At 37.7% G+C, this 72,089-nt stretch overlaps 2 protein-coding genes across 2 annotated transcripts; both read left to right on the top strand.

Moving 5' to 3' along the window:
* Positions 1 to 24,677: 24,677 nt before the first annotated feature.
* On the top strand, positions 24,678 to 33,869 carry LOC113740593 (UPF0426 protein At1g28150, chloroplastic). Its single transcript, XM_027268142.2, has 3 exons — positions 24,678 to 24,856; positions 25,082 to 25,210; positions 33,461 to 33,869. Exons 1-3 carry the CDS (start codon positions 24,782 to 24,784, stop codon positions 33,635 to 33,637), a joined length of 381 nt encoding a protein of 126 aa, XP_027123943.1. The 5' UTR covers positions 24,678 to 24,781; the 3' UTR covers positions 33,638 to 33,869.
* A 27,231-nt stretch (positions 33,870 to 61,100) lies between these two features.
* Positions 61,101 to 61,799, top strand: LOC140005598 (uncharacterized). The gene has a single exon (XM_072046606.1). The coding sequence runs from the start codon at positions 61,101 to 61,103 to the stop codon at positions 61,797 to 61,799; it is 699 nt and encodes a 232-aa protein (XP_071902707.1).
* The last annotated feature ends 10,290 nt before the right edge of the window (positions 61,800 to 72,089 follow it).

Here is a 72,089-nt window from a genome sequence, read left to right on the forward strand (position 1 = left end):
AGGAAATGCAACCTTTAATTCGCTTACTTGTGATAATCTGAGCTTATAACTATGATTAGCTAGTTAATAACAAGGCGTTTAAGCTTTGCATGCAGCTCATTAGCTTGGTTAAGCAAGAAAAAAAGAAAATGAAACAAGAATTCTGTCGCATGCAAAGTTAGCCGAGAATAGGTGGTCAAATTTCTGGAATTTATGGATGATTGTAGTTGTTGACCGAACCTGATTCTGAACTAGATATGTTAATTGGCTAAATAAGTATTTGCATGTCGAAATCGAGTGCCTAATACCATATTTTAGCCGAAGAAAAATTGGATTTAAGACTAATGAGCTGCTGGAAAATTTGTTAGTAGCCGAGAGGTTGAGCTGGAAATTTTGCAGTTTGTTTCTGGAAATGTTCTTGGAGTATAATGGATAGAAATGCCTGAAAAATGTTGTTTTAAGTCTTGTATGACATTCAGTAGTAAACCATTTGAACTGTTGGCAAATTTGGCCAAAATTGTTGACACATAGCTGCTGGAAATGTTTCAATTTATCCGAGGAAGGGAGAAAGAATTTTTCCAGTTTTCTTTAGGAATTTTGGGATTCCAAATTGTTGCATTTAAAGTTTGACAAGCTGTAAAATATTCCACACTTGTTGATTTCACTCTAGAACATTTTAAGAGGGTCATGCATGTGAAAGTTGGGGTGACAATTTAATTTTTATGGCTAAAATGTTGAGATGGAAATTCTTGGCTATTTGAGTGAATTGCACAAGCGTTAAATTTTGATGGAATTAACTGCTGGAATTACATGTTATTAGTTTTACTTTGTGGATAAAACCCTTGCGGTTTAGTCGATGGAATCGCCTGGAGGCCTTGAATTTATTTGTTTAATTGTGATCTGATATGAGCCTGTTGGATACCAAGAGCTAATGATTGACGAAGCCTTGGTCATTTGTTTAATTTTAATCATATATGAATCTGTTGAAACCCAGGGCAAATGATTGACGAAGCCTAGTAAAATTGCTGGTTGAAATGTGATTTTACTATATTAGCAAATCTGAGATATAATGTGCTTGTGAATCGGAATTGTGAAGTTCATTTTGGCCCTGTGAACCTGAGCAATTTTTAATCAAGCTATTTAAATATATTTTACACCAGTATGGAACGATAAAATTTAGTATTATACGATAACGTTAGAAATTCGGGATTTTGAAATACATTGTCAACTAGTTTTTTTTTTCTGGCTTAAATTAGCTTTACCATTTTTAGAAAATGATTTCACTAGTTTTAAAACCCTAGGTTTTATTTTATTTCTTTTTCTTTCTTTAAAAATTGTCCTGGCTAGCTATTCTAGAGGAAAACTTGTTCGGCAAGCAAACTTATTCAAGTAAAGTAGCTCTAGTTACATCTTTAGAAAGAAAAATAATTTAAGAAAACTATACGGAATATTTTGCTACTTTTACTAGTTTTAATCTTAAGTGGATTGTCGAATTATTTCGAGAAAATAAACTATTTATATACTAGAGAATCTTTTATATTTATAAACCTAGAACTTGAATAGAAAACTTATAGTTCTTAAAACTTGGTTTTCTAGGATTTAGCGAGGACGCGGATTTTGATTCCCAGATTGACTTGTGACTTCACTCTTGGTGAGTGTCCCTGCTTGTTCTATGCTTACTTGGTTAAAGCGCTTTCTTGACTTGATATGTGATATCTGGAAAAAAAAATGGTTTCTGATCCATCGAAATGAGCAGTGTGTACTTTATCACACTAGCCGTTCGAGTGGTGACTTGCTTGAAATGTTTTCAGGAATACTTGCTTGCACTTATTAATCACTAGGCAGGGGAGTGTACTACACCTTAAGGGTGGAAAGGACTCTTACCCTGACCTGGTAATCTCTTGTTGGACGTAACGTCGTTGGATGAATTCCTCGACCAGTCCCTAAGGTATACTCGAGTATTACCACTTTCGTGCTTGGCGTGCGGGCCCGGTACAGGGGTATGATTGGTGGTCGGAGTTAAGAAAAATAAAAGATCTACACGGACCTTAGGTAGTGAAAGTTGACGGAGGGTCGACTACGGAAAATTTTGATCAATCTCGTGGAGAAATGGCTCCTGAGAGCCCCTGTATCCTATCTTGTGCTGTTAAACGCTTCCCTAATTGTTTACTTTAATTGAAGTTAATACTCGCTGTTTGTTTTATGTGATTGCATGTTTTGGGGCACCACTGAGCTTTAGCTTACCCCACGTTATTTGTTTCCTTGACAGGTTCTGGCATGTGAGAAAGATCTGAAATCTACTTTACTTGTTATGAATGTAATTCGAATTAAACAGTGTAGCTTTGTTTTGGGTTGCCACTTGAAGCTGGAAAAGTGCAAATCCTGGTTTTGTTATTTGGCTTGTATGAATTTGTTAAATGGAAATGTTTGACTTTATTTCCGTGGTTTGTAATGCGTAAGGTATTTAAGAATTGACGAGTCGCTATCTAAAAAAAAAATGATGTTATCACTGAAGTTAATGTGGTCTTGGTTATTGGTCTATTTTGGAGGATCAATACTGTAATAGTTTAGGCTATACTTCGGAGGCATTTGGGCTAGTTTTCTTGCGTGAGTCCTGGCGAGAGCTAGGCAGACGGCCCGCCAACCCTCTGGTTCGCCTTAGGGGGAAGTGGGGTCGCCACAGGTTTGTCCTCTTGAACTCTCTCAAGTCCTGTGGTCACATACTATAATAAAAGACTAGCAATACAAAGCCAAAATATATAAAGAAATTGAGGTTCCAAAATTTTATTTAGAACATGCATCAATTTATAATTTTTATACCCGTATAACTTATCAAAATATAATATTTGCTTGTTCCAATCAAGGAGTAAACCTCATGTACTTACTAATCAACGTTGCAAAATTCATTTAGAGCACAAGAGTATCACTTATAGTCAAACGTTTTGAAAAATTAGAAAAGACGTTCAAAATACAAAGTTGGAAATTGTCAGACCTAAATTGATTTGAAGAAACTCATTTCCTTTCATTTAACCCTCAATTCCACTCAAAAAATCAAGCTCCAAATGGTGTAACAACTCTAATTTAAAGTTGGAAATGAAAGTAAGAATGGTTCTAGGATAACAGAATTTTTTCAGTTTTGCGCGATACTATTTGAAAAATCATATCTCAAGTTTCTTAAGTCCAAAATTTATAAACTTTATACCGTCATAAAATAGACTCAAAGGGTTACAAATTCTCCACAAGACACCATTGTAAGATTCTATCCACAAGTCAGTCAAATTCCAACCTAAAGTTGCTGCTTCATCCAGTAGAAAGACAGAATAGGTATGCAAATTCAGTCAATTTTTGAAAATCACAGATATTCATAGGAATTGAGAAAAATTATGAAATTTTCACAGTTGAAAGTATCCTAAATGTAGTTTCAAACTCAACAAACGAAACTCAATTCTGGATTTTCTACATCAAGATATAATAGATTTCCTAAGACTGCTCAAGGTTCCCTGCGGACAAATTTTTAGCAGCACTTCCTTTGTGTTTACCAATTTTTTTCCAGCCAATTCAAGGCTTCATTCTCACCACAAAACAGCCTCAAATCAAGCATATACATACCAGGCCAACAACTCATTAAATCAAGCATATATATAGCATATAACCTCACCTACTCAAGCTAGAAAATGAAACACTAAGTTGAAATTCATAATCACAAGCTGGAATTTTCTTTAGACAAGTCAAACTAGCATATAAAAACTAGATTTTTCACATAGCTATCAAACCATGGCCAACCCTTAAGCATCATATATAGGCAGAAATGTCACCATAAAAACTGAAAATTTCCAAATCACTACTTCAATCCATGGAATTTCTCATAAATCTACCAAAATTGCAACCCTAAACCACTAGTTTGCATATATTTGAAGTAGAGGAAAGTTTCTTGTCATAAATATCTTAAACACTATGCAAAGAGGCTGCCAAGGCCTTTCTCTTCCCAAATCACTCCACCAAAACCCTTAAAATTCCTTAGTGATCAACTTTTGTGGAGGAGTTTGCAAGATTATCAATTGAAACTCAAGATTCAAGCTAGAAATTGAGGTTGAAGATGAAGCTTATTTCCTCTCTTTTTCCTCTCCATATGGCCGGCCAAAGCTAAGAGAAATGGGAAGAAATTTGGTCAAAATTTGGTTCAGTAAAGGTTAAGAAAAGTCCAAGTCAAAGTCAAGGTCTAACGCTTCAGTGACAATTGGCATCCAAGGGTTAATCCTCATCCTTTTGTCTTCTAATCACTAAAATATCTAGCCAATCTCTAATTATCTCTTAGCACCTTATAAAATAATATCCATTTGTACAAAACTCCTTCTAATCTTCAAAATTTATCACACGCACTGTATTAACGGGTCCCACGTCCATAATGTAATTCAAACTTAACATGAACTAACTGATACCAAGAAAATGATTTAAAAGCTTGACTCACTTATAAAAATATCTAGGAAATTAAGGTAATAAAGTAAAGTAAAGAAAATGTGTTCAAAGAAATAAAATAAAATATAAGATAATTTTCTGGGTCCTCACAGGGTACGGGAGCTTCGAAAAAAAATTAACAACAATTTTTCTTTATCAACAATAAATAATGTTGAAAGTTCTCCTTTTCGAAAAAAAAAGACATATCCAATTGATGATAATGTTCGAAATGTGACATGTCCATATAATCAAAAGGGAATAACTATATTGGAAGGAGAAACTAAAAAGTGCTTTAAATTTTTCAATATAACAAATATTTTGGGACATTTAAAATGAAAAGTATGACACTTTCAATGGGAGGAGAAAATAGATTAGTTTAGAAAAATCCAGATGTTTGTGGCGGTCATTGAACCAGAAATATCAATCATTTATAATTAATGGATTAGTCCGTCGAATAGTGATGCCAGTGGCGCCTAGTTCTCTTCGGCTTGAAGGGAAATTGTAGTTTAAGTTAAGGTAGAAAACATATTGTACGTATGTGCAAAGTTTTAAAGTTCTCAATTTTAATACTTTTAAAAAAATTGATTTGATTGTAATTTATATAGAAATTCTTATCTCAACTTCTCAATGAAATCTGAATTAGATGAAGCAGAAGAGGAACTCTTAGGTAAGTACAAAAAAGATATAGTTCAACCGATCAATATTATATTGATCCCTTTAATGTAAACACTAATTAGGCAAAAATTTTAGGCAATTGTTACTTTTACACTTAGAATCTTTTTGGAGGATTTTTTTTCATTTTTACCAATCTTTCATGTCTCTAAAAAACTAACAAAATGGAATAATGAAATACATATCTTGGGTATTAAAAAAATATAAAGCATAAATGACAAGAAAAAAATATGACTATTTTATTGATTTCTTACCATTGAATCCACAATAATATTTAGTTGATATACCATTGATGTGCTACATTCTAATTTACTGAATTTGAGCCATTTAAACTTACACACCATTTAAATTTTTGGCCATCGTTTTGCATTATTTTCTTTTTTGTGTAAATAAAAAATAGTAATTCATTAATACTATGAATAACACAACATGGAACTAAACTAAAGTAGCTGCCTATGCAAACCCCACAAAAAAAAGGGCGAGAAAATTTTGTGTCCATTTTAGTCCTTAACATTTTTACCTAAAACACTTTCATCCCTTAACTTGTTTATGAACCAATTTAATTCCTCAGCTTAAATTCTGTGGCCAATTAGGTCCTTTTGCAGTGGTGCCACCAAAACTTTGCCTTGAAACCAAAAACAAAAAAAATCACTGGCCACATGAGGGTATATTTGGAACTTTAGGCAAGGCAATGTATTAAAAGTTAAAACCTAAGCATAGTTGCAGTGCCACATGTCAACGTCTTCGTCAGTGAACTGATCGGAGAGTATCTGCACTCTCGGATGTTGCGCCCCATTTTTGAATAAAAAATAACGTGTTTATAAAAATGAATTTGATTTAATTTTTGATTGAAAAATGAGTTTTTGTTTTTAGAAAAATGAATAAAGAAATGGGCCTAAATGGGACTAAAAAGTGCGACGATTTTGACCCAAAAATAATAGTTGTCGCGCCCCATTTTTTATAAGAAAAATAAATGGTTTAAAAAGTGAATTTTTGATTTGAAAAATGAATTTTGATTTACAAAGAAAATAAAGAAAAATATGGGTCTAAATGGGACTTGAAAATGCGACGATTCGACCCAAAATAATAGTTTAAAAGAGTTTTGAATAAAAATTGGAGTCGCCACTTGGTATTGAGTTAAGGTGTACCAAGTCACCTAAAAAATAAATTTTTGAGTAAAATTATAGAAAACCCTTTTAAACGACTCCTAAGTCTACAAAAATCAGAGAAAGTGTTCGGGAGTCACATTTGATGAGAGGGAAGGCAAGGACGAGGTCCAAGGCACCCTCTCAACCTAGCCAAGGCTAGTTGCGCGATTTAGTCAAAGATTTTCTTATTTTAACCTAAAGATTTACCACATTTGAATGTACTATATGAATGCAAACCCTAGACCTAGGGGGGCATCGGGGGGCAAAATTTCTCTTCGGAGCTTGAATGGTGCCAATCACATTAATTGTGATGCCCAATAATGACTCTTTGGAGAGGTCATGAATAATGCAAAAATATGAGACTCTAAGAAAAGAAAAGGAATAAAATAATTATACAAATATACGTGTCTCAAAGGAGTGCATCATGTCGGGTACAGGGGACTAATGTGCGTGACTCAATTTTCCCTTTTAATAGAGGGAATACGAGCGTGCTAAGGCTAGAAAGCCAAACTCGTCCATATCCCATATTCAAGGGGCTATTCCCTAATCTAATCAAGCAAATGCACTACCCTAATCCTATTTCTAGAATGAAATGCAATTCTAATGTTATGTATCATACATAGGGGGGATATATATAGGGAAATTAGGGATAAGGGCTATATGTATAAGGGGTACATCATACAAAATGATAAAAGACCCTAGAAAGTAAAATATGCATGAGATGAAGTGATTTTGTCATACAAACATGATCTAACGCGCGAAGGGCTCCTAAAGGTCTAGCGTTGGACTAGCCCATATTTCTACTTTCTCACTAGCGTTGGACTAGTGAGAAATCGAACAAAGAAACCACAACTAGCGTTGGACTAGTGTGGTATCGAGAAATGGATCACAACTAGCGTTGGACTAGCGTGATAACGTCACACATTAATTATAATCTCATAAAAACATAGTAAAGCGAGTAAACACATAATACCACATAAACACATAACACATAATCACGATATCTAGATACAAACCCTAAGAAAGCGGTAACACATAGCACATAGACATGCAAAAACACACATAAGGCAAATAAAGCAAATAAAGCCCTAACTATTACATTCGGGGGGAAGCCTACTACAATCTAAAAGGGGAAATGAAAATAAATAAAATAAAATAAACCTAACTATTACAACTTGGCATTTAAATGCCTTTTAAATAACCAAAATGAAGCTAAAATAAATATACGAAATTAAGAAGACTAAAGCGAGTAAATAAATAAAATGAAAACATTCAAAAGGCATGCAATTAAACACATAAATCACATAAGTACACATAGGGTCAAATAAGGTAAAAATAAGGGATAGAGTGTACCTCCCTTGAGTTGGGGCTCTAATGGAGTGAAATTACTTATTTACCCTCCAAAAACAAAGAAAAGGTCAAGGCACCAATTAAATAGTAAAGTATAAACAAAGTCACCAAATCCCTCCCAATTGCGACTTAAATGAAATCAAATAATGCATAATTTCCAAGAAATGTAAATTATTGATCAAATTTCTAAAATGGAGAAACTACCAAGGACCCAATTGCAAACATTAACCAATCACTCAAGCCCAATTAACACATTTTGGGAAATTCACGGGTCAAAAGCAAAGAAGGGGTCAAGTAATGGTTCAAATTGCAATTACTTTAGGATCTAATTGCAAGAAATTACAACATTATTGGGCCCTTGTAGCATTGATAGAAGCTAAAGGGAGCAAAGTGCAATTTTTGAAAGCCATTCATGCAGGTTCATGCAACCCACGAGGAAATGAGCTTCTGCAACAACAAAGATGAAACTTGCTGCATTTTCGTTTCCTTCTCAGATTTCGGACCTAAATATGCAGCTTGGCTCGAAGATTTTTCAGACAACAATCATAGTTTGAAGCTAATCAAGACACATCACTTCAACATCCAAACAAGCAGCAAAAGACAATCATTTTTCTGAAGTTTTCATGCAAATGTTGCGAGGAAAACTACTGCAACAGAAAAGAAAGCTTGCTGCAATTTTCTCATTCCAACCGAGACTCACTGACGTGAAACAAATCAAACCAAAACAAACACAAATGCAATGACCTCAGGACCATGTTGTTAACATCAACCAAATGCCATTGTTTACCCCACGGAAATCAAACAGGGAGCTGAACATAAAAAAAACAGCGAAAGAAACTGAATTTGGAGCAACGAAGGTTTCAATCATTTGCAAACTCACAAGAACAAACCATGAATTCGTTCAACCCATTACCACTAAACTTCATCCCATTGTCATTAACATGATTATCAATCCTAGAGGATCCAATCAAAGTACCTGGACTAGAAATGTAGCTAAGAAAAGAAAAACGCAGCTTGCGGTAAATTGAAGTTGGGTTCCGTGAAAGTCATGATTTTTCCAAGCCAACCCCTCGAATTATTGGACATCCAACTAGCCTAAAGCCTTTTAAATGCATTTGAGTCAATCGGACGAATTCTTCAGGGCATCAGGAACCACAAAGGGATGAAATACAATCGCATTCACAAGGAAGGAACAAGAAACTAATCTGACGGAACTCAAATCTTCATCAAAAAATTGTGTTAAAGCAACAAGAAACAAAGCTATAATTACCTGCAAGAGTTAGTGTAGCAAAACAATTTGAAATATGTCTGGAAGATGCATGCAGATTCCAGAAACGAGGTTGAGAACGCCGCCGCAGGACTTCGGCGCTGATGAAGTCGTCACTTTGGCTCCAGATTTGGCTATCCTCCCGTGGTCTTTCCTTCAAGATCTTTGAACGAAAATCACTCCCCTCATGTTGTAGATGTTCCAGATTGCCTAAAATATCCAATAAGGAGCCGATTCTTTAGAGAAAATTGCCTCCAAAGGCAACAAAAAATCAGCCTGAATAGCAGATCTTCGGGAAAATGTTTTCTTCCCGCCGCCGCTCTTCTTTCCAGTTCAAAGCTGCGTTTTTTCTTTTCTCTCAACCCTCAGAACCTAGCTGCCTCTTCCAGATCTCTCCCTTGCGTTTTTCTTCTCTTCTCTGCAATCGCTCTCTGCTGCGATTTCAACCACAGAAACCCTCCGTCCCCTCGCTCTCTCCCTTTTCCAGATTTTCCAAGCCCTTTTCTTCCTACAGCCGGCCACCCCAGCTCTCTTTCAAAACCTAGCCTTTTCTTTCAGCCGTCATCCGACCCTAAGCTGCCTCTCTCACTTTTCACTCTTGTTCACGAAAGCTCTCTCCTTTCCCGTTGTTTCTTGCTCTCTTCACGATATCTCTCCTTCACTCTGGTTTTTCTTTTTGCTTTCTGTCTTGTTTTTTTCTGTTTTCTTTTCCCTCAGCCGGCAACCTCTTTTCCTTCTACTCTCCCTCTGCCCTCTATTTCAGCCGTCACTCATTCTTTTTGTCCAGCCGTTCTCTTATCCCCCCCCCCGATTCTTTCTTGGCTGTGGCTGTTTTTATAGGAACCTATGCCCCCTAAACCCTCACCTCAAAGGTGAGGATGAAGAGTTGGTTTTTACCAAAAACATGAGCCCTCCGATGACCATTGGGAGAAAGAAAAACCAGCCAAAAAAATCCCCGTGGAAAATCCTGATGACTGATATTTCTTCATGCTTCCGTAATGCTGCATGCGCGGCTTTTCTTTTCTTTTTTTTAATTTATTTATTTAATATGAAGACAAAAATAAATAATAAAATAAAATGAACTAGAACAAAATAAAATAAAAATAAAACAAAATAAAATAAAAACCCTAGAATTGAAACAAATAAAGCAAAAATTAAAAATTAATTAAACAAATAAAGTTAAAAATAAAAAATTTGGTGTCTACAATAGTTTAAAAAGGATTTTTAATAAAAAATAGGAGTCGCCACTTGGTATTGAGTTAAGGTGTACCAAGTCACCTAAAATAAATTTTTAAAGAAAAAGTAGAGAAAACCCTTTTTAAACGACTATTTTTGGGTCAAAATTGTCGCACTTTTTAGTCCCATTTAGGCCCATTTCTTTATTCATTTTTCTAAAAACAAAAACTCATTTTTCAATAAAAAATTAAATAAAAATTCATTTTTATAAACACGTTATTTTTTATTCAAAAATGAGGCGCGACAACTTGGCGACTCTACTGGGGACTTAGAGAGTCCGAACATTTGATTTAGTCAAATCTTTTCTTCTTTTAACCTTTTTATATATCACATTTGGAGGTTTTTAGGTTGCATTTTTCTTTTTTAGGGTTTTCTTACATCTAACACTCACAATCGTCTCGATATCCGTGTATGTGATGAATCAAGTGTTTTTATTTTTTATTTTTTGTCGAAACGATAGCATTTTTTTATATATATATATCACTTTAAACTTTGCAATTTTTGGACAAAGGTCCAAAGAAAAGGACAACCGTCCTACAAAAACCTTGGTGCCTATCACCTAAGAGTGGGGTTTACCCATTCTTCATCTATCCCATCAAGTGTTTTTATTTCATTCACTTATGTTTGTATATCGTGCTTGCATCTTAGGGGAGGGGATAGCCACCCTAGAACATTCACCTGCATTTAAGAGTATTCAATCCTTCCCTTTAATAGGGGCACTTCATACGTGCATACGTTTTACTTTTATAACTCCTCATTTCTTTTTACTTTTAGTGGTTAACACACCACTCCACCCGTTAGGATTAGGATCAATCCACTTGGACATATGGCCGTGGCACGACGTGCGCATAGCAATGTCCGAGGGATCACTCGAACAACCGACTCTTAGGCCTTGGTATTGATGACCCTCCGCCTGTGGTCTGAAGGTTTGGGGACCTGAAGCTTTGTCAAGTCTAGATGCATTAGTAAGTCCAACCTCATGCATTCATATTAGAAATCACCTAGGATAGAGTCGACCGTACCTAATTAAGAACACTAGGCATAAAGGGAGGGATTCCACCCCTCTTTCCTTGTTCCTCTTTCTTTTCACCTTCTGTATCATCTAATTGCTTAAGGTGTTATGTGTTATGTGTTGAACTAACATTTCCTTGTTTTCTCGTCTATTGCATTCACAAACATTAGAAAATAAGAGTTCTGGCGTGATACTCTTTTAGAACCTACCCTCTTAGATAAGCTATGGCATGTTTAGATTCCGATGTATTGCATTTGTAGGTTAATAATTGCACATCATTTTAGGCCCACCCTGGCACACAAAGGGTCCCTTTAGGTCATGTTTTCATTTTAAATTGCATATTTAATTGCTTTGATAAATTGGCATCATGCATAAACCTTAGGAGGGAATGTCGCATCGGGAATCCCACGATAGGAATAAACCACCTTATGTCTCGGATATGTAATCCAATAAGACTTGCACATTTATATTTCTTGTATCATCCAAAGGGGTAGTGCACGAGGTAAGGTAAGATCCCATCTTTTCCATGATAATCGAGCAACTTTTACATATTAGAATATAAGTCTTTAACAATCATCTTTTGGCCATTTTATTAGAATTGGTAAAAATCCCTGGCATAAAGGGCATTAAGTTGAAGAAATTCACAAACAATTCCTCATTGTTGAGATGGTAAATATATTGAGGCCAAATCTTGATTTTAGAAGGCTCATAGATTAATGCATCGCAATGAATTTTTTTGAAACTACCAATGGGTAGACAATTCAATCGATTTTTGAATAAGCCATCAATTCCATTCAATTCATTTGACCAATTTATTCATCAATTTCATTCGACCAATTTATTCATCAATTTCATTCAACCAATTTTATCAATTCATTCATTTTTAGGACAATCCACTCATTTTTTTTAATAAATCATTAACTCAATCCATTCATGTATTTTTAGGACAATCTAGTCAATTTTGAATAAAACACCAATTTCATTTCACCAGTTTACCCATTTTTAGGGTGATCTAGTCAATTTTGAATAAATCATCACTTTCATCCAATCCATTTGACCCGTTTATTTTCTTTTAGGGTTTCAATCTAAGGTTCACTGAATATACCAATCGAGACATTGCAAGAATAGACTCTTTCACACATCATTTTATGTGTTAATCAAAGGAATCAATCCATTTGGCCTTCGTTCTCATTTTGTGAGAACAGATGTCTCTTGCCACACCAATCAACCAAATTTTTCAAATTATTTTTCACTCGACTATCAATAAGTTGATCGGGTCCATCAGGTAATGTATAGTGCCTACTCTGAAGGATTGCATTTTCATGATAGACCAACCCTTGGCATAAAAGGGTCCCCCCAATAGGACATGCATCCGAATTACCTCAATATATACTAACTGGTGTCTTTTTCTTTTTCTTTCTTTTCTTACTCTGTCAACAGCTGGTCAAGAGAGGAATTTAAATAGGGTTTTCTAAAATGTCAAGAGTTTTTCAAATATAACTACAAGAAGAAGACCTATCGTCACACGATCTCGCAGCCGAGCTTTGAGAAACGTGTAAACATGAGTGCGCATTCAGAATCATCTGACAGGTCCACCACGGCACCTCCAGCAGACACTGCAAACCAACCACCTCCTCTATCTCATACCAAAGTAACCTTTGCACCGTCCTTGGCAAACATACCCTAAGAGACTTTCACTTACTCTGCATCTAGTTTTTCATATACTTACCCCCATAACATCCAAGTCAACCCGGCCAGCATTCAAATGCCTCAAACTTACCCAGACTCTCAAGTACCTCATCACACCACCTTTGAGGCATTTACCCCCAATGAGGAAATTTAAAAATTTTGAACTAGTGAGATCCCTCCCGAAGGGAATTTCGATAAAATTTGGGGAGTTGTCTTTGGTTAAAACCCATAAAAATTCATGTGTGTGTCTTTTGTTTAACCATGTTTTTGTAAATAGTTTTGAATCAAGTGGCTTTTGAAAACACGTCTTGTTTAACAAGTAACATGCTATTAAGTTTGGTCTTGAAATTCAATAAAATGTACAGTTTTATATATACTGTGTTACTTACGCATTCTTTTTAGATAGTCAAGAATAAAATCCTCTGACCCTTTGAATGTCTCTGTTCTGAAATTTGATGGTAGCAATTTCGATATCTCACGAATGTGAATTTGAATTTCAAAATGAGAGGAGTAGCGAGAAGACATCCGAAAATGTTTCAAAGAGGCCCGAATGATATAAAGAGAAATTCAAGCCGAATTGGGATCAAGATTAAGGAGATAAAAATCAGTGGTCACTTGACAAGAAGCAGCTAAATGCCATTTGTCATGGTCAGTGCTATCAAAAGAGAATAGCTCGTGCTTACAACAAGCAGGTCAAACCATGACTATTCAGACGAGGAGACAAAACGTTGAGGAGCTTTTATCGGTACAAAATGAGGCCAAAAGAAGAGTTTGCTTCAAATTGGCAAGGTTCTTATTGTCAAAAAGGTATTGCCTGGTGGAGCACTTATTCTCGCAGAAATGGATGGACAAGTTTTCCTTCAGCCGATCAATTCGGATATGTGTAAGAAATCCTTCATCTGATAAATGGAAATTTCCTTTCAGGGTTAATGCTAAGAATGGAATGAAAGTTAGGCCTTCTTCTTTTTCAATTAAATATTCTATCCCTAGTTATTCCTTTTGAACCTTCAGAATAAATCATTTCGTTTGACAACCCCTGAGGATCGCAAACCCCACACTGGGACAAATTTGAGTTGGAAAAAAAAGGAAAAGGAAAGAAAAGCCTCAAGAGGTGAAAAGTGTTAAAAGAACAAAAGAAAAAAAATTAATTAAAGAAAAGAACCTCAGTTGAGAATAAACTGCGACAATTTTAGTTTAATCCTAAGCAGGTTTAATATGAAGATGCGACCTCAGGTGATTTAAACACTTATAAAATCTGCCTTCAAGTCTTAACCTTTTCTTGACACCTCACCTGACCACATTACGAAAAACTGCAAGTCTTGACTTCCGTTCTTTACATCACCTCTTTCAGGAGATTTTCTAATCAAATGGCAAATGATGTCAAAACATCTTCACCCATTTTGCAAGAGAAGGATTGTTGCACTGATGCCATCATTTCTTAAAACATATTTCTGAGATTGATAAAGGCTATTGACAAGATTGGTTCATTAGGTGAAAACCTGAAAGGGCACCTGTCAAAAGAAAAAAAAGGGAAAAAGAAAAAGGAAAAGAAAAATGGAAAATGAAAAGGTAGGGATAGCCTTAGTGAAAGCCCGAAAGGGCGCTAAGGTAGGGTTTTATGAGGAAAAGTGAGCTTGGATTTTAAAGGCTGGGGATTCAGTTCGTTTGGATTCCTGCTCACATTGTGATTTTTCTGCCAGCATTGAATTTCGGAGGAACGATATCCAAAGGGTCAAACGTGGCATTTTGTTCAAGAATCAAAGTATTTTAGTTCATCAAACATAAACATTTGAGTGAACAAGTTCATTTCTCTAAAATCAATTTTCTATCAATAAAGGTAAATCGTTGCTTTCATTTTACTTGGATTTTCATCATTTTTGTGCAAATGAAATATTTTTCTTGTGTTTCATGGTCTCATTTATCCCTTTGGCTTTATCAAATGGCAATTCCTCAGATTTATTGAAAGTGCCTGGATATCAAATATCATACTTCATTAGCATTGGAAGTCAACAAAACTTGATACAGTTCACAGAGCAAAGTTGAGTTTTTGCAACATCGAGGGACAAACATCAAAATACTCATATTTACACGTTTTTTGAAAGCTAGACAGGTCGAATGATGGTGGCACTATTTGTTCTTTCTCTTGCAGGTCCATACGTGTTTCAAATAACAAAATTGGGGCAAAAATTTTTATATAATTGTGGAATGTCGCCCAAGAATTGAATATTCCTGATTCAGACTGAGGAACAGGTGTGAATCAAAATCTTAAGGAGGTGCAATAATACCATAATGCAAAGCGAATAATCGATTGCACAATAATTGGTTGAAACTGGGGCAAATTTTTTGAAAAGGTTCCCCAGGTGAGTGTTCAAAAACTTTTCCATGCACTAATGCTTTCTTTCTTGAACAAATCAAATTTAATTTCTTGTTGGTGAAGTCTCAGCGTTCGCCGCGCATCCTTCTATCCCCCTTCTTGACAAATCAAATTTAATTTCTTGATTGGTGAAGTCTCAGCGTCCGCCGCGCAACCTTCTACCCTCCTTCTTGACAAAATCAAATTTAATTTCTTGTTGGTGACTGCCGCGCACCCTTCTATCCCCCTTCTTGAACAAAATCAAATTTAATTTCTTGTTGGTGAAGTCTCAGCATCCGCCGCGTACCTTTCTACCCCTCTTCTTGACAAAATTAAATTTAATTTCTTGTTGGTGAAGTCTCAGTGTCCGCCGTGCATCCTTCTATCCCTCTTATTGGACAAATCAAATTTAATTTCTTGTTGGTGAAGTCTCAACGTCCGCCGCGCACTCTTCTACCCCCCTTCTTGACAAATTAAATTAAATTTTTTGTTGGTGAGTCTTAGCGTCCGCCGCACGCCATTCTACCTCCCTTCTTGGAGCGTAACCGCGTCTCTCGGCGCATCTTTTTCTAATTATGTCAATTTACTTTACTTAATCGATGTTATGGCAAGCTCGGATTTTATCCCACTGACCTCTTTTTTATGTTTGATTATTTCAACTCACGGCAGAATAACTACAGGTAAGTATTTGGTGTCTATGTCTTTGTCTCGAGTCTCTTCGAAACTCAGACAAAGAGGGCAAGTTGTAGACATCAAATTTTCATTTGTTTAATTCAATTTTAGCTTTATTTTGTATTTAATTCAATTTTAGCTTTATTTGTTATTTAATTCAATTTTAGCTTTATTTTTATTTTTATTTTATTTTATTTTATTTTTTTGATTAAATGATAGTTAGTATTTATTTCTGCTTATTTTTATAAATTAGGCTCTTCATTTTTAGTTTTAGGATATTTTTTTGCATTAAATTTCAAAAAAGGAAAAATTCTCACAAAAATTAAAAATTTTGTTTTTAATCATCTTAGATTCGATTTTTTAAAAAAAATATATGAAAATTGTGCAATGTATTTGCAATTAGGAATTAGTTTTGCTTTTTGTTTACCTAAATTGATTTTTAAAAAAACAAAATATAATAAATAAATAAAATAAGAAGACAAGTGTAATAGGGGATTATTAGACAAATGTACTAGGGGGATAGTAGCCAAGTGGAGGCCATGCAAGAGGGCTAGGTGTGATGGATAGAATTTAGACAAATGTCCCTATTATTTGATGAGTAGGATGACACTTGTTGGTTTGGGAATTTTTTGGGAGAAGAAAAAACAAAAAAGGTGAAAGAAAAACTATCTACGGGGAAACTAGGGGCAAGGAGAGAAGATTCTGGTAGGGGGCTGAGAGAAACTGAAAAAAGCTGAGAAAAAGGAGAGCGAGAGATTGAGTGAGTAACAAATAAACATGGAGGGTTTCTAGGCTGAGAAAAGGAAAAAGACTGAGGGAAAAACAACAAAAAGAACCAAGAAAAAGAAAGAGGGGCTACGGAGGTTTTTGGAGGAAAAAAGACGAACCGAGAGGGAGCATTGGGAGATAGAGGGAAGGGCGGCTGAGTAAGAAAGAAACAGGGGGGAAACGGGAGAGAGTTGTGGCAGTAGGAAAAAAGAAAAAGCAGAGGAAAGAGAAGGAAAGAGGAGGAAAAAATGAAGGAAAAAGAGAAGAAAAACAGTAGAAAAATTTTAGAAAAACTGATACCAGGCTGATTGATCAGCCCCTTTGATCACCAAATCCCGACTTTATTGGGTATCTTTGGGTCAAAATTTTGATTTCTGCACTCTCTTGGGTTGTAATCGGATGGCTTTCGTTCAGAAAATATTCGGGAAAAGCGTCTCCAAGTCGATTGAATCAAGGTTTCAAATTTCTGGTTCATCAACACTGCACTTTACTGCAGAGGGGTTTCTTGACTTCGTTTCCAAGGATCTACACTCGTTCCTTACAGTTTCTGGGTTCGTACTTGAACTCAACAGCATCCTCAGGTAACCATAGCATTCTTTCTTGTTTGGTTTAACACATTTTTATGAAGAACAAGACCTCTTGAACGTGAATTTGGAACCTTTTTGCTGCTGGGTTGATGAGTTTGCCATTTGTTTAGATAATTTTTCTTAATTATTACACTCTTTCTGTTTGAGTTTAGCTTTGGGGTTGTGAAATAAAGTTCATAAGATCTCATTTATTTGGATTTTGTCTTGTGCGTTTGTGGGTAATGAAGAATCTAGAATCGCAAAAGAAGAAGAAGAAAGCTGTTTGCGATGCTTGCATGAAAAATTTGACAAGATTTAGGTTCCCATAGTTATGCATGCTTGTTGCCTTTTGTTGTCTCCATTTTTCTTTCTCCCTGTTTTTTCATTTGCTCAAGAAGCTGTTTTCTTATCTCTCTGTGGAGCTTTGTTGATGTTGCTCAGAGTTTTATTTTGGAGATTCTGGTTTGATTTATTTCATGAAGTAAGATTTCAACTGCTGCCTTCCTTTTCATGATGTAAAACACGTGTGAATGGTAATTGGTTAAGTGAACTTCCATAGGAAGACCCAGAACTAGTGGAAATCTTTTGAATGAGCTTGGAATTTGCAAACTTTCCCCATGCTAGTTTTTCCATTCTCTTGTATGTATAATAAGGTATTGGGATGATGAGCTTAATAAGAACTTGAAGTTGGATTCTTGTTTGAGATAGTTGTTAAAATTTGCTAAAGTTTCAAAGCATAAGAAAAGTTGCAGAAACTCTCGGTTGCAGAAGAAGAAGATGACTTCGACACTTGCATGCAAAAATTTTAGAAAAATTACATTTTTACCCCTCAAGTTTTTTCCAGTGGAGTCGCCATGCTGTCGCACACCCATTTTTAAATGAAAAATAAATATTGTTATGAATTTTTGATTAATTTTGTCAAAAATGAATTTTTAATTAGAAAATGAATAAAGAAATGAATTTTGATTAATTTTGTTTGAAAAATGAATTTTGATTTATTTTGAGTGAAAAGGAATTTTTTATTTTTAGAAAACAAATAAAGAAATGGGCCTAGAATGGGACTAGAAAGAGCTATGATTTTGGCCCAAATTAAAGGTTTAAAAAGGGTTTTTAAAGAAAAAATAGGAGTCGCCACATGGTATTGAGTTAAGGTGTATCAAGTCACCTAAAATGAATTTTTAAAGAAAAAGTAGGAAATACTCTTTTTAAATGACTCCAAATCTTCGAAAATCAGAAAAATGTGTTCAGGAGTCACATTTGAAGAAAGGGAAGGCAAAGATAAAATCCAAGACACCCTTTCAATCTAGCCAAGGCTAGTTGCGTGATTTAGTCAAAAATTTTATTAATTTAACCAAAAAACTTATCACATTTTGGAGGTATTTACATGAATGCAAGCCTAACCTAATGGTGGATCGAGTGGGGCAAAATATCTCTTTGAGGTTTGATCGGCATCAAACACATTAATTGTAACGGCCAAAATTGATTCCTCGAAGAGGTCATAACAAATGCAAGTGATGAGACTCGAAGGAAAAAAGTAAAATTAGGATTTTAAAGGATGCAATTGATTGAAATTTAAAAGCAAAAAGAGATTAGTGTTTTTGGAAAATGAATTTTTAAAGGGAAAGGGAAATTAGGGTTCAAAAGATGTATTTTAGAAGAGAAAATTATGCATGTATGTCATAAAGGGATCAATGCGACATAACGGGTGCGGAGAACTAGGTTCGTGACTTTAATTTTTCCTTTAATAGAGGAAATACGAGCGTGTTAAGGCTAAGAAGCCACACTCGTCCATATCCCATATTGAAGGGGGTATTTCCTATCTAATCAAGTAAATGATCTAACTTAGTTCTAATTCTTAAATGAAATGCAAGTCTACATGTTATGTTTCATACATGGGGATAAGGAATATATGTAGAGGGGAAATATAGGATAAGGGATATACATACAAGAGAAATGTCATGCAAAATGATAAAAGACCCTAAAAAGTAGAAAATATGCATGAAAATGTAGTGATTGGTCACACAAAACATGATCTAACACATAACAGTTTCTAAGGGATCTAGCGTTGGACTAGCCCATATCTATAAGTTCTCACTAGCATTGAACTAGCGAGAAATTAGAAAGGAGGGCTACAACTAGCATTGGACTAGTGTGGAATCGGAAAAAGAGCCACAACTAGCGTTGGACTAGCGTGGCGACGTCATACATTTATTATAATCGAATAAAACATATATAAAATATAATAAAGCAAATAAACACGTAAATCACGTAACACACATGACACATAAGCATGATATCTAGATGCAAGACCCTAAGAAAGCGAGTAGCACGTAATCACACAAGCATGCAAAACACACAAAGCAAATAAAGCGAATAAAGACCTAACTATTACATTTGGGGGCCCTAACTACAACCTAAGGGGGTAAAAATGAAATAAAAATAAAATAATAACCTAACTATTACAATTTGGCATTTGAATGCCTCTCAAATAACCAAAATTAAAATAAATAAAGTGAATAGAGAAATAAATGAAATAATAAAACACATTCAAAAAGGCAAGCAATTACACATATAAAATCATATAGTAGCACATAGGATCAAGTAAAATCAAAATAAAGGATAGAGTATACCTTCCTTGAATTGGTGACCTAAGAAAACGGAATTTTTATATTTACCCTCCAAAATAAATAAAAAGGTCAAGGCAACACTTTAATTCACAAAATAAATACATGAAATGAGAATAAACACGAAATTGAATCAATTAAAGTATTTATATAAAAATAAACAACCCATATTCAAGCAATTCAAAATAAGCAAGATCCCAATTGAAAGAATTAAAGAAGTTTTAGGGGATAAATCATAGTATTACAAATGTTAGGGGGTCTAAATTAAAATAAAATAAAATAAAGGGCTTAAAATGAAGTATACCAAAACCAAATGCTAAACTTCACAAAATGAATGAAAACCCTTTCATCAAACCCCAAACAAAAAATGTTACTCAAATATAAACCATTTGTATAAAAATCCAAATCAAAAACTATAAATCTATCAAAATATTATTAAACCAACAAATTTCATCCTAAAATTCACCAATAATCTGTCCAAAAATCACATTAAGACATATCAAAGAAAAATAGCATTTTAAAGGGACAAAATTGATTAAAGTTTTCGATTTTCCAGGCCTTAATAGCATAAGGGGAAACTTGAGGGGTAAAAATGCAATTTTTCTGAAATTTTTGCATTCAAGTGTCGAAGTCATCTTCTTCTTCTGTAACCGAGAGTTTCTGCAACTTCTCTTATGCTTTGAAACTTCAGCAAATTTTAACAACTATCTCAAACAAGAATCCAACCTCAAGTTCTTATTAAGCTCGTCATCCCAATACCTTATTATACATACAAGAGAACGGAAAAACTAGCATGGGGAAAGTTTGCAAATTCCAAGCTCATTCAAAAGATTTCCACCAGTTCTGGGTCTTCCTATGGAAGTTCACTTAACCAATTACCATTCACACATGTTTTGCATCATGAAAAGGAAGGCAACAGTTGAAATCTTACTTCATGAAATAAATCAAACCAGAATCTCCAAAATAAAAATCTGAGCAACATCAACAAAGCTCCACAGAGAGATAAGAAAACAACTTCTTGAGCAAATGAAAAAACAGGGAGAGAGAAAAATGAGACAACAAAAGGTAACAAGCATGCATAACTACGGGAACCTAAATATTATCAAATTTCTCATGCAAGCATCGCAGACAGCTTTCTTCTTCTTCTTCTGCGATTCTAGATTCTTCATTACCCAAAAATGCACAAGACAAAATCCAAATAAATGAGATCTTATGAATTTTATTTCACAACCCCAAAGCTAAACTCAAACAGAAAAAGTGTAATAATCAAGAAAAACTATCTAAACAAATGGCAAACTCATCAACCCCAACAGCAAAAAGGTTCCAAATTCACGTTCAAGAGGTCTTGTTCTTCATAAAAATGTGTTAAACCAAACAAGAAAGAGTGCTATGGTTACCTGAGGATGCTGTTGAGTTCAAGTAGGAACCCAGAAACTGTAAGGAACGAGTGTAGATCCTTAGAAACGAAGTCAAGAAACCCCTCTGCAGTAAAGTGCAGCGTTGATGAACCAGAAATTTGAAACCTTGATTCAATCGACTTGGAGACGCTTTTCCCGAATATTTTCTGAACGAAAGCCGTCCGATTACGACCCAAGAGAGTGCAGAAACCAGTGGTACCAGTTTTTCTAAAATTTTTCTGCTGTTTTTCTTCGTTTTTTTCCTCCTCTTTCCTCTGCTTTTTCTTTTTTCCTCCTGCCACAACTCTCTCCCGTTTCCCCCCTATTTCTTTCTTGCTCAGCCGCCCTTCCCTCTATCTCCCAGATCCTCCCTCTCGGTTCCTCTTTTTTCCTCCAAAAACCTCCGTAGCCCCTCTTTCTTTTTCTTGGTTCTTTTTGTTGTTTTTCCCTCAGTCTTTTTCCTTTTCTCTGCCCAGAAACCCTCCTTATTTAGCTGTTACTCACTCAATCTCTCGCTCTCCTTTTTCTCAGCTTTTTGCAGTTTCTCTCAGCCCCCTACCAGAATCTTCTCCCCTTGCCCCTAGTTTCCCCGTAGCTAGTTTTTCTTTCACCTTTTTTGTTTTTTTTTTCTCCCCAAAAATCCTCAAACAAACAAGTGTCATCCTACTCATCAAATAATAGGAACATTTGTCTAAATCCTATCCATCACACCTAGCCCTCTTGCATGGCCTCCACTTGGCTACTATTCCCCTAGTACACTTGTCTAATAATTCCCTATTACACTTGTCTTCTTATTTTATTTATTTATTATATTTTTTTTTCAAAAATCAATTTAGGTAAACAAAAAGCAAAACTAATTCCTAATTGCAAATGCATTGCACAATTTTCATTTATTTTTTTTAAAAAATCGAATCTAAGATGATTAAAAACAAAATTTTTAATTTTTGTGAGAATTTTTCCTTTTTAGAAATTTAATGCAAAAAAAAAAATTCTAAAAGTAAAAATGAAGAGCCTAATTTATAAAAATAAACAGAAATAAATACTAATTATCATTTAATCAAAAAAATAAAATAAGAATAAAATAAGAATAAAAATAAAGCTAAAATTGAATTAAATAACAAATAAAGCTAAAATTGAATTAAATATAAAATAAAGCTAAAATTGAATTAAATACAAAATAAAGCTAAAATTGAATTAAACAAATGAAATTTTGGTGTCTACATCAGTGATCGAAACTGGACATTGTCTGGAACTTTAGCGGTGGCCAACTTCATGTGTGCCTTTATCTTGCAAAAATTGATTCTAGTCTTGATGTTGGAATCTTCGAGCTTGTACTTGGCTACCCACGGACACTTGTCATCGTTCAATGATGAATATGAAGTGCCGTAATAATGGAGGATGATCGGACAAGTAACCGGAAAGACATATTCGGCCTGCAACTGATCTTCCCCTTCGACTCTTGTGTGGAAGATTAGCACTCGCATCTTGTCAGTGCTGTTAATCGGAATCTGAGAAGTATATCGAATTTCGCAGTGGTCGATTAGCATGGAGAGCCTGCGTACCCTTTGGAGGATTGTCGATGAGAACGCAGGGAACAAGATCCTTATAGTTTGAGCATCTGATGATGCGCGTGTTTCCGTGACGTTTGATTTGTAGTACCCGGCTATGGACTGATCTGCTGGTATCGCCATTGAAATGCTCACGTGTTCCTGCACTTGATGAAGACGAGATGATGAGGAAGGAAGTGTTTGTGTTAGATTGATGAAACGGTGTCATTTATATAGAACGATGTCGTGTTGGGACTGTTGATGAGCCAACCTAAATGATGCCACCCAACCCAATAGAATGACGTCACTCTACCCATTAAAAAGTCTCTGTTGTATTGGGTAGACTGGATTGAGTACACGTGGCAGATCGGACGGTCCGAGCGTCTTATAATATTACAAAGACGCTCAGGGCGGACACGCCCTGTTTCAGGAGATTGCTCGATACAGTGCGTTTTGAAGACCAAAAGAAATGGCAAACATGAGGGACATGGCAAGATTCTTCGCGGTGGTGAGGGACTGCGGCATGGAGCACGTAGTGCTCCTTGGGATGTACTTCGCCTTTTGCCTTGGGAGCCTGCTTACAAATGCCGCCCAAATTTTTATCACATAAGCAGCCCTTTTTTAAGGTTTTAATATAATGCCTTGCCTGAAATTTAAAAAATACCCTCATGTGGTGCTGATTTTTTTGTTTGAAAAAAATTACAATTTTGTTCCCCCAATGTTTGGCTTGTATGCCAAATTGGTCTCCGATATTCGGCAAAAACAAATATAATCCCAAAGTTTGTGATTTTAGATAGAATTAGAACAACTACAGAAATGGAACAATAACTAATGGTTAATATCAAATTGCCGTTAGTCAATACTTTGACTTTGCACTTTTGATCCCCAATATTTTGATTTTGAATTATTATATTTTCTTTAATTTAAATAGTGATATAAAAGGTTTTAGCTTGAATTGAGGTGCAAATTAGCATGAAATAATGTTAAATAAGTAATAAGAATTCTAATTAAATTTCTTTTTCTTCTTTTTATATTTTTACTTTATTTATTCATGCTCATAATATATCATATGTTTCTTTTCTTTTGCATAGCTAGTGTCAAATTTAGTATGATATATGTATAATATTCTTTCTCACTATTAATAATTAATTAATAATGAGTCTTGCTATTTTTATTTCTAGTGATAATTAAAAGTTACGCATTGTACTTATAAAAAACTAGTGAAAGTAGGTATAAATGTGAAGTAATTTTAGAAATTATTAAGAAACTATTTTTATTTTTTGTTATCTTTCCTTTCAATTAAAATCTAACATTCCAATATTGTAGTTTTAAAGCATCTACTTTAATATTTTTATATCTTGATAATCATTTAATTATTCATATAACAAGTATAAAATGCCAGCTTCATTTCAAACTCAATTTATAACCTATTAAAATGCCAAAAAATAAAAATATCAACTTAATTTACAAAATGTATATATTCATTATATTTTAAAGGGATATTTTTAATTATCATTAGAAATAAAAATAATAAAACTCATTATCACAATTTAAAATTTAGGAAATATAATGATTCAAAATCAAACATTGGGAACTAAAAATACAAAGTCAATGTTGGCTACTGGCAATTTAATGTTAATGGTTAGTTATTGTTTCACTATCTAAAATCACAAATTTTGGGGATTACATTTGCTTTTGTCGAAACATTAGAGATCAATTTGACATACAGGTCAAATATTGAGCACCAAAATTGCATTTCTCTCTCTTTTTGTTTCGAGGCAAAGTTCCTGTGGCACCACAGAAGGACCTAATTGGCCACAACATTTAAGTTGAGGGACTGAATTGGTTCATAAACAAGTTGATGGACAAAAACGGTTTAAGTAAAAAGTTGAGGGATGCAATTCTCAATTTTCCCAAAAATAAGCATGAAAAAATCACTTGGCGAAGATATTGGAGGCCTAGACTCGACGAATTCCCCTTACGTTTCCTGTTTTCTGCAACAGAAGAAATTGGTCCTGATAATCTCTTTTTCCTGACGAAGAAGATATGTCTTTGAATTTTCTTGTGAATTGCCCGCTTTCGTTACCATCATCATCTTCTTCTCCGCCTTCTCCATTTCCTGTGAGTTTTCATCTTTGCAGTTTCTTTCTTTCTTTCTTTCTTTTTTTTTTTTTTTTGCGTCATTGTTAGTCATCTTCTGAACTGCTACCCTTAGTTGCAAGCAGCATGTTTTTACTAATTCCGTTATTTAAACTTTTAATTAGACTATCACAGCTACTACTTGACTTTTATTAACTTCGTTTCTTTTTATATTTTTTGTCATTTGTCTGTGAATTTTCTCAACAGTGGAATCGGAAGCCCCCATCATCATTTCTATCGTTTGCAAGGCCAAGGGTCAATTTTCCGGGTGGATTTCGTGTTGGAGCATTTCTGTTTGACCCGACCCGGGACCCCATACTCAAAGATGCCTTAAAGGTATTCATTCCAATTCAAATTCATCAAATGCATTGGATGCTTTTGTTTTGATGGATAAATAGTTTTCATGTTGTATAGGAGACACTAGTGAAGTATGGACTGTCTTTGATGTGTTTTTTTTATTCATACTAGTTCAGTATATCATACGGTGCTTAATCAAGTGGATGTGAATTTCTTGAAGAAATCAATCTGAATCTGGAATAATGGCATAGGGATACTTGAAATTGTATGAAAGCGGAAAAAAAAGGTGTAGTTGGGAGATGTTACTACTGTTTGCAATTCATTTTGAGTAACGGTATTGGTACACTTTTGCTTGTTCATTTGAGTTGTGGAGATGGGTTACAAAATATCATTGAGGGTGCTGTTAATTAAGTTTTTTTTTTTTTTTGGGTATTAACTAGTCCAATTACATATTTACAAGTCTAGGTGTTGTCACACCCATTACATCAAAAGTAATCTTACTTTGCAGCATCTGTGCGGGTGTCTCCAATGCATGCAAACCTGACTGAAAGCTCAGACTTTGTTTAGCCAAAGATCAGCACACTGGTTCCCCTCTATACGTGTGATATCTTACATTCCCATTGATTCTGAATCCACTTCTGGATTTGCTTGATAATGTTATGATGCGGACTACCTTTGGGTTGTTTTGTATCAGCTCCAACCCCGTTTTGGAGTCCGTCTCTAACACCACCTTTCTAAACCCCATCTCCCAAGTCAGCTTTAATCCATGAGCAATTGCCCATAACTCAGCCGAGACATTGCTAGCCATCCCCAGATTAATACAAAATCCCCTCATCCACGGTCCTCTATCATCCCTAATTATTCCTCCTCCTCCTGCTCCTCCTGGATTGTAGCAGAGGCGCCATCCACATTAATCTTTACCCAACCCTGCGGTGGAGGCTTCCAGCTGATGAGGTGGAGTTCCCTTGTTCTTCCACTTCCTCTCTTGATCCAGTTCTTTTGCACCTCCTCTACTTGATCGACCAGGTGTCCCACATTAACCCTTAACTTGCTTCCATTGCTCATTATACAGAACTCATTTCGTGCTTTCTGGGCATAATAGATCACCTGCTGAAAAATCAGTTGCCAGTTAACATCCTCAGAGCACCCAATGTGCTTCTCATTGAGGTTCCAATCTATCCAAGCTTTTAACCCTTTGTTCTTGAAGTCTCTCCATCTGCTAGGGTGTACAAGTTTCTTCCAGATGTCTGTAATCCATTTACAATCTCTGACTGCATGTAAATTGGTCTCTTGAGTCTCCACTTTTACCACATATTTGGCAGCTGTCATGGTGCTGCAGGTGCCTCCTGTGCTTCTCAGGGTTTATTAATAGCTTTTCATGCCGAAGAAGCGAAGTGAATAATTGCCTCCTGGCTGGTCCTTTCAATTTCCAGATTCTTTCCCAAGCCTGGTCAGTTTCCCTTTGCCCTACTAGTTCCTGGGTTTCTGACTCATAGGCTGACTGAGTGGAAAATTCCACATTTGGTTCCAGAGCCGAACTGATCATGTCAGGGTTGTTTGAGTCCTCGTCTAGTACAGTAGCATGCAGCTGGTTGATGCACTCTTGTGGTAATTTCCCCCTTAGTCTGTCATACTTCCAAACACCTGCTTGGTTCCAGTAGTCTTTTACCAATATCCCCTTTCTTCATCCGAGATTATTTCAACTGCTAATTGTTCCAATGGGCTAGACATCAGCCAAGGGTCTGTCTAAAACTTCATTGTCTCCCCGTTCCCTACTCTCCATTTGACCTCTTTTTTTAACACCTTAAGTCCTACATGAATGCCCTTCCAGTTAACTGAACCGCCTGCTGCATGAGATGGCCATACTTACTCTCAATAACTCTAGCACATTAAATTCTAAGAAGTAAAGTGTTGGGAGATGTTGCTACTGTTTGCAAATCTTGTTCATTTTGAGTAATGATTTGGGTTACTTTTTCTTGTTCATTTGAGTTGTGGAGATGGGTTACAAAATATCATTGACGGGGCTGTTAATTAAGTTATCGTTCAGGATTGGGTGCTTACTAAACTGGGCTTGTGTTTCTTGTATAATTCGATCTCAAGAGGGAAAAATCAGTATAGGGGTTAGTCGGCAATAGCGAGAAAGATGATGTTTATGTTATAGAAAACTTTTAGCAGATGTTAAGGCTACTTGCAAATTTTTGATGAATCAGTATTTTTTTTTTACCTTTTTCTCTTTCTTTTGAATGGTCGAGATGGAAAGTTTTTTAGTTTCAGTAGAGTGAGATTCTATTGGGCTGCCATTTCCCCTCTAGGCGCACCACTGAAGGTGTTCTGTAGTGTTATACTGCTACTAGGTTGTAGGAGACTAAAGATTGCTTCAGTCTGAGAATTAAAAAAAAAAACTATTTTATAAAATTTTCCTTCTTCAGTTTCCACCATACTCGAGAATTTAATCGTGTGTAGATTCCTAGTACACCATCATTTTGTTGGTTGTACATTTTCTTTTCCTTTGGGTGAGCAACTTACTAATATTTTGAAATGTAGTAAACGTTCTTCATTTAGAAGTGGATTGAGAATGTGACAAATAATCAGGCAATACACTTGAAATTGCTAGACCCATAGCCAATATGGAATTGAATTTCACAATCCTAAATATGGATCTGTTAACAGGTATTTTGGGAGGAAAACATCTAGTCACCGTATTATGAGTGATCAACTAGTATTTATAGGAGTATAAACCTAACAAACTATTTACAAGAATACCCTTACTAATTTATTATCTACAAGAATACTTATATTCTCTTAACACTCCTCCTCAAGTTGGAGCATATATATCATAAGCACCCAACTTGTTATAAATGTATTTCACCCTAGAACCCCCTAAACTCTTGGTAAACACATCAGCCAATTGATCTACAGACGGTATATGAGATGTCTTGATGACCCCGTCAAGCAATTTCGCTCGAATGAAATGACAATCAACTTCAATATGTTTTGTCCTTTCATGAAACACTGGATTAGACGCAATACGAATAGCTGCCTGATTATCACATACTAAATTCATAGGCTGTTTATGCTCAAACCCAAGTTCAAGTAACATGCTCTTCAACCAAACCAACTCACACGCAGTGTGAGCCATAGCGCGATATTCAGATTCTGCACTTGATCTGAATACAACTGTTTGCTTCTTACTTTTCCACGACACTAAATTACCACCAACAAACACACAATATCCTGTAGTCGATTTTCAATCTGAGGCAGAACCAGCCCAATCTGCATCACTATATCCTTCAATATCAGTGTGTCCATGATTTTGATACAGCAACCCTTTTCCAGGAGCACTCTTAAGATACCTGAGAATCCGTATAACAGCATCCCAATGACTAGCACGAGGGGTATCAAGGAATTGACTCACAACACTCACTGCAAACGAAATGTCAGGTCTCGTTACAGTGAGATAATTTAATTTACCCACAAGTCTTCGATATTGCTTAGGATCATCAAGTAATGCACCTTGATCTCCTGCTAATTTCACATTGGGATCCATAGGAGTATCTACAGGTCGGCAACCTAACATCCCAACTTCACTCAACATATCGAGTATATATTTCCTTTGACATAAATAAATCCCATATTTAGACCGAGCTACCTCAATACCCAGAAAATACTGTAGATGACCTAAATCCTTTGTCTGAAAGTTTGCCTGCAGATTGGATTTAAATTTCTGGATCTCCACAACATCATCACCTGTAATCACAATATCATCCACATAAACAACTAATAAAATTTTACCAGCATTAGAATGTCGATAAAATACAGAGTGATCTACTCCACATCTTGTCAGACCAAACTCTATGACAACACTACTAAACCGGCCAAACCAAGCCCTCGGAGACTGTTTCAATCCATATAAGAATTTTTTCAAACGACAAACCAACTGCGGATTCTCCCCCTGAACAACAAATCCAGGAGGTTGTTCCATATATACCTCTTCTTCCAAATCTCCATGCAGAAATGTATTTTTCACATCCAACTGATACAATGGCCAATTATAAGTTGCTGCCAAAGAGATAAAAAGACGAACAGAGGTAATCTTTGCAACAGGAGAAAATGTTTCTAAGTAGTCTACTCCATACACCTGAGTAAATCCTCTAGCTACCAGACGAGCCTTCAATCTTTCAATAGAACCATTAGGCTGCACTTTTATAGTGTACACCCATTTACAACCAACAACAGACTTACCTGAAGGACGAGGGACAAGATCCCAAGTACCATTTTGTTCCAAAGCAGACATCTCTTCTTGCATAGCTAATCTCCAACCAGGATGATTAAGACCATAGGTAATAGACTTAGGAATGGAGATAGAATCAAGGGAAGCAACAAAAGAAGAATATGACATAGAGAGACGAGAATAAGAAACAAAATTAGAAATAGGATGGGAAGTACAATGTCTCTTACTTTTGCGTAAAGCAATAGGAAGATCTAACTCAGAGGAGGGCGTCATACCTGGATTTGAAGATTGAGAGTTAATTGGTGAAGTGCGTGGCATATCAGGAACTTTCTCAACCAGGGAACGACGAGAGTAAACTTGAAGATGAGTACGAGATAATCGAGCTATGGAATCTGGTGGACTAGATAACTCAGGTAATAAAGGGGAAAGGACTGGTAAAACAGGAGAGGAGAAAGAGGGGCACTGGTCTAACTCACAAGGCATACTTTGTTTGATAAAATATGGAGTGGATTCAAAGAAAGTAACATCAGCACAAGTAAAAAATCGATTTAAAACAGGACTGTAACATCTATACCCTTTTTGCGCTCGTGCGTATCCTAAGAAAATACACTTAAGAGCACAAGAATTTAATTTATCCACCCCGGGAGCAAGCTGATGAACAAAGCACACACATCCAAAAATACGAGGAGGCAATTTAAACACAGATTCATGAGGAAAAAGAATGGAGTGAGGTAATTGACCTCTAAAATATTAGATGGCATGCGATTAATTAAATAACATGCAGTTAGAACTGCATCACTCCAAAATTGTTTGGGCACATTCATGTGCAACAACAGTGTTCGAGCAATTTCGATTAAATGTCCAATTTTTCTTTCAGCAACTCCATTCTGTTGTGGAGTGTGAGGACAAGAGGACTGATGAATAATACCAGACTTAGTCATAAATGTATTAAAAGGAGTGGATCACTGCGAAGTATACGTACAGGCACTCCAAATTGATTCTTTATTTTTGTAACAAATGCACAAAAAATGGAATATAATTCTGAATGATCTTTCATTAAATAAAGCCATGTAACTCTGGAAAAATCATCAACAAAGACTACAAAATATTTAAAACCTAACTTTGAAGTGACTCGACTAGGACCCCAAACATCAGAATGAACTAACAAAAAAGGTTCAGAAACCCGTTTATTGACTCTAGGAGCAAAAGAAACACGATGATGCTTTTCTAACTGACAAGACTCACATTCTAACGAAGATAATTGACTCAAAGTAGGAACCAACTTTTTCAAATTTTGTAAAGACGGATGACCTAAACGACAGTGAATTTCAAGAGGAGAAACAGTAGCAGGACATGCTATCGGACCATTGAAGTTGAGAAAGTAAAGACCATTATGCTGATGCCCTCCACCAATCGTCCTCTTTGTCTTCAAATCCTGAATGACAACAGAATCAGGAGAAAAAATAACTGTACACTGTAGAAATTTAGTGAGCTTACTAACAGACATTAGATTAAAGGGCAAATTGAGTACGTAAAGAACAGAAGACAGCGGAAGTGATGGATTAATTTCTACAGTGCCTAGTCCTTTAACTTTAGTGGTAGATCCATCAGTTAAAGTAACATGAGGAAAGGGAGTAGACTCTTGAAAATTAGAAAAAATTTTAGAGGTACCTGACATATGATCAGTAGCCCCGGAATCAATAATCCATGAGTCATTACCTTTTTGTGCTAAAGAAGCAGAGGGAAGAGATGCGTGATTTGTAGTTTGGTACTGTAGGAATTTAACATAATCTTTCTCAGATATAGTAACTGTAACGCCCCTGACCAATATTGTCCCACAGTTAACCACCCCATTGGGCTGTGGGTTTTGTTCCTGGAGGTGGGGTTATACCCACAACAAGTGAAGAGCCCAAGCCCGCAGGTTAAGAAGCCCAGCACCCCTCCAAAAGGCCTCGGTCAGGTGGGAGAGACCACTACAGGCTATTAAAGCAGCCCCAGGACTTCCTCCCTAGCCGATGTGGGATCATTACAGTAACAGTCTTCTGGGACCCATGTGCTGAAAAACTCGATTCAATTTGGTCAGTGGTAACCGCATTAACAAATCTTTCAACCATGGCGAATAGCACGTCAAACCAAAGAAAGGGTCAAAACTTGAGATGACAGTGACGTGTGAACAGTATGCCGTGAACAGTATGCGTAAACAGTGCTGCGATGAACAGTGCGGCTGAACAGTACTTTTGACTAGATGTTTAACCCTAACCCTAGGACTTTTGCTCTGATATCATGTTAACAGGTATTTTGGGAGGAAAACATCTAGTCACCGTATTATGAGTGATCAACTAGTATTTATAGGAGTATAAATCTAACAAACTATTTACAAGAATACCCTTACTAATTTATTATCTACAAGAATACTTATATTCTCTTAACAGGATCATCAAGCACATTTTAGGCACTACTTTAAACTTTCCAAAGTCATAACTGACTTTTCATAGAAAGCCTATGTCCTTTGTTCAGCATGTGATTAAATGTTCACGCCATATATCATTTAGTTGAGCAAGTGTATTATCATGTCCTATATATTTGTTCGAGTTTCTCTGTGTTAAAGCATGAAAGGGCTCTTTTATTTGATACTATCCCAACAAGAAATTTTCAGCTTCGAACTACAATTACTTTCCTGGAGTGTTTCAAAGAAACCTACATATTGCATTCCCATGATAGGGAGTGTGTTTTGAATGCTTCCTTGAGTATCAACTTATAAGCGGGCCAAGGTTAGATAGGTAGATATTGCCTTCTGAAGTCCTTTTGAATACTGCTAAAACATTCCACCACAGCTGTTATCACCCCTTCGCCCTCGCCAAACCAAAAATAAAAAAAAGGATTTCAGAGGAAACAAAAGAAAAAGAAAAATAAATATAAAACGCCCTACTCATTTCAAGTGATTGTTCCAATCTTGATTTTCAAAGAAAGAAGTTTATGGTAGATGTTTAGTATTTTTTTGTAGATACCAACTTGTTAGATTTTGATTTCTGAATATGATTGCTAATAATGCAGATGCATCATCTCTGACCCTTTACTGCAGGTGTTTGCTTTTGGCAGAAAGTGAGTTTGGATGCATGTTTATGCTTTTCTTTGGCACAGTTTTTACTTGGTTTTTGATGTGTTTTATGCAACTATTCATTTGAGAGGAAGAAACCGTCTTCTGAACTTGGATAAGTCGACTTCCAGCCATATGCTGGTAGTCATTAGGAAAGAAGTATGCTGATTCTGTTCTGGCTGATACTTGGTAATCTAGATAGTCCTTATGTTTCTCATTTTCTCGGGTGAAGACTGCCTTTTGATGCACACAATCCTTGTGGTTAAAAGTACCACGACTAAATTGAATTGTTTAGATTTTTGTGATGTCTGTTGGAAGTCACTAACTCTTGTCTAAACCTCTCCAATTATGGATATACTCTATCTGAATTTCTCTTGAAAACTCCAAATAGAAAATCTAACAACGAGGTGACTTCTAACCAAAACTTTATCTTAACTAGTTTTAAAAATGAATTTGAACTCTCACTGTTACTGTAACTACCAGATCACTCTCCTGTAAATTTGGCAGTGGGATCTTGACTTGTAGTTGTCAGAGAGCAGTGAGCAAAGTTGGATTGCTTGTCTGTTCGTCAGTTTCTAATGTTTGTGTCCTAGGCGAGTTGATATTTGTCTGTGGCCCTGTAGTGTGTGCTTGTCACATCAAGGGGACTCCATTTGTTTTAAAAATCAACATAATTGATTGTGTTTGAAGTTAGAGATTTGAAAATCAACAATCTTTAAGCATTTGTATATACATTCTTGTAATTGGTTGTGTTTCAACTCAGCCAAAGCATCTGTTTCATGATTCACTTGTTTATAGGATACCTTTTAGATTTATTCTATCAATCTTATGTATAAATTTTTATTATGTTTGCAACTTTGCATGGATGACATTGTTTTCAAATCCAATTTCGCATAAGTAGGAGCATTTTCCTGAAATTGTAATTATAGATCTTGCTTCATTTTTTTTTTTGGGGTCTTAGGAGCCTATTGCCTTTATGGGAGGGATGTTTGCAGGCCTTTTAAGGCTCGATTTAAATGAAGATCCTCTAAGGGAATGGGTTGCTAGGACGGCTGACGCTGCTGGGATAACAGAGGAAGAAACTGGAAATGGTGATATCCAGTCCGAAGAGTCCCCCCAGCAAATACAGATTGAATGATTTGTACTTTATTAGTATGCATACTACACCGGGCATTTCCATTCTAAAAGATGATGGCGTTGTTGGTTGATGTTGGTGAACCCTAGAAAAGTTATATTTACAGAACAGAGGCCCCGAAAATTCATGTATTTTGCTGCTATGTGCTATTTCTATTTGCTGGTGAGATTCAAGAAAGTTTTCTATGTAAAAGATGCCATCAATGAAAAATTTTCTTTTTTCTCTGTGGAGCCAATTTTTGTTGAGGTGGAGATTGTCATTCTACTCTTTCAAATTACATTTTAGCAAATCAGTTTTCTATTTCTTGCTTTTGAAATTTGGATTTAGTCAAATCACTTAATATTACGAGACCTTGCAAATTGCTGAATAATGAATTACACTTCTGTGGAGAATTTTAGTTCATGTAAACTTGCCTGTCTGTCTTACTAAAATCAATGACATCTTTCATGACTATCTTTGTTCCATGAAAGATGAAAACTTCAGTTGAATTTTCAGTGATTTTTACCCAAAATCTTCGTGGAATTCAAAAAGTTACCTCACAAGAGACATGTCTGAGCTTCGAGCCCACCGATTGGTGAAGGGCAAAAGTTATACTTGTTAGTCAATGCCGGTCGTGTGTTTGGCAGTTCTGTATGATTTATTAAGCTTATTATGTATCTGGTCTTGCAAGTTGCAATATGATTGTGATTGGGACTATTGTGGTTCTCAATCAAAACCTTCACTTTTCCTGTCTCTTTGTATGGTTTGAGTTCAAAGGAAAATCAAAGCTTTGGCCACTGCTTGTTATTGGGAGGACAGGATGAGACAATTGCGACTTGGAAGCCTTTTGCTTCACTTGCATGTCTGTCCTGGAGATGGCACAGGCATGCATAGTGAATAAGTATCAGAGTGTTGTCCAAGTTTGCTAGTATAGTTGAGATAACAATTATCAAATGGAAAATCAGCACTTGTACATAGTTAATTGCACTGATTGGGAAGAAAGACTACAAGAAGGTGCATCTGGTCATAGTTTGCCAGAGCATGGCAGCCTTTTTTGTGAAGCCTGTCTGTGCATAGGTTCCAAATCATCAGCCAACCCCACCTTCCCCCCCCCCCCCCCCCCCCAAACCCCCCCAAACACAACAACCCAAAAAAACTCTGTGATGTTGTATAAAATGTGTGTTATGGTGCAAACTTAAGTAATGGCATAATGCTGATATGATTTAGTTTTCAAAGGTATTTGCTTGACTACACTCTCTCGTGTTGCCAATCCATTCTCATTTCTCTGCCTCTGCCCCGTTTCAATTCCTACTCGCGGCCTCTCTGCGCCCTCCAGTCTCTTCTCCCTCTATTGATATTATCTTTTCCGTCCTTCCACCTTGAACAATAGTATGAAGACACAGAATCTTTGGTATTCACTTCTAAGTTTCAAACGGTGATTAACTGCATTCAGGCGAATACTTCTGTCTCGCTATCTCTAAAATTATATTTGGCATTGTCTGCTCTTTTTTGATGAAGCAGAAGCGATATCTGCTTGGGGATGCTTTTGTTGACTGGGGATGCAGGATGCATAAAGGCAGAACTTGTTAACGGGTTCCATCTTGCAAACTTGTTCTTATTTCTTTTGGTATAAGTACCTATATTTTGTTGAATATAAATATGTGGCATGCCTTTTTTACTACGGGGTGATAAACTGGTCCTCCACGTTTGTTCTTCTAAAGCTTAAAACTACTGAATGATTACTAGCTTTGTCTCTTTCGAAGTAATGATTTGTAAGTAGAGGTTCGCCTGAAAGAAATTGCTTTCATTCTTAATTCATCTTCTACAATTTACAATTTAATTCTTTCAATTTTTTTAAAAAAGGAATTCCTAGAGCTGTTGAAATTTTTTCCTGTGCTGGAGGCCGGGAGTGGGGTGTCTTTTCCTCTTTTGATCAAATTCAACAGGACCTTCAAGTAATCACAGTGAAGCTTTGCTTTCCCGCACATACCATCTTAAGCAGGCTAACCCTGAATTTTTAACATTTTGCAATTAGTAGCCTCTGTTTTAGTTTTGGTCATAACCTCTTTATACTACTCATCTTAGTACTGTTAATTTTCGTCACCATGGATAAAGTGCACTGTGTCCTTTTATTTCTTTTTATTTTTGTAAGTATACTAATGCATTTGTGTTCTAATTTCTTTTCTTTTCTCTGGGCCAAAGAGTATATTCATACTTAGTTTTTATTTTGTGGTTGCTTTGTGGTTGCAATTACTACTGGTTGTAAGGTTCTTTCTTTCCTGTTTCATAATGTATCTTTTCAATCTTATATATATATATATATAGTAAAATGTAAAATGAATAATATGATAGTTTTTTTGTGATAAAATAATATACTCTTTTGTATTAAGTTGTTGTGGTTGAATGATAATTTTGTTATGTCAATTTACTAGTTTTTGATGTATGACATGTTTTTACATACATATATACATATATATATATATATATAACAACTATATATAACAATGATAGTTGATTTATATTTTATGTAAAATTAAATATCGACAAATGAATTCATCAGATGACAAATGAATTCACAAATGATTTTAAAACTTTATTCAATGCTAAATTTTTGGCCAAAAATTGAAAAAAAATGATTAGTAAATTCATTATTAATATTGTACATATAAAAAAAATAAATAAAAAACAAAAATAAAAATAAAAAAGATAACGGGGCAGGGCGCGACAAGGGTGCTCATAGGGGTAGTAGGGCAGGACAGGGTTCAAGTTGTGATGATCCCATCTTCCCCTAGAACGTACCCTAGAGTTTGGCGGGTTGCCTGCCTAATTCTCGTGAGGATTCACTCATGAACCTCAACAGCATATAATAATCTCAATAGCAATACACTTCCAAAACTTCCACACACATTTAAATTAACTTTAACTGTCCATACAAATTCAAAATATAACAAAAGATTTAAACTTACAAACCAAAACCTGAGATAAAGTTAAGAAGGGTTCACTAAGACACTCAACAAAAATTTAGACAAAAATTTTGCCTTCTCCGATTCCCACTCTCACGTTTTCGCCCCTGTAAGAAAAACAAACTAATGGAGTAAGTTTTCACCCAATAAAATTCCAAGAAAACATGCAAATAAGGTGGTAAGCTAACAATCATATATATCACCATCTCAAAGCGAAGAAAGTAAACGCCAACAAAACAAATCATTAACATTTCAAGTAAGCAAAAAAATTGGAACTTGCAAGAGTAAGGATACAGTTTGCTCATGCGAACCAGCTTAGTGGCAATTTGTCTAGAATCCATTGACACTCCGTCAATCTTGGAATACAGTAACAATATCTTGTAGATCACCGTTTCACTCTAGTTTCTGTCCACCAATCATCTCTCTTACCGGACCCGCACACCAAATATAACAAGAGAGGTAATATTTGAGTATACCAAATCCAGTGTATTAACTAATAAACACTATCCATGGTTTGTCAATCTTCTAGACCAGACCCTTACTAGCTCAATTCGACCAACTAACCAATGGAGTTTGGGATTCCAAACACTTTGTATAGTCGGTGAGATAACATAACCATACACCTTTCAAGTCATGCACATGAACATCATTTCACTAGTAAATAGTGTCAAGTTAGGGCAAGTGCGATAAAGTACACGCTCGTCCAACCACAATTAAGTCAAGTGAGTTTAACATTTCAATAGCAGTCAACCAATCAACCATTTAATCAAGATAGCATTTCGAGTATTCAACAACCTCATCAAGATCACATGTCAATCAAGCAACAAATCATAATATGCAGTTGGAACACTCACCAATTTATCAAGATCTATCCATTTCAAGCGCAGGTTCTCCCTCCTGGCCACTCTCGAATCCTGCAAATATATATATAGTATAGCAAGAGTCCATCAATTCTAAACCACTATAAATGAAAACCTTTAGGCTTCAAAACTTCCACTTAGACACCACACAAATTTGTAGATTTTAACTCCCAACATAACTTCCAAAAACACAAAACTTTCTCGTTCAAATCAAGGGGAAAAAATCATGTGCATGCTAGATCAACACTTCAAATAATATATGGGGCAAAAATATCTTGAATCTAGTCAAAAAGTTTGAAGAAAGTGGAACAAACTCTATCCATTTCAAGCGCAGGTTCTCCCTCCTGGCCACTCTCGAATCCTGCAAATATATATATAGTATAGCAAGAGTCCATCAATTCTAAACCACTATAAATGAAAAACTTCAGGCTTCAAAACTTCCACTTAGACACCACACAAATTTGTAGATTTTAACTCTCAACATAACTTCCAAAAACACAAAACTTTCTCGTTCAAATCAAGGGGAAAAATCATGTGCATGCTAGATCAACACTTCAAGTAATATATGGGGCAAAAATATCTTGAATCTAGTCAAAAATTTTGAAGAAAGTGGAACAAAACTCTCTTGGTTCCAAAGTTGAAATTTTCTATCAAGGAAACAACTTGGAAAAGGCTCAACTTCAACACACAAGTAACAATTGAGGTCTTCTAAAGTGGATTAAGCAAGTGTATGTCAAAACCACCATAAAACTACTAATATTTTCACATAAAAGCATATGTCAAACTCACCATAAGAATTTCCCTATCAAAGCTACTAAGATTTCTATGGAGCATATATAATACTTCTTATTTATCATATAAAGAGGCATATAGGATGATTCTTAACAAAGAAATCCATCGAAATCCACATATAAATCTCTAATGATCTAACCAAACACATAAAGTTGAAAATTTTTCAGGAGCAAAATATCAAGAAAACAACTTGAAAACAACTAAAATCATCCATGAAATTCCTCCCTTTTTGCTCGTATTACCCATACATCAAGTATACTCAAGTTTAAGAAGAGAAAATTAGGTTTTTTAGTAATTTTTACCTCCTTCCCTCCAAACCCCAGAATGGAAAGCAAATCAAGAAGGTTGCAAAGATTTCCTTCCTCCAATAACTTCTCCAAGGGCTTCCTTTCAAGCTTGACTCAAGAATTGATGGAGTAGATTAGATTCTCTCTCTTGTTTACTCACTAATTAGACAAGAAATCAAAGTTAGGAATTGAGTTTTCTCTCCCTTTTTCCTCCTCTCAAGTTTGGCCAAGACAAGCAAGAAAAGACGCAATATTGTGATGAAATGGAAGCTTAATTTGTGATAAGAACAAATCTTGGTCTTGTTCAAGGTTTCATAGATGAGTGCCATGTGGCAAGAGCACAAGTATCTCTATCCAATTGTCTCAATTTCACTAAAGTATCTAGCTCACGTCATAGATCTCTTAATACCTCTTGACAGAATATCCCTTTTACACAAAACTCCCTCTAATCCACCAAGTATATAGCACACACCTCACTAGTTGGTCACATTAGCAAAACGCACTATGAAACTCAACATGCAACCGGTTGAATGAAATAATAGGATAAAAATCATGACTCAACTATTAAATCAACCAAGAATTCAAGTCAAGTAAATTAAAATAAAAGATATGAAAATAACTTTCGGGTCCTCACACAAGTAGCAGGGGACAGGGTGGGGGCTCGAGGGAGCTTTTGGAGGACAAGTCCTTTGCCCTAAACCTACCCTAATGCTAATCCTATTTTTTAAACTAGAGTAGCAGCTAACATCTGCTGCTTTTTTATGAACATTGTAATGAGCAATTTCAAGTGGCTTTATTTTTCTGTACATATTTGAAGCTTCTGCTCTTTGGTGCCCTATGTGTACAAATTCTTTTTAGATGTTTCTGTTATAACCTTCGATAGTTGATAGCTTCTTGTGCCTAATCAGGTTGTAAAAGCTAGCCTTCAATATGTGGTGCATCTTCTTTTGTAAATATCAATTAAGTTATTGTTCTTAAAATTTTAAGAAAACAAATAGATAAGAAAATTAAATTGCAATATAAGAAAAGAAAGAGAAGGGCTTGGCATGGAAGCTCTTGATTGCCACTATATATTTGATTATTTTTTCCTTGAGAGTTGTATCTCTCTCTCTCTCTCTTGTTAATCTAATTGTCCTTCCACCTTAATCTTTTCTATTTTTCATAAACATTATAATGTCATTATAGTTATGCTAACAGTAGAAATTACATCAAATATACATATATACAGCAGGATGTACCATTAAAACTTGCAACATTATAATTGACTGTACCATTATGAGTACATAATTATTTCCAAAGATTAGTAATACATTTAGTTTGATTTGTTGTCGCCATTCATTTCTATGTGGATGTCCATGTGGGAAATTTGACATCATAATGATCTAATTTCAAGACTAAATTATTTATTTTGTCAATCTTGAAACTTTTAAAATTAAGGAGATTTCGTTAGTTTTTACATTGTACAAATATTATATCATATCTAGCGCCCCCATCAACAAAGATAATAGGTATCTTTCTAAAAAAAGAAAATACAAACATTAAACAAAATGAGTAATGGTATGAACACATAAACAAAAGAAATGATTCTCAAATAATTTGATTCCTCCATTAAACTATAAAGTTTTACAAACACCACCTTAGAGGTCATCTACCTTTGCTTGTATTTTCTAAATTTCACAATCGCTAGTCATTTAGAACTCCTAAATAGTGTTTTGCAGCTCGAACCGGATGGTGATTTTGCTAGGGTAGGGGTTAGAGGTCAATAGGTTCGATTAGTCAGAGCAGTCCTAAAGAACCGATGTCGTCAGCTCTTAGTATATATGTGTGAAAGTTACACTTTATCAATTCATTTTAACTATTAATGTATAATGTGTAAGACCCTAGTTTGTGACGACCCCACTTCTCCCAAGGGCGAACCCAAGTGTATCGGCGGGCCGCCTGCCTAGCTCGCGCTAGGACTCAAAACTTAAAGTAAGAAAACTAGCTAAATCGAAAGAGCACTATATACAATCTATATACAATCCCAAAAGTTATATTTACATCTTCAAAAGTCTCGAGTCAAACCACTCTAATACACGATAACCACAACCAGCAGAAGATAGACCCTAAGAAGGGTTCTTATACAAACCACCAAAACAAAAACAACCATCCTAACTTTCAACTATTACAAGCCAATCTAACTATACTAGTATACGAGCCAAAAGTCCCCGCGTCGGCCCCTGCTAAGGAAAACAAAAGGAAAGGGGTAAGCTATATGCTTAGTAAGTAAACAGGGGCAAAAGCATAATTTCACGTAGCAACCATCACACAATAAGAGTAAAGCAAAAGCAGAAAAGTAACATCACATAATAAGGATACAGGTGGCTCCAAAGCCAATTCATATGCCATGCGTGAACTCCTGCCGACACTCCGTCGACCACACTTAATGGTCCGTAGAACTTCACTTGTACACCCACCGACACCTTATCACCCTCACTGGCCAGTCACCTCACAAACTTGCCCGGGCGAACGAAATCACAAACTTGAGCTTGAGTCACAAGCTCGGGTCACAAACTTGGTCACCTTCTCGGTGAACCGGATTCACAAAATTGGTTCATAACATGAACCTACAAACTTGGTGACCTCAGACTAAGTTGGACTGACTTCGACCAAGCCCTAACCGGCTCGAATAGTCCAAACAGGTCTTAGATCGGGCCCACGAACTCACAAACTTTGTAAACTTCACAAACTTTCTTCGAAAGTCACCCCGAGCCACAAGCTCAAGGGTTTTGGTTCCAAAAGGTTCATATACATATGCCAAGTACCATTATACATTCAAATTAGGGTTTAGGTCGAGTGCGATAAAGTACACCCTCGCCTAAGTACCCTTTTCACATATCTCAAACACATAGCAAAGAAACACATCAAATTGGCCTGAATACTTACTCAGAATCTGAAATAGCAAAAACACGAAGTCGGATCGAAATGAACAGCTAGTAGTGGGCCCCACCAGTTCCGCCCAGCTCACCACCGTCTGACATAGAAGATTGTGTCACATAATATCGCAAACGGCTAATATCGTGCCTAAAACAAGAAAAACGGCAAAAACGACACGCGCGCACGTAAATATGACGGACGGAAACGGAAACGGCCGTTAGCGGAAACGGCAGATTTGACACTCGTTTCTAGTTTACTCATAAGTTGAGCTACGAATATCGGATTAAGGCGTATGAGACACCATATCGAAGCTTAAAGGATGAACAACAATTGTTATGAAGACATCCAGAACTGAAACTGGAGGCTTCAGCCCCAAATGAACCAAACACAATCACATACGAAATCTGGCCAATGCACAAATGGTCAGTTTTGAGTGCAAACTGTTTTCTATGCTACACATGAGCAAAAGAGCTGAAAATTGGCAGTTAGATAGTTCATTCCAAATGGAACAACTTTCATGAAGGTCGGCAATCCAAATTCGGAACAGAAGTTGGTCGTCAGGACCAAAACAAATCTGACCAGAAAATGGTCATTTTCACGGGCAGGCCTTATTTGCTCGGCTATATCTCAGGTTCTATAAATCCGATTCATGAAATTCCAAGGGCGTTAGAAAGCTATGATATAGAGCTATAAGTTTGATGTTTTGGTCGCAAGCCCAAACAGCTTGTAACCTAGTCAAATGTGAAGCCAAAGTTCCAGTCGTAAACTGTCGGATATAAGAACAGAACAGAATTTGACGGTCAAAACAGGTCTGAGTATTTCGTTTATAACTCAGGTTATACCACTCCGTTAATCCTGAAAATTTACAGGGATATCCAGGACTTAAGGGGCTACAACAATGTAGAAGGCCTCTCAATCCAAATCCTAGCACAACTAAGTCAAAATGCAGAAAACCAACCCAGAACCGTAATTGCAGGTTCCCAAATCACACAAAACTGTAATCAGTCCAAGTCAGTCTATACAGGTCCAAAAGCATTGATTCCAAAGGAATATGAAAGCTAAGACATCAAGCTACATTTCATCAGAAGACACCAACAACGAAATCCAAACCAATTCCAGTCAAAACAGACAATTACTATCGCAGTTCGGACATTCTGTTCACCAAAAACAGCAACAGTAAAAACGGCATAACTCACTATATAATACTCCAAATGCCCTGAAATTTTGCAGACACTTCATCCTCATCAATACCTACAACTTTCATGTTTTGAGCAAAGTCCAATTCGGCCTCTAGCTATGACCTAAAATTTCGGACAGAATGTTCAACCAAGAACCCTAATTTTCCAGAAATTCTTCCAAATTCAAAATTGATTGCAATTATCAACTATTCACACCTACTAGTGTCATTATAGGCCATTACCATTCATCATACAAGGCCACAACATCCCATTCATATTAAACCAGAAAATTCATCATAAAATGGAAAACTTCACCAAAACTCTTCAAATCAAGAAATAAATCACATATTCCATCACTCAAGCTACTTCTAAGCATAATATAAACATCATTAGGTGTAGTAGAGTGTTCTAGCATCACTTACCAAGTAACAAGAGAGATAGGGATTGTGGACACCTTGTGTAACAGCCCCACTTTCCCCTAAGGCGAACCAAAGGGGTTAGCGGACTGCCTGCCCAGCTCTCGCCAGGACTACGGATCAGTTCACGTCGATCTAATACGTTCCGGAACATATCCACGCGCGTAAACAAGTCAAAATCACAAAATAAAAAAAAAACGAAAATTGAAACCGATGATGAACAGTACCGGCCATGTCCGAATCCGGATACTAGGCCGAGAGTAGCCAAATTTTTCTTTTGCCGTTTGAAATACAAGTTAATCCGAAACCCAACCAAATGTCAACCAAACATATATACAGTGAAATGTAACATTTACAAGCCAAAAGCCAAAGCGGCATATCAAAACGATTCATCATGGATATACATGATCGGTTTGCCAACCAAAAGAAATTGAACCCAATACACATTAGGGTTTCATGCAAGGAGCTAGTCAAAATAGACATATACATGGCTCAATTTGGCAACCAACAAGTATGAGCTTCCAAAAGTGATTATTTTCCTGTAAGGAAAACAAATGGAATGGTGTGAGCTAAAGCTCAGTGAGCAACTATCACACAATCAACCAAGATCACTTAAGCATAATCGTTCATTGCAAATATTCAAATAAGAAGCAAAATAAATCGGTAAAAGGATACGGACGGCTCTCAAGAGCCCATTTCCACGCTTACATTCTTGATCGAACTTCATTGACCCTCCGTCAATGTTAAAAGTACCAAACCGTAGACCTCACTTCACTTCCATTCCTTCCACCCAACATACCCCAACCGGGCCCGCACTCCAAGCAGTAACTTTAGGTGATACTCGAGTACACCGGAACCAAGGGTCTCATTACCACAAGATTCTCATTTCAGTCCCCGTGGCTAGTCAATTTTCACGACCAAGCCCTCGCTGGCTCGATTCGAGTGACTCCCAACGGGGTTGAGCTCAGTAGTACAGTAGGGTCGTTGGATACTCGTCCAACCGACACCCAAACAATATCAGTACAGTCATTCATAAAGCAGTACAGTAAGACAGTGAAACAGTACACAGTCGTTCACAAGCATAAAAGGAATGAGGGCGGTCAAGTACACCCTCACCCTAATCATTCCCAATAGCCAAACAAGCCTTCAAGGCATCACAATCATTTATAGCAAAGCCACTTTATAAATCCAAGTGAGTAGTATACTCACAAATCGATAAAATGATGTTTCATGCACCGTTGTCCCTAGTACGTCGTGCACTAACGTCACGCCCTAGAATATGTAAACAAATACCATAAGACTCGATAACGAGTCATAAATCCAAGCCAAACACAACCCCAATAGGGTTTCATATGCATATATAGGTATATAAGCAAACCAGAAAATCAAGACATGGAACTCATTTGTCCCAACAACAAAAACAGTTTTTGGCCTCCAAATGCGGTAATGGCACAAAATGCGCTACGCTTATTGGATGAGGGCGTAAGACCCACCATCTCGAAGCTCAAAGACAGGGCTACAACAATGTAGAAGGCCTCTCAGTCCAAATCCTAGCACAACTAGGTCAAAAATGCAGAAAACCAACCCAGAACCGTAATTGCAGGTTCCCAAATCCCACAAAACTGTAATCAGTCCAATTCAGTCTATACAGGTCCAAATGCATTGATTCCAAAGGAATATGAAAGCTAAGACATCAAGCTACATTTCATCAGAAGACACCAACAACAAAATCCAAATCAATTCCAGTCAAAACAGACAATTACTATCGCAGTTCGCACATTCTGTTCACCAAAAACAGCAACAGTAAAAACGGCATAACTCACTCTACACTACTCCAAATTCCCTGAAATTTTGCAGGCACTTCAAACTCATCAATACCTACAACTTTCATGTTTTGAGCAAAGTCCAATTCGGCCTCTATCTATGACCTAAAATTTCGGACAGAATGTTCAACCAAGAACCCTACTTTTCCAGAAATTCTTCCAAATTCAAAATTGATTGCATTTATCAACAATTCACACCTACTAGAGTCAAAGCCCCTTATTACCAACCATCAAAAACGACCACACCATCAAGATCATATGAAACCAGAAAATTCCTCATAAAATAAAAAAACTCAACCAATTCATTCCAAACCATGAAATAATCCACAATTTCTCACACCATAGCCACCATAAGGCATAAAATAACCATCATTAAGTATAAGGGAGTAGTCAAACATCACTTACCTAAGAAACAAGAGATGTAGAGATGTTGGCCACCTAAGACCTTCAAACAAACTTCAATAGACCACTCACAAGCACCCAAAGGATAGATTTTATGGAGTAGAAACAAGTTTATAAGGTTAGATGGTTTGATTGAAGCAAGATGAAAGCCAAAACTTGAAGAGTTTTTCTCTCTTTTGAAGCTCAAGAAAGTCGGCCAAGAGGAAGACAAGAACAAGAGATTTTTGGTTAATTTTTTAGATATTTAACCAATTTGGTCAAAAGTCAAAAACCATGAATAGTTATCATAAGCCATACCCAATGAAATGGTGACACTTGTCACCTCAATTAATGCATCTCTATCCTTTTGTCTCTCCAATAAAAATATCTTAACGCTTTGTAAAATAATATCACTTAATATCTTGAAAATACAAAATTCCAACAAGTGGTTAAAAATATAATGCATTTACCGCACTAGCGGGTCCCACGTCCAAAATACGTTTTTAATTACTCAAAAACTAACCGATACTAGAAAAATCATTTTAAAACTATCTTTGCTCATAAACTTTATCTGGGGAATTTTTCTAATCAAGAAAATGTAGAAAAGGCGGGCGTTAAACAAATAAACCCTAGAAAAAATATTAGGGAATTTACGGGTTCTCACACTCTCTCCCCCTTAAAAGAATGTCGTCCTCGACATTCTAACTCCTATATAACGCCGGTCAAGATATCGCTCAGGAACCAATCAAGCAGTAGAATTCCATCTCTTCTAACTCGTATTCACCAGGTCCAATTTGTTTTTCCCAAAGTCAGTCAAATACTAAGAAACATTCTAATCTTACTTATCACAATTCACGATCTTGTAAATCACTTATCACATTCAAGTACTAAATATCACGCCAATCCAACTTGTCAAATAGTCATGATCCAATGGTCCAGTAAGGAGTTAATCGCGTAACCAGATAAAACAGGCAAAAGGCTTGAAATCGGACGTAAAGTCCCAGATAATTGGAAGAAATTCAGGGTATAACGAAGCTTCAAATCAAAATTCATCCCTAGTGGTGCTGGATAACACAACAAACTAGCACAACGGCTATGCTTCACCAAAGAATTTCAGTTCAGTAAGTTGGCCCTGGTGGTGCTGGACAACACAACAGGCATGCCTCGCCAGAGAATGGCGGTGCTGGACAACACAACAGGCAATGCCCCACCAGAGAGGTTCAGTTCAACCGCTACAGAAAAGTAGTAGCCGGTCTACAACCACATGAGTACGAATAAGTTCAAGAGTAGGGTCAAAGCAGTGTTCAATCAATAAGTTCAAAAGCAGAACCAATTTCTTCAGGTTCATAGTGCGCGAGTACGAAGAAGTTCAAAAGCAGGGTCAAATATTACAAGTTCAGGGAGCATGAACACAAGTTCAAGTTCAAGGATCATAAGTACAGGTAGGAACACACTGGCCTAACCTCTGTCCAGCAATTCACATTCTTAAGCAGTCACAAATCCTAGTCCACATTCCATATATTCAGTCAAATGAGGTCCATTAAGGATACGTAAGGCACCTTAGCCTAAACAGGTTCAAGTTGCAAGTAAGCTCAATCTAATCGGTCTCAGGCAGTTCAAGATTTTTCACCAAACCAACAAAATACTACTGGAGAGTGTAAACTTCCTAAAATTGAAATATGGTCACAGAACCAATCATCATATATGTTGCGCACAAGAAAATCTCACCAAGTTCCCGACTAGGTTAATCCTTAATACACTGGTAGATCTGATCTTCGGGTTTATTCTCGATTCATTTTCAGTACTAGGGACCTTTTCCATTCCTACTGCCCTACTTAATAGAAGTCTATAATCACAGAACAAGGCATATTTAAGCACGAGCTAACAATTATACAAGACATATACACCGGACAAGACATATACAAGGTATAAAAATTTGTTTGAATCGGAACATGATTCTTTACAGGTATCAAAAATTATAGCACGAGCTAAAAGTCACAAAATAAGGCCAATATGTCACAGATAAAAGCTCATGTAAGCAGGAGACCAAAGCCTCAGGACGTGCACCACCCTTCCTAGGCTATAGGTAAACCCAAGGGTCCAATTATTGCTAATTTCAATCAAATCACCTACCCTTACGATATCCAATCAATCCATAACACCAGTTGAAACCAAAGGTTATCCTTTCGAAGTTCAAAGTTCAAAATCTGGAATAAACAAGCGACTAGCAAAAATACCATCATCTTCAAGAATAACCAATCTTAGGTTCTATAGTAAAGTCTCAAGTTCCAAGTTCAAACCCAAGAAACAAGTACAGCTAACTAACTTACGTGTCAAATAAAACCAAGTCACTTCACACTAACCCCGTGCTCTTGAATGCGGTTACTTTATATCTCAAAGTCCCTCAGTCCGTACACTTAAAGATAGGTTTACCCTTCTAGAAAGTCAAGAATTTTAAAGATAAATTCACATTTTTTTTTACTCAAATCGGCAAATCATCGCTTGCAAATATCTAGGAAGTATACAGGCAGAAAATGCATTTTATTCATTTGATATTCTTTTATCTTGGTTCAAAATCATCATACGTGGAGGTTGGCCAACAAATTTCGGTCTCTTAACCCCCATAGCCAGTAATATAAATACCTCAACTCTTGCCATGCTTCGAGGTATAAGGATAATTCAAAGGCGTCTAATCTTTCACTACAATTCTCTCATCCCATATTTTCCTTCCATATAAATCCCAAGTACGAAACTCCCAAATAATCAATTTCTTTAACCCCTAGGATACGATAGATCCTCGTTACATAATATTCAAATTAATCTCACAGTCAGGCATCCTAATCTTTCACTCTAGGATACGCTACAGAGATCTGAAGCCTAAGCTTTGATACCAATTGTAACAGCCCCACTTTCCCCTAAGGCGGCCCGCCGAACCCTCTGGTTCGCCTTAGGGGGAGGTAGGGCCGTCACACCTTGGCTCTTCAAAACAACTTCACTAGACCACTCACTATCACTAAAAGGAAAGATTTTATGGAGTAAAATGGATGTAAGCTAATGTTTTTGGGTGATTTGCACCAAGTAGAAGCTGGAAAATTGATGGAGTTCTCTTCCTTTTGGAGCTTGAGAGGGCCGGCTATGGTGAAGAAAGAATGAGGAAATTTTAATGAATTTTGAAGATATTTAACCTATGGTTAAAAAAGTCAAAAATTGGAATAGTAAATCTTAACTTGGAACCACTAAGAAGGTGACACTTGTCACCTCTTAAATGCAATCTTATCTTTTCTTTTCTCTCTCACATCAATCAAATCACCTCCTCTACTTATCTCCTAACACCCGATAAATTTTTCACAGTATCCGAAATTTAATCTTATTGGCCGAATTTTTCCGAACTTTTCGCACTAGTGGGTCCCACGTCCGAAATCCGTTCTTATTTTCTCAAAATCTAACCGATACTAGAAAAATCATCTAAAAACTATATTTACTCATAAAAATTATCTGGGGAACTTTTCTAATAAGAAAATGTGGAAAAGCGGCGATAAATAATCTCCACTGAAACTTTCTAATATTGCAACACTAGAGGTTTGCTAATCATTCAAACTTACTAACCTATGTCAAGGCACACACTAGATTACCGAATATAAATTATAGCTTGAACCTTATAATCATAATACGTAAACTAGGATTTTCCAACTTAACCGAATTAGGGTTTCCTTCCTAGCCATAAAACCCTATTTTTCCAAACCAATATCAAATAACCCAAATATCGACTTACGATCGGACTGGGGCCTCACAATCTCCCCCACTTACGACAATTTTGTCCTCGAAATTCAATCCGTGGTCAAAGCGTACCTTTGAAACCTACCGTAACGGATACACGAAAACACAAAACACAAAACAGATACACGAAAGGCATGCAAAGGATAGGTACAATACAAAGTCACACCAAAAGATATACAAATTACCCGACCTCCAGTCGGGTCAAAACCCAATATACACACGAGCACTCCGGCTCCAAAAATCTAGTCAACCAACCAGATAACAAAAGAAATTAGCCAGGCCAGTTCTAACAAAAGTAATCTGCCAGCTAATCAAAATACGAAAGCGACCCTAAACGCCTCCCCTAGGGCCCCGGTTCCCTACGGAACCTAAAGTACCTATCTCACCTATCTGCTCTGGCCCGGTAGCTCGTGGGGGTGCCTCCGCGGCCAAATCTAGTAAGACCCCACAAACAAACGTGATACTCCGGGCCCTCTCCCTGAATCACGTAATCCTAATGAACCTATCACGTATGTCCCACAATTGCCCAAGTCCTCTAACCTAGGCGCTCTGATACCAACTGTGACGACCCCACTTCTCCCAAGGGCGAACCCAAGGGTATCGGCGGGCCGCCTGCCTAGCTCGCGCCAGGACTCAAAACTTAAAGTAAGAAAACTAGCCAAATCGAAAGAGCACTATATACAATCTATATACAATCCCAAAAGTTATATTTACATCTTCAAAAGTCTCGAGTCAAACCACTCTAATACACGATAACCACAACCAGCAGAAGATAGACCCTAAGAAGGGTCCTTATACAAACCACCAAAACAAAAACAACCATCCTAACTTTCAACTATTACAAGCCAATCTAACTATACTAGTATACGAGCCAAAAGTCCCCGCGTCGGCCCCTGCTAAGGAAAACAAAAGGAAAGGGGTAAGCTATATGCTTAGTAAGTAAACAGGGGCAAAATCATAATTTCACGTAGCAACCATCACACAATAAGAGTAAAACAAAAGCAGAAAAGTAACATCACATAATAAGGATACAGGTGGCTCCAAAGCCAATTCATATGCCATGCGTGAACTCCTGCCGACACTCCGTCGACCACACTTAATGGTCCGTAGAACTTCACTTGTACACCCACCGACACCTTATCACCCTCACTGGCCAGTCACCTCACAAACTTGCCCGGGCGAACGAAATCACAAACTTGAGCTTGAGTCACAAGCTCGGGTCACAAACTTGGTCACCTTCTCGGTGAACCGGATTCACAAAATTGGTTCATAACATGAACCTACAAACTTGGTGACCTCAGACTAAGTTGGACTGACTTCGACCAAGCCCTAACCGGCTCGAATAGTCCAAACAGGTCTTAGATCGGGCCCACGAACTCACAAACTTTGCAAACTTCACAAACTTTCTTCGAAAGTCACCCCGAGCCACAAGCTCAAGGGTTTTGGTTCCAAAAGGTTCATATACATATGCCAAGTACCATTATACATTCAAATTAGGGTTTAGGTCGAGTGCGATAAAGTACACCCTCGCCTAAGTACCCTTTTCACATATCTCAAACACATAGCAAAGAAACACATCAAATTGGCCTGAATACTTACTCAGAATCTGAAATAGCAAAAACACGAAGTCGGATCGAAATGAACAGCTAGTAGTGGGCCCCACCAGTTCCGCCCAGCTCACCACCGTCTGACATAGAAGATTGTGTCACATAATATCGCAAACGGCTAATATCGTGCCTAAAACAAGAAAAACGGCAAAAACGACACGCGCGCACGTAAATATGACGGACGGAAACGGAAACGGCCGTTAGCGGAAACGGCAGATTTGACACTCGTTTCTAGTTTACTCATAAGTTGAGCTACGAATATCGGATTAAGGCGTATGAGACACCATATCGAAGCTTAAAGGATGAACAACAATTGTTATGAAGACATCCAGAACTGAAACTGGAGGCTTCAGCCCCAAATGAACCAAACACAATCACATACGAAATCTGGCCAATGCACAAATGGTCAGTTTTGAGTGCAAACTGTTTTCTATGCTACACATGAGCAAAAGAACTAAAAATTGGCAGTTAGATAGTTCATTCCAAATGGAACAACTTTCGTGAAGGTCGGCAATCCAAATTCGGAACAGAAGTTGGTCGTCAGGACCAAAACAAATCTGACCAGAAAATGGTCATTTTCACGGGCAGGCCTTATTTGCTCGGCTATATCTCAGGTTCTATAAATCCGATTCATGAAATTCCAAGGGCGTTAGAAAGCTCTGATATAGAGCTATAAGTTTGGTGTTTTGGTCGCAAGCCCAAACAGCTTGTAACCTAGTCAAATGTGAAGCCAAAGTTCCAGTCGTAAACTGTCGGATATAAGAACAGAACAGAATTTGACGGTCAAAACAGGTCTGAGTATTTCGTTTATAACTCAGGTTATACCACTCCGTTAATCCTGAAAATTTACAGGGATATCCAGGAATTAAGGGGCTACAACAATGTAGAAGGCCTCTCAATCCAAATCCTAGCACAACTAAGTCAAAATGCAGAAAACCAACCCAGAACCGTAATTGCAGGTTCCCAAATCACACAAAACTGTAATCAGTCCAAGTCAGTCTATACAGGTCCAAAAGCATTGATTCCAAAGGAATATGAAAGCTAAGACATCAAGCTACATTTCATCAGAAGACACCAACAACGAAATCCAAACCAATTCCAGTCAAAACAGACAATTACTATCGCAGTTCGGACATTCTGTTCACCAAAAACAGCAACAGTAAAAATGGCATAACTCACTCTATACTACTCCAAATGCCCTGAAATATTGCAGACACTTCATCCTCATCAATACCTACAACTTTCATGTTTTGAGCAAAGTCCAATTCGGCCTCTAGCTATGACCTAAAATTTCGGACAGAATGTTCAACCAAGAACCCTAATTTTCCAGAAATTCTTCCAAATTCAAAATTGATTGCAATTATCAACTATTCACACCTACTAGTGTCATTATAGGCCATTACCATTCATCATACAAGGCCACAACATCCCATTCATATTAAACCAGAAAATTCATCATAAAATGGAAAACTTCACCAAAACTCTTCAAATCAAGAAATAAATCACATATTCCATCACTCAAGCTACTTCTAAGCATAATATAAACATCATTAGGTGTAGTAGAGTGTTCTAGCATCACTTACCAAGTAACAAGAGAGATAGGGATTGTGGACACCTTGGCTCTTCAAAACAACTTCACTAGACCACTCACTATCACTAAAAGGTAAGATTTTATGGAGTAAAATGGATGTAAGCTAATGTTTTTGGGTGATTTGCACCAAGTAGAAGCTGGAAAATTGATGGAGTTCTCTTCCTTTTGGAGCTTGAGAGGGCCGGCTATGGTGAAGAAAGAATGAGGAAATTTTAATGAATTTTGAAGATATTTAACCTATGGTCAAAAAAGTCAAAAATTGGAATAGTAAATCTTAACTTGGAACCACTAAGAAGGTGACACTTGTCACCTCTTAAATGCAATCTTATCTTTTCTTTTCTCTCTCACATCAATCAAATCACCTCCTCTACTTATCTCCTAACACCCGATAAATTTTTCACAGTATCCGAAATTTAATCTTATTGGCCGAATTTTTCCGAACTTTTCGCACTAGTGGGTCCCACGTCCGAAATCCGTTCTTATTTTCTCAAAATCTAACCGATACTAGAAAAATCATCTAAAAACTATATTTACTCATAAAAATTATCTGGGGAACTTTTCTAATAAGAAAATGTGGAAAAGCGGCGATAAATAATCTCCACTGAAACTTTCTAATATTGTAACACTAGAGGTTTGCTAATCATTCAAACTTACTAACCTATGTCAAGGCACACACTAGATTACCGAATATAAATTATAGCTTGAACCTTATAATCATAATACGTAAACTAGGATTTTCCAACTTAACCGAATTAGGGTTTCCTTCCTAGCCATAAAACCCTATTTTTCCAAACCAAATATCAAATAACCCAAATATCGACTTACGATCGGACTGGGGCCTCACACAGTTAGTCCTTAATTTTGATATTATTTGAATAAGGAATATTAGCGTTATTTTTTTCTATAAAACCTGGTTTTAAGGTTGGTTGTAATTCTTCAAAATGTTATTTTGCCTAAATAATTTGAAAACCCTAATTTGGGTTATTACTAAAACCTCTAGTGTTACAATCCATTAGAAACCCTAAGTTGGATTTAAAACCTTTGATTTTGCCCATGTTAAAAAGTGTGTTGTTGAGTTGCTTTTATGTGGAATAAAGGATGATTAAGAATGGGTGATTAAGATAGAAGGGTGGTTAGTGAAGTGATTAAGTGTGATTAAGGATTTTAGACTAGATTAAGTGTATACTCTATGGAGTTAATTGAAAGCTTTTCATATATTTATGGGCAAGAGTGTAAGAAAGAGAAAGTGAAGGTGTAAGGGCTAAGGAGCAAAATTCAAACTTTTGTGTGATTGGTTGAAGTGGAAAATATCTTTTGGAGTCTTTGACTTATATTATACCAAGGAAATACAAGCTAAACATAGTTATAAACCAAACGAACTTCAAGAGAGAGAGAGAGAGAGAGAGAGAGAGAGAGAGAGAGAGAGAGCCAAGATTGAAGCCAAGGGAGAAAATAGGATTTCTTCCAAGTTCATCCAAGTTTTAGCCATCCATCTTGATCTTGGACCTTAGAGCAACAACTTGGGCACTTGCTTGTTGTAGTTTCGTCACTTGCAAGGCTTACTTGAAGGTAAATCATCTCACTTGGAAGTTGATTTTTGGTGAATGAATCTTGAAGCCATGAAAGTGATTCTCTTGTTGTGGTTGTACACTTTTATGGTTTATATGGTGATTTTAGTGTAGTTTGAAGGTTTATTTTGGTGATATATTGCTGCATAAAATTCGGTCAAGGCTAGGAAGAAATTAGGGTTTCTTGCTTCATGGTTCTTTAAGTTGATTTGGTTGGTTATTTGACTTGTAAATGGAATCTTTGATGTATTAATTTTACTTGTATGGTTGGATCTTATCAAAATCTAGTTTAGTCATGAAACCCTAGTTTAAAGGGAAGTTAGTTTGGTTGAACTAGGGCTTAGATGGTTAGGGTTTGGTTGGTTAAGGTTTTGAAGCTAGTTGGAGCTAGTAAGGTTAGAGCCTAGACCATGGTTAGTGTTTGCTAGGTTTTGGGGTTAAATTGGGAAACGAATTTTTAGGTCTCTTGTGAAACTATTAGGAGCTAGTATATGTGTGTTTTATTTGGTATGAAATTGGTTAGAAAACTTGCATGAGAACCATAGAAACGGATCATGCGTTTGCGACGCGCGAAACCATTCGAACTGGAAAACAGGGCAGCCCAGAACCCGAACTTTGGCTCCATATTTCTTTGTGTTACGTATTGATTCAGGGTTTACCCAAAACATGAAAGTTGTAGCTTCTTAAGTCCTTGTTTTGTCCGCAAAACATTAGCCCAATCCGATCAGTGTAGCTCCAGTTATGCCCAAACTAATGTAGGGTGTCAGAATTGCCGTTGAAGCTGGTCAGTTCTGAGCATGAACTTTGGACCCATTTTTTCCTATGCTCTGTACTGATTCAAACTTTGGTCACAACATAAAAGTTGGAGCCTTATGTACTGGCTGTCTATTGCTTTTGGAATTTCCTGATTTTCATTTGTGAGCAAGGAGTTATGGTCATTCAAACATACCCTGTCCGTCAGCCTAAATATGAAATTCTGGAACTGTTTGTCCCAATTTTGACCTGTACCCATTGAGATCTGGGTTGAGGTGTCTTCATGAAAGTTGTAGCCCTTCTTCTTAGCTTCATAACAGTACTTCATACACCTTAATCCGACATTCATAGTCTAACTTATGTTCAAAACGGTTCAGGGTAGCAAATCTGCCCGTTTTCGTCTTGTCGGCCGTTTCCGTTTTGCCGGCCGTTTCCGTTTCCATTCGCCGTTTCCACGCCCGCGCGTGTCCGTTTTGCCATTTTTGCTTGATTGATACATTTTAGTAGCTGTTTGTGAAATAATGTGGTACAACCTTCTATTGCAGACGGTAACAGGCTAGGCGGAGCCAGTGGGATCCACTAGCTGTTGCACGCGACGTGATTTTCACATTTTTGCTATACTTGCTCTTTACGTAAGTATTCAGGCCATTTCTATGTATAAGTTTCTTATGTGCGTTGATGTGAATGAAATGGTACTTAGGCGAGGGTGTACTTTATCACACTCGACCTAAACCCTAATTTGCACATGTATTTGTACATGACATGCGTATATGAATTGTTTTGGGACTGAACCCATGGAACTTGTCGCTCGAGGTGACTTTTTGAAATATGATGAGTTTGGGGCCCGATCTCAAGACCTAGACGGACTATTCGAGCCGGCCGGGGCTTGGTCGAAAAATCAGTCCAACCTAGTCTTGAGGTCACCACATTTGTGAACCAAGTTCGATTTCATTTTGATTGCTTGAGCCATTTTGTGCGGTTGACTGGCCAGTGAGGGTGATAAGAGGTATGGTGGGAGTACAAGTGGAGTTTTACGGACCCTTAATTGTGGTCGACGGAGTGTCAACAGGAGGTCACACGTGGCAAATGACTTGGCTTTGGAGTCAACCTGTATTCTTAACTTGTGTTGTTATTTCTTTTGCTTTTGACTTGGAATCTTTGCGACGTAATTGTTTGTCTTGATGTGCCATGTACGTTTTTACCCCTGTTTACTTACTAAACTTATAGCTTATCCATTTCCCTTTGTTTCCTTAACAGGGGCCGACGCGGGAGACTCTTGGGCACTGTCACTAGTATAGCTAGGTTTAGTTTGCAATAACCGGACAATTAAGCTAGTTCTTCTTGTTATAGTGATTCATGTAAGGACCGTTCTTCGGGTCTACTTTCTGATTTTGGTTATTATCACGAGGTGATGTAGTGGTCTGGATATCTACTTTTGAGGGTGTAAATAGAACTCATTTGCCAATGTATATATTGTGAATAGTACTTTTTTGGTTTATATGGCTTTCATTGCTTGGCATTTTCGAGTCCTGGCGCGAGCTAGGTAGACGGTCCGCTAAACCCTTTGGTATGTCTCTGGGTGCGGTGGGGTTGTCACAGGTGGTATCAGAGCGCCTAGGTTAGAGGACTTGGACAATTGGGACATACGTGATAGGCATTAGGAATATGTGCTTTTATTTAAGATGAATGATATATTTTAAACTGAAATGCCAAAAAATTGACCAAACAATGTTTTGTAGGTATGGAGGCCGGGGAACCTAGTGGATCTGGACCAGGACCGAGACCTCCCAGTGCAGGGGGCCCGATGAACCAAGTGCTACGCCGGCATGTGCTTCGATTTCAGAGAAGGCTTGGGGGATCGTATACGTTGTATTCACCTTTTGGCCAACAGAACCGGCCATGTGAGTGCCGACACACGTTCGGCTACCCAGACGAAATCGTCCTGCGGTGGACGACGAGCGACCTCGCCTGGGGAAGGCGAATGATCGCTTGGTCAGACAGTTAGAGGAGGCCAGAGAAGTGGCCCACGGGCAGGCTCTGCGCATTAGGGAGATGAAGCAGGGCCTCAGAGATGAGGAGGAGAGGACGGACGCTTTTCGTCGTCAGCTCCACGACATACACCGGCACCTCTTCGCTATGAAGGGGCAGCTGAGGGAGAGGGCTTGAGGAATCTTGCTGGACTGTGAGGTCCTGTTAGATGTGGCCGCGGAGGCACCACCATGAGCTATCGGTCTGGAGCCGATGGATGAGGAGGACCTTCTAGGCTTTGTTGGGGATTGGGGCCCTAGGGGAGGCGCGTAGGGCCGTTGTTTGGATTTTCTTTTGACCATCTGACATCCTTTTGTTACAGCCAGTATGGATGATTTCTTTTATTCTCTGGTGACTGACTAGATTTTTGGAGCTGGAGTGCTCATGTATTTAATGGGTTTTGTACCGACCGGATGTCGGATAACTTGTATATCTTTTGGTGTGACATGGTAAATATATGGAAATATTTGGGTATAATCTTTTGGGTTTATCTTTTGCATGTCTTTTGTGCATATGCATCTATACTTTGTGTGCTTTATTTTGTTCATATATCGAATAATAAGTACACGTTCTGTCTCAATTTATAAACTTTTGAACCTAAATAGACTCCGGTGGTCGAGGCAGAGGTAGAGGGCGAGGATGAGGCCCCGAGGGAGAAAATGAAAATGAGCCGGATCAGGTAGCTACAGCCATCCAGCGAATGGCTGACCTGTTAGAATGAATGGTTAATCAACAGGGTCAGGGCCAGGGGAGTAATGCCGGAAACCCTGAAAATAATGCGGGTAATCACGAGGGAAAGGACCGTGCCTTAGAACGGTTCCAAAAGTTTGCACCCCCGAAATTTATAGGTGGACCTAACCCTGACGTAGCGGAGGGTTGGCTGGACCGCATGTTGGATATATTTGCCGCGCTTGGGAATTCAGAGGAGCGGCATATATCTTTTACTGTTTTTCAGTTTGAGGGGGCCGCCCGAGCTTGGTGAAATGTGATTAAAGCCAAGGGGAAGCGGGAACAGATCCCCTGGATGTGGGTCAACTTTATGTGGGTATTTAATGAGAAATATTTACCACCCATTGTACAAGAGAGGCGGGAGGATGACTTTATCCGCCTGCGCCAAGGGGCATCCAGTGTGGCAGAATACGAAATCCAGTTTACGAAACTCTCTCGCTTCGCTCCGGACTTGGTGCTAACGGAGCAAAAGCGAATTCACCGCTTCATTCAAGGCCTAAATGTGGAGATTCAGGAGGCACTAGCTGCTGGTCAGTTGGACACATTTAGCCAGGCACTAGAAAAGTACAAAGAATTGAGGCAGTTAGGGGACAAGTAAAAGTCTTTCATGACCCGAAAAAGAGGCAACCTAGCTCGAGCAACTTTGTAGCCGAGCAGAGCTCGAGAAGTGAGCCACCCTCTAAGATGGGACGAGGAACAGGTGGTCCACGATCCGCAGGGATCCCAAATCGGGGTAATTTTGGGAGAGGTCAGGCAGGGCGAGGGCCCAGAGGGGTGCCCAGCGTGGAGGATCAACTGCAGGAATTAAGTAGACCTGTAGTTTCTGCGGGGGCAATCACACAGACGATAACTGCTGAAAGAATAGTTTGGTACGAAAATGCTTTAAATATGGCAGTACGGAACATCTAATTGCCTAATGTCCTAAGATGCAGAAAGAAGGACATATCCCACCGGTAGATGGGACCATGGCTAAGCCGACAAATGTAGCGGGAAATCGACCCAAAGTACCGGCCAGAGGATATGCCATGGGTCAACAAGAGGTGACTGACCCTTCAGCAGTCATCGAAGGTATGCTCTCTCTTTTTCGGCGTACCGCAAGTGTTTTAATAGACCTTGGTGCCATGCACTCTTTTGTAAACCCTACATTTATGGCTCATGTAGATATTAAAACTGAAAAATTACCGTATGATCTGGAAATAAAAACCCCTATTACCAATAAGAGTTTAATTGCTAATGTGGTCTACAAGGGGTGTGAAGTATGGATAGGAGAACGAAAATTGTTGGTGGACCTTATTGAGTTAGCTCTTAAGGGATATGATATCATTTTAGGGATGGACTGGTTGGCCAAATATCGTGCATAGTTGAATTGCCGTACTAAGAGGGTTGATTTTCACATACCGGGTGAGCCCATACTACAACTAGATGTACGAGGAAAGTTAACCTCTTCCACTCTTATTTCTGGGATTCGGGCTCGAAAATTGCTATGCAAAGGTGCCCGAGGGTATTTGGTAATGTTGATTAATGCTCCGGTGGAGCAGCTGAAGATAGAAAATGTACCGGTGGTATGTGAGTTTCCTGAGATTTTTCCCAAAGAACTAACATCACTACCTCCGGAAAGGGAAATAGAATTTAAGATTGATTTGCATCCTGGAGCAGAGCCAATATCAAAAACTCTGTATCGCATGGCTCCTGCAGAATTTAAGGAGTTAAAGACACAGTTGCAAGAATTGCTGGATCGAGGATTTATACAGGAAAGTGAATCGCCATGGGGAGCCCCGGTATTGTTTGTAAAGAAAAAGATAGAGGATTACGGATGTGCATTGATTACTGAGGGTTGAATAATCTCACCATTAAGAATAAATGTCCCCTGCCACTTATTGATGAGTTGTTTGATCAACTGCAAGGCACAGTTATATTTTCTAAGTTGAATTTTCGGTAGGGATATTATCAGTTGAGGAAACGAAGGGAAGATGTACCCAAGACTGCCTTTAATTCACGATATAGACATTTTGAATTTACAGTTATGCCCTTCGGATTGACTAACGCTCCAGCTGCGTTCATGGATCTAATGCATCGAGTCTTTAAACCCTATCTAGACTAATTTTTTGTGGTATTTATTGATGATATTTTGGTCTACTCTAAGACTCACGAGGACCATGAACAACACTTGAGACTAGTACTACAAACTCTTAAGGAACACCAATTATATGCCAAGTTTAGCAATTGTGAGTTTTGGTTGAAGAAAGTATCCTTTTTAGGCCACGTTATTTCAAAAGAGGGTATAGCGGTGGACCCATCTAAGTTAAAAGCGGTTACTGAATGGAAACGACCAGGAAGCCCGACGGAAGTTAGGAGTTTCTTAGGACTAGCGGGATATTATTGCCTCTTTATCAAGAATTTTTCCAAGATAGTTGGACCTCTAACGGATTTGACCAAAATTCATAATCAATTCGTCTGGACTACAAAGTGTGAGGCCAGTTTTCAAGAGCTGAAAAGGCGACTAACTTTCGCACCAATTCTGACTTTACCCAATGGAAAGGACAGTTTTGTGGTATATACAGATGCATCCCGGATGGGGTTAGGCTGTGTACTTATGCAAAATGGGTAGGTGATAGCGTACGCATCCCGGAAGCTAAAACTTCATGAGCAAAACTACTCCACCCACGACTTGGAATTAGCATCAGTAGTTTTCGCTCTCCAAAAGTGGCGTCATTATTTGTACGAAATAACTTTTGAGGTATTCACCGATCACAAAAGTCTCAAGTATTTATTTTCGTAAAAAAGTTGAATTTGAGGCAACGTCGGTGGATGGAGTTCCTAGAGGATTATGATTGCACCATTAAGTATCATCCAGGGAAGGCTAATGTAGTAGCTGACGCTCTTAGCCGTAAAGCTCAGGTGTCCAGTTTACAGGTAAAAGAGTGGAAACTATTAGAGAAAGTTAGGGAAGGGAATCCTCAACTTAAGTCGTCAGCAGTGCTTGTGAGTAATGTTACGATAACTTCTACTCTAATACATCGTATAAAAGAAGCTCGGAAGGATGATTGTCAGGTGCAAAAATGGAAGGAGAAAGTTGAAAAGGGATCGATACCCGACTTTAATGTGAACTCAAATGGGGTATTGAGGTATCGCAATCGGTTAGTGACACCGCGGGATAAAGACATTAAAAGGGAGATATTGGAAGAAACTCCCCGATCGCGGTATACGGTACATCCTGGTACGACAAAAATGTACCAAGATTTGAAAAGGTTATACTGGTGGGAGATGGCATGAAGAAGGAGATAGCCTAGTTTGTACAAACGTGTCTAACCTGTCAGCAGATCAAGGCTGAGCACCAAAAACCTTCAGGGTTACTTCAGCCTTTGGAAGTGCCAGAGTGGAAATGGGAAAACATTACGATGGACTTCGTTTCAGGATTATTGCGGACACAAAAAGGACATGATGCCATTTGGGTAATTGTGGACCGTTTAACCAAATCAGCCCATTTTCTTCCCGTGAACATGAAGTACTCCCTAGAAAAACTAATTCAGTTGTATCTGGATGAAATTATACGGTTACATGGAGTACCGGTGAGTATTGTCTCGGACAGAGATCCCTGTTTCGTGTCACAATTCTGGCAACGGATGCAAGAAGCTATGGGTTCTAAATTACACTTAATTATAGCTTACCATCCTCAGACAGATGGACAATCGGAGAGAACTATATAAACCCTTTAGGACATGCTCCGATCATGTGTTATGAATTTTGGAGGGAATTGGAGCCAACACTTCACCCTGATCGAGTTTGCCTATAACAACAGCTATAATTCCACCATACAAATGGCACCGTATGAAGCCTTGTACGGGCGCAAGTGCCGTTCACCGATCTTTTGGGTTGAAGTAGGTGAGAGGAAAGTATTGGATTCGACCACAGTACCATGGATTGAAGAAACAATAGAAAAGGTCAAAATTATTCGTCAGAAAATACAAACAGCTCAGAGCCAGCAGAAGAGTTATGCCGATCATCGAAGGAAAGACCTGGAGTTTGAGGTGGGAGACATGGTGTTCCTAAAGGTTACACCACTAAGGGGAACCGTTGCGACTAGAAAAGGAAAGAAATTGAAACCCCGATATGTAGGGTCGTATAAGATTCAACGACGAGTCGGGACGGTGGCATATCAGCTGGAATTGCCAACCAGTATGTCTCGAATTCACAATGTCTTTCATGTTTCATTACTCAAGAAATACCACCCAGATCCCACTCACATTCTACACACTGAGGATGTGGAGCTAGATGAAACGCTTACCTATGAAGAACAACCAGTGCAGATTTTGGATAGAAAGGTGAAAGAATTAAGGAATAAACAGATACCATTGGTGAAGATTTTATGGAGAAATCATGATATGGAAGAAGCCACCTGGGAAGTGGAGGAAGACATGCAGAAGAAGTATCCTCCTCTATTCGCAAATAAAGGTATTAATTTCGAGGACGAAATTGTTCTAAGAGGGGGAGGTTGTAAGACCCCGGTTAGTCCTTAATTTTGATATTATTTGAATAAGGAATATTAGCGTTATTTTTTTTTCTATAAAACCTGGTTTTAAGGTTGGTGGTAATTCTTCAAAATGTTATTTTGCCTAAATAATTTGAAAACCCTAATTTGGGTTATTACTAAAACCTCTAGTGTTACAATCCATTAGAAACCCTAAGTTGGATTTAAAGCCTTTGATTTTGCCCATGTTAAAAAGTGTGTTGTTGAGTTGCTTTTATGTGGAGTAAGGGATGATTAAGAAGCTATGATTAAGATAGAAGGGTGGTTAGTGAAGTGATTAAGTGTGATTAAGGATTTTAGACTAGATTAAGTGTATACTCTATGGAGTTAATTGAAAACTTTTCATATATTTATGGCAAGAGTGTAAGAAAGAGAAAGTGAAGGTGTCAGGGCTAAGGTGCAAAATTCAAACTTTTGTGTGATTGGTTGAAGTGAAAAATATCTTTTGGAGTCTTTGACTTATATTATACCAAGGAAATACAAGCTAAACATAGTTATAAACCAAACAAACTTCAAGAGAGAGAGAGAGAGAGAGAGAGAGCCGAGATTGAAGCCAAGGGAGAAGAGAGGATGTGAGGACTCGTAAAAACTATTATTTTATGCCTAATTTATGGCTTAATAAACTATTTAATTGGATTTTTGCCACGAGGAATATTTTCTAGCCTTATTAGACCTAAATACATGGAAATATAATTTCGTTATATTTTTAAAGTGACTCGTTCTGAAAATTAATTTCCTGGAGTACGTTTAGTAAAAATAGTGAATAGTACTTGGAGATTTTATCCGCGTAGTAGCACAATAAGCTTGGAATATTGAAGACTTGTACTATGGTCCTAAAATAGGTAATCTTATGAATAAATATTCAAGTGATAGTTAGTAGTGCAATCGTTATAAGAATTTTCGAAAGTTTCGCGTTATAGCGGTAAAATTGACGGTACACGTTTTCACACGCGCGACTTCATTTGAGGGACTTTAGACCCTTATTTCGGGACAATTAAGAGTGAATAATATTTACATGAATATATATGCATTGGAGGTTTAGTGCACTAGCGAACCAAACGCGCGAGAAAAATCGAGTCCAAACGCATCCTAATTGCACTATTTCAAGTTGACTTTGAGATGGGTTTTGCACCACACAATGAATCTTACTTAGGAAGCCACAATTGAACCAACACCTTCTCTCTCCTCACTTCATTTGGCCGTGCAACAAGAAAGGAGAAGAGCTCTCCATTGTTCTTCATTTTTCATCTTCAATCCATGCACCAAAATTCATCCAAATCACACCAAACTTGGAGACCACTTAGCAAACCACTTGGAGACTATATCTAGCTAAGGAAGAGGGGAGCTTTCACGGTTTCTTGGAGCTTCAAGAGGGCCGAAAATTCTGACCTTGCAAACCAAAGGAGTAGGTAATGATCAACCCATGGATTCTTATCTTTTGGAGATTATATGGCAAGATTAAGCTCATGCATGCACTTAGTTACTTGATTATGGTGTAAAAAATGTGATTGTGGGCTCTTGGAATTCCCACACTTGGGTTGTTGTTGCTGATGTGATAATTAATGGTGATTATATTGTTGGTTTAGTGATTATAATGATGCATTAGTGGTGGGTAATTAGTAGAAACTTCATTGGGTGTAAGAAGCAAAAACTTCCGATTCTACCCCTGTTTTATTCGGCCATTTTAAGGCCAGTTTTTAATGAACTAATGGCTTGAACTGGATGCTTATATGATGTATTAGAGGTGTGGAAAATTTCATTGAAAAATAACGAGGTTTGAATGGGCAAATGAATTTTTTTTAGAAACCAGCAAATCTGGAAACTGATTCGCGTATGACTCCGACCAGCAGTAGTATTTTGGCCATAACTCTGTCCTCGGGTGTCGAAATCAAGTACCGTCGGTGGCGTTTGAAACTAGACATTCCTAGCTTTAATTTGAGATAAAATGCACATTCTGATTCTTTGTGAGTGATCCGACCCAAATGTTTTAAGTTAGCTGTCCTGTCTCTCGGATTTGCTGGAATGGCTTGTTGAGGCAGCAACTTGAGGCTCAATTTTGAGCTGGTTGCTTGCCAAATTTCAGAACATTTCCTTCTGTGAACTTTTAGTCCCGTGAATTTATTTTCTAACGCCATAAACTATGCCTCATTCCGAGTTAAATTGATTGAGTTGTGACTAAAACAAGAGGACTGCCCTGTTTTGGAAAAACGTAGTATTTGGACTGATTTGGGGCAAAACTTGGGAATGATTTTATTAATTGAAGTTCTTGATGCTCATCACTTACCAAAGGTATCATGGATGAGTCTTAGACCTTTGTTTCACAAATGAACCATGTTCGGATAGTTTTCTTGGTTAAACGATTTGAAATTGTGAAATGAAAGTCACAAGGTAGATTGCCTTAGAATTTTTCCTGAACTTTGGTTGACTAATTAACTACCTTCCCGAGGGTATTTTTCCCTGAAATTTGATAGAGGAATACCTTGCATATAGGAGTAAAATACTGCCAATTTTGGCACCAATTCAAGTTCGTTTCGATACCGAATTAAATTGCTAGTGTTGGAGGTTCAAAACTGGAAATTCTTCTTCAGTCTTGAATCTTCCTCAACTTTGAGCTACCGTATCTCGGTACTCGAAACTCCGATTCTTGATCCGCTTGTTTTGTTATAAACCTCACTTGTAACACTAATCGAGCTGTAAATTTCAGAGGCCGGTTTGCAACATGTGAATCGTGCCGAATTTCCAAAGTTGGCCGAAATCCAACTTAATTCTGCCTTGTACGCCGAACCTGTACCTTCAAGCTCATTTTTGAATACCTTCCACTTAGATTCATGGAAAAGTGTCTTTTAAGAACTTTTAGTACTTTCTAAGAGGTTTCCAACGGTACCAAGTTTTATAATTTTGGACCTACTGAGTGCAAGATCTGATTTTTTCTAAATTTGACGCGCAAAGCTGAAATTTGCTGATTTCTTAGAAAATGAAAATTTGAAAACTTGTTACTCCTTCTTGATGATAATTGATCGCTTTAAACTGGATTTAATGAAGGAAATCAGTTTTTCTTGTGTTAATAAAACCTCACTTTTGAACCTTTATTTTGAGTGGCTATGGTTCTTGGTTTGAGGTATTGACTAGTCCAAATAAGCGTAACTCCTTTCTTGATTAATACGTGATTGTGAGTGAAAAATACTTGTTAATTGCTTCAGGTGCTCAAGCGAGTTTTGAAAAGAATCCCGGAGGGGACAACTAAAGATTTTCTCGCTCAATTACTTTTGAATTGGTGAGTGTCAAGTGCCTGACTTGTCGTGTTTACTTGATTTACCTGCTTATATACGTGAATATCACTTGATGAGACGAGTGTGTACTTTATCGCACTCGCTCTCCTTTACTTGAACTTTACTTGTATTAACTTGGTTTTAAAAGTCGATTGAGTGAATCTCGTCGACTAAAATATACCCGTTTTCGTGTGCGTGTCGTGTTGCCATGCATGTCGTGTATGTCGCGCGTGTCTTGTTGTCGGGTGGAGTGAACCTCCTCGACTTATGGGGACGCCCAATTCTCTTAACCAATCTTACAACTCGAGCCGGCATGGGCTTGGTCGAGAAGTTTGATAAACCAAGAGAGTAACAAAACACAACTTGATCTTTTGAGATCTTGTTCGGCATACTCGTGGAGTATCGCCCTTTCCGTGCGTGTTCAAAAATCAAAACTTGATCTCTTGAGATCTCGTGTGGCATACTCGACGAGTATCACCTTTTTCGTGCGTGTTTGGTTTCGGATCCGAGAGGGTGGAATGTTGGTCAGAGGAAGTAATAAGTGAAGTTTCTACGGATAAAATACCCACCCGGATAACGGAGTGTCATCACGAGGGGGTATAGGATCGAGCCGTGGCGAAGCAAGAGGAAAATAGCTCCTGAGAGCTCCTATATCCTTGAATTGTTTCTGTTTATTTTTCTTGCTTGAATTGTAAATTACTTGAATGTTGGGATTGTTATTTGGACAACGTGCTTGCATGTGTGTTTTCTTGGCCTCACGAGCGTTTCGCTCACCCCGTAGATTTGTTTTCCTTAACAGGAATGGATGGAGTGAAACTCGTTGGAACCCTTTGGATGTACTTTTGTATTTAGGTTTCAATTGTAATTGACTAGACATTTTGGCTATTGTATATATTTGGGAATTGATGTATCTTTTGGATCCTGACGTAAGAATTGGATAACGGATGTATTTTGAACACGTGGTACAAGACTTGGATATTCGTTTATGGAAGCGATTTTTCCTTATTAGACTGGTATAAATTGTTATATATTGTTAAGTTTGAATTGATTTGTCTCGAGTCCTGGCGAGAGCTAGGCAGGCGTTCCGCGGATACCCTTGGGTTCGCCCTTGGGAGAAGTGGGGGCGTCACAGAGGATTTCTTCCAAGTTCATCCAAGTTTTAGCCATCCATCTTGATCTTGAAGCTTAGAGCAACAACTTGGGCACTTGCTTGTTGTAGTTTCATCACTTGCAAGGCTTACTTGAAGGTAAATCATCTCACTTGGAAGTTGATTTTTGGTGAATGAATCTTGAAGCCATGAAAGTGATTCTCTTGTTGTGGTTGTACACTTTTATGGTTTATATGGTGATTATAGTGTAGTTTGACGGTTTATTTTGGTGATATATTGCCGCATAAAATTCGGTCAAGGCTAGGAAGAAATTAGGGTTTCTTGCTTCATGGTTCTTTAAGTTGATTTGGTTGGTTATTTGACTTGTAAATGGAATCTTTGATGTATTAATTTTACTTGTATGGTTGGATCATAGCAAAATCTAGTTTAGTCATGAAACCCTAGTTTAAAGGGAAGTTAGTTTGGTTGAGCTAGTGTGACGACCCCACCTCCCCCTTAGGCGTACCAGAGGGTTCGGCGGACCGCCTGCCCAACTCTCGCCAGGACTCACTCACTAGTATCTCACGCGTACATCCATCGACAATAAATAACAACGCAATTCAAACTTATAATATACATCATGCGCAAACTAAGATACAAAGCTTCTATATACCAAAAGTCTTCAAAGTGAATACAATCCAAGTACAAAGCATCCTAGTCGAGTAATAGCGCGAGTACATATCAAAATTCAAAATATCTAGCCTATGCTAGTCTGTACGTGACTCACGCCTCGCTCGTACCCCTGTAAGGAAAATAAAACTAATGGAGTGAGCTAAAGCTCAGTGAAGTTCCAAATATCAAATTTGTCATTAAATAAAGTAAATTAGCATAAGAGAGAAGTAGAGAGCAAAACAAGACCAAAATGGAGATCTAACACTTCAAATAGTCAAAACATAAATATTACGCATCTCACATGTAAGGATACAGTCGCTCGTATGTTGGATTCATCATAGCTTGATCAATTGGTAGTTGACACTCTGTCAACTTTCTAGTAAGAAAATAGTCCGGTAGAACACCACTTAACTCCAAACTCCGTCCACCGATCAAACCCCTTACCGGGCCCGAACTCCACAATAAACACTGGTGGTAATACTCGAGTATACCGATTAGTCGAGGAAATAACACTCCACTCGACATCACTAACTACCCAGGGTTCGTTATCTAATCGACCAGACCCTTGCCGGTTCGACTCGACTAACTAGCCACACAGGGTTTCTGGAATTCCAGGCCAAATACAATTCATGTGCATGTATAGCAAGTCAATTGCAATCGATGAACAAGAACAAATCATGTTAGGGCAAGTGCGGTAAAGTACACCCTTGCCCTATCAAATCACTTATATATATATATCATGTAATCACATTGGTCAAAGATAAATCACAAATATCAAGTTCAATCAGATATTTGGAAGCACTCACCAAAAGTAGTGCCTCTAGTGATCGTGTCTGGGTTGTACTCCGGGTTTGGAGTCCAAATCTGCGATAAAATTTTGTTGAAGAACTTTGAAAATCGACTAAGGTTCGAAACTTAGACGTTTCGTTCAATAAGAATCAAGAAATGGAAATTCACTTGGAGAATACTCGTGAAACACTTGCTCGCTTTCCAAACTATATAACTTTGAAACATTTATACTTGGAAATGCCATTTGAGTCGAAAGTACAAGGAAAACGTATTCCTAGTAGTCATGATTGTATTTCTCAAGGGTACAAGTTCGACCAAATCCTCACTGATATACCTCGATAAAAGAAGACATGAATATCCTAGATGGTTCAAGTGGTAATCGCTCTTAACCCTTACTCAACTTGCAAGTATGTCTATCTAGCCCTTGAGTGTAAATTTGGGCAGCACGCCATTTGTATTTTCCTATTTTTCAGCCATTTATGACTTCATTCTTTTCCTCAATCAATCCCACAGTTACACACAAAATAATCTCATTTCAATAGCCGTTCAATAGGCTCAAAGTCATACAAGTACAAAATCAAGCTAAGGACATGTGCGGAAATGAAGTTTAGCACAAGACAGATTTGACGTTGTTTTACGTAACGGATACAACCGAAGCTACGATTATCGGATTGAGGTAAAATTTATACCATTTCGAAGCTAAGGAAGAGAGCTACAACTTTGATGAAGACCACCTAGTCCAGTTCGTAGTGTATCTGGGTCAAAATTTGAAATTACTGAACCAGAATTGCACAAACAGGTCAGTTAACCGTGCTATGTTTAAACTACAATAACTCAGGCTACCGAAGTCCAATCGAGGTGATTCTAGGGGCATTGGAAGGCTAAGAAATAGCACTACAACCTTTGTATTTTGGCTAAATGCTAATTCAGTACACATCAGGGTGAACAGGCGCGGTCAAATTGGTGAAATGGCAAAACTGTCCCTAAAGTTCTACCTATGGCAATCAGGGGTATTTTTGTCCTTTCATACGATACAGTGTTCGTATTGAGCCGAAATTTTACAGTAACCTATAAAACATCATTCTCTACAACTTTCATGTTTTATGCTAAGCCTAATTCGGCCTCTATCATAGGCAAACAGAAACGGGCAGAACTGAAAACAAGATTTCCTGAAATCTGGAATTTGGGGTTTAAAAGGGAAATCTCTTCATTTCTTGCTTAAATCACTACCACAACCTCTTATACAAGCTTACATACATCATAAACCAACCATACAACAAGTATGAGAAGGGAATAATTCAAACCCTAACTCAAATGCATCACTCCAATCATCCAAAATCTCTTGATTTAAGCATCACAATCACAAATACAAGTTACTAAACAACTCCAACATGATTAACGGAAAAATAAAAGAGTGGTGAGTCATTTTACCTCAAAACTAGAGCTTACTAGTGTTCTCCTTCACTTCCCCTTGAAATTTTTAGTTCCCTAAGCTTCGCAAGCTTCCAATTTACAAGTTAATCAGTTTAGAATCTTGTTTTTTCCTCTCAAATGGTGCAAATAAAGATGAAGTGAAGTTGTTTTTCTCTTGCTCTCTCTCTCTCTCTCTCTTATTCATGGCTAGGAGGAAGAAAATGAGAGCAATTTGTGTGTTTTTTGATGATAAATATGGTGGAAAATTGGCTGGTGAACACTTAAGGGATGGTTGCCACTTGTCGCAACCAAAATTCATCTCAAATTTTTTTCTTTTCCTTGCATTTTTTGGTCAAATATTTCGGCTAAGAGGGCTGAGGATGAGGGAGATATTTTTCACCAATATCAATGATGTTTTATGGTGAGGAAGGGGTAGTCAAGTGGTGTGGTCAATCGGTAGTGAGCGATACCCGTCGGTTCGAGCCGATTTTCCTTAAATCGTGTATACTAGGGTTTTAACTTATAATTCACTAACTTATTATTATCACCTCTAATCCCACACTTAATATCATCTAAAACTCACTTTTAATCACCAAATTTGGTCCACACTTCGTACCGGATAGTCGCACTACGGATAGGCGTAAAACCCTAATTCACGCTAACTTAAAAAATGAAAAGTGAAACCCTACTTTCTAGGTTCATTTGCATTTTTTGTGGCGTGATTGAGTAGTAGGGCTATTATAAAGTAATAATTTCCAAATAAAAGGGGATTTTTAAGAAAAATATAAGAAATTTTACGAGTCCTCACACCCTCTCTCCCTTAAGAGAATTTCGACCTCGAAATTCATACCTTTAGTCGTAAACAATTCGGGATATTTCCCTTGCATGTCTTTCTCCAACTCCCAAGTCACTTCCTCCAACTCATGATGTCTCCATAGAACCTTCACTAGTGGAATCTGCTTGTTTCTCAGATCTTTCACCTTCCTGTCCAGTATTCGAATGGGTCGTTCCTCATAAGTTAAAGATTCATCAAGTTCAATATCTTCTGGTGTCAAAATGTGAGTTGGATCCGGATGGTATTTCTTAAGTAGAGAAACATGGAAAACGTCATGGATCCGAGACAAACTAGCCGGTAACTCTAGTCGATAAGCCACTTTTCCTATCTGTTGGAGTATGTTAAAGGGTCCTATGTACCTCGGTTGCAACTTTTTCCCTTTTCCTCCTTTAATCTTTCCTTTCAAGGGAGTAATCTTAAGAAATACTTTATCTCCTATTTCAAATTCCAAATCTTTCTGTCGACGATCGGCATAACTCTTTTGTCGGCTTTAGGCTGTTTGAAGCCTCTGACGAATCACCTTTACCCTTTCGTAAGCTTCCTCAACCCAAGGTATTGTAGCCGGATCAATAATCTTCCTCTCTCCTACTTCGTCCCAATGGATTGGAGATCGACACCTTCATTCATACAATGCTTCATATGGGGCCATTTGGATAGAGGAGTGATAACTATTGTTATACGCGAACTCAACCAGGGTTAAATATTGGCTCCAACTTCCTCTAAAATCTACAATACAGGCTCTCAGCATATCCTCAAGAGTTTGAATGGTCCTTTCCGATTGTCCATCAGTTTGAGGATGATACGCTGTACTATAGCTCAACTTAGTCCCTAGAGCCTCTTGTAACTTTTGCCAGAACCGAGACACAAATCTGGGGTCTCTATCGGATACGATACTCACTGGTACCCCATGTAGTCTCACCACTTCGTCCATATAGAGTTTGGCAAGTTTTTTCAAAGAATATTTCATATTTACTGGCAAGAAGTGTGCGGTCTTAGTTAATCTATCTACTATCATCCAGATCGCATCATGACCTTTTTCAGTTCTTGGTAACCTCGATACGAAATCCATCGTTTTATGCTCCCACTTCCATTCAGGAATCTGTAAAGGCTGTAACAGACCTGACGGTTTTTGATGCTCAGCTTTTACTTGTTGGCACGTAAGATATTTTTGCACAAACTGGGCAATCTCCGCCTTCATATTATCCCACCAATACAGACTTTTGAGATCCTGGTACATTTTACCACTACCTGGATGCACCGTATACCTAAAACGGTGGGATTCCTCCAAAATCTCCCTCTTTAACTCTTCATCCTTAGGTACAACGACGCGATTTCGGAACCTTAAAATCCCGTCAGGACTTAGGTTAAAGTTAGGCAATTCCCCTTTCTTCACTCTTTCTATCCATTTCTGCACCGTCGATTCTTTTATTTGGGCCTCTTTAATCCGATCCAACAGTGTCGATTTCACCTCAATATTTCCGAAAATAACCTTCTGTGGCTCCAGATGCAGGTTCCATTCACATATATCTTCTAACAAACTCCACTCTCCCACTATGGAACTTGCTAATTGAGCCTTGCGACTTAAAGCATCTGCTACAACGTTGGCCTTTCCTGGATGGTAGTTAATCGTACAATCATAATCTTCTAAGAACTCCACCCACCGACGTTGCCTTAGGTTTAGCTCCTTCTGGGAAAATAGCTACTTAAGGCTCTTATGATCTGTGTATACCTCAAATGTCACCCCGTATAAGTAATGCCACCATTTTTTCAGAGCAAACACCATAGCTGCAAGTTCCAAGTCATGGGTTGGATAGTTTTGCTCATGAGGCTTTAACTTCCGAGATGCGTAGGCAATCACATTTCTATTTTGCATCAAAACACACCCCAACCCCTCTCTCGAAGCGTCGGTATAAACTGTATAGTTATCCGTCCCATTGGGCAGAGCTAGCACTGAAGCCATGGTCAATTGCCTTTTAAGCTCTTGGAAACCATTCTCGCACTTAGCATCCCAAATATACTTCCCTTGTTTCTTTGTCAAGTTTGTTAGGGGTCCCGCAATTCTCGAAAAATTCTTTATAAATCAGTGGTAGTACCCCGCGAGACCTAGAAAACTTCGTTCTTTCGTAGGATTCTCCGGCCGTTTCCATTTTGCTACAGCTTCCACTTTAGCCGGGTCTACAGTAAGCCCATCCTTAGAAATGATATGGCCTAGG

This window comes from Coffea arabica, chromosome 4e (genome assembly GCF_036785885.1).
Source record: "Coffea arabica cultivar ET-39 chromosome 4e, Coffea Arabica ET-39 HiFi, whole genome shotgun sequence".
In the NCBI taxonomy this organism is placed as follows: Eukaryota; Viridiplantae; Streptophyta; class Magnoliopsida; order Gentianales; family Rubiaceae; genus Coffea; species Coffea arabica.

Bases quoted from the DNA above. Each gene is read 5' to 3' on its own strand.
- LOC140005598 (XM_072046606.1), top strand. From the start codon at position 61,101: ATGGCACCGTATGAAGCCTTGTACGGGCGCAAGTGCCGTTCACCGATC.
- LOC113740593 (XM_027268142.2), top strand. From the start codon at position 24,782: ATGTCTTTGAATTTTCTTGTGAATTGCCCGCTTTCGTTACCATCATCA. The intron at 24,857-25,081 runs GTGAGTTTTCAT...TTTTCTCAACAG, and splicing joins CTCCGCCTTCTCCATTTCCT to TGGAATCGGAAGCCCCCATC. The intron at 25,211-33,460 runs GTATTCATTCCA...TTGGGGTCTTAG, and splicing joins TACTCAAAGATGCCTTAAAG to GAGCCTATTGCCTTTATGGG.